The sequence below is a fragment of the Petromyzon marinus genome, chromosome 68 (genome assembly GCF_048934315.1).
Source record: "Petromyzon marinus isolate PM22_M1 ecotype Great Lakes invasive population chromosome 68, UKy_Petmar_22M1.pri1.0, whole genome shotgun sequence".
Taxonomy (NCBI): Eukaryota; Metazoa; Chordata; class Hyperoartia; order Petromyzontiformes; family Petromyzontidae; genus Petromyzon; species Petromyzon marinus.
In genome coordinates this window covers 1,658,010-1,728,977 of record NC_133734.1, presented here as the reverse complement: position 1 = coordinate 1,728,977, position 70,968 = coordinate 1,658,010, and the positions used below count along the sequence as shown (strand labels likewise).

The 70,968-nt window shown below is 50.5% G+C and overlaps 2 protein-coding genes across 5 annotated transcripts in view; both read left to right on the top strand.

Annotated features, from left to right (window-relative positions):
• LOC116956903 (uncharacterized) overlaps positions 1 to 22,789 on the top strand; it is a 36,950-nt gene extending 14,161 nt beyond the window's left edge. For both annotated transcript variants that reach the window (XM_076054749.1, XM_076054748.1), the window contains exons 4-14: positions 1,848 to 1,928; positions 3,260 to 3,337; positions 4,358 to 4,435; positions 8,853 to 8,930; positions 10,254 to 10,295; positions 11,466 to 11,543; positions 11,813 to 11,872; positions 13,103 to 13,180; positions 13,505 to 13,591; positions 16,862 to 17,164; positions 19,375 to 22,789. In XM_076054749.1, coding sequence (XP_075910864.1) covers positions 1,848 to 1,928; positions 3,260 to 3,337; positions 4,358 to 4,435; positions 8,853 to 8,930; positions 10,254 to 10,295; positions 11,466 to 11,543; positions 11,813 to 11,872; positions 13,103 to 13,180; positions 13,505 to 13,591; positions 16,862 to 17,164; positions 19,375 to 19,412 — 1,001 coding nt within the window. In that variant the 3' untranslated portion in view covers positions 19,413 to 22,789. The remainder of the gene's footprint in view (positions 1 to 1,847; positions 1,929 to 3,259; positions 3,338 to 4,357; positions 4,436 to 8,852; positions 8,931 to 10,253; positions 10,296 to 11,465; positions 11,544 to 11,812; positions 11,873 to 13,102; positions 13,181 to 13,504; positions 13,592 to 16,861; positions 17,165 to 19,374) is intronic.
• Positions 22,790 to 26,664: 3,875 nt separating this feature from the next.
• Positions 26,665 to 69,483, top strand: LOC116956911 (ATP-dependent RNA helicase DDX50-like). Of its 3 annotated transcripts, XM_076054744.1 has the most exons (17): positions 26,666 to 26,890; positions 32,902 to 33,078; positions 33,737 to 33,787; positions 38,973 to 39,161; positions 39,712 to 39,787; positions 40,314 to 40,501; positions 45,206 to 45,323; positions 47,840 to 48,148; positions 48,382 to 48,530; positions 59,485 to 59,706; positions 61,521 to 61,682; positions 62,690 to 62,809; positions 63,673 to 63,746; positions 63,884 to 64,043; positions 65,338 to 65,475; positions 65,893 to 65,937; positions 68,382 to 69,483. In XM_076054744.1, the coding sequence occupies exons 1-17, from the start codon at positions 26,837 to 26,839 to the stop codon at positions 68,631 to 68,633; spliced, it is 2,484 nt and encodes an 827-aa protein (XP_075910859.1). In that variant the 5' UTR covers positions 26,666 to 26,836; the 3' UTR covers positions 68,634 to 69,483. The 3 variants fall into 3 exon arrangements, with proteins under 3 accessions (XP_075910861.1, XP_075910859.1, XP_075910860.1); XM_076054745.1 differs by lacking the exons at positions 65,338 to 65,475; positions 65,893 to 65,937; positions 68,382 to 69,483 and adding an exon at positions 65,064 to 65,326; XM_076054746.1 differs by lacking the exons at positions 61,521 to 61,682; positions 62,690 to 62,809; positions 63,673 to 63,746; ... (2 more) ...; positions 65,893 to 65,937; positions 68,382 to 69,483 and adding exons at positions 60,059 to 60,165; positions 60,215 to 60,713 and having other exon boundaries at positions 26,665 to 26,890.
• Positions 69,484 to 70,968: the final 1,485 nt, after the last annotated feature.

Here is a 70,968-nt window from a genome sequence, read left to right as displayed (position 1 = left end):
ATGATATGGTGATTGCTGCTAACTCAGAGGAGGAGTTGGAGGAGTTGGAGGTGCTGCTGCTGAACCTGGAGCTTGCTACTAAGAGAGAGGATCTTACCATCAGCCCCACAAAAATAAAGCACCTGCATGGGTATATTATGTCATCAAATGCTCACCTCCCTCAACTCTCCATGAATGATAGGACAGTTGGGCAGATAGTGGAGAAGTTTCCATTCCTGGGAAGTGTGCTTATGTCCAGCTCTGGTTTGGCAGCAGAGATCTTACTTCGTGTCAATCAAAGCGGCATTATATTTTCATCGGCTGCGTAACGCTGTATGGGTCTTCTCGTCCACAGTTCTGCACTCCCTTCACTATGCTTGCAAAACCTGAAAGGAAAATCTGCACAAGTTTTAAACATTCAGGCTGGCCAGCCTACGATCCATCCTGAGTTAACCAGGCTGGATTGTGTGACGCACTCACACATCCTTGAAAAATCTGGACACAATCCCATCAATGAGCTCCTCCAGCAGGCAAGGCTGCGTTGGCTTGGTCATGGAACATGCATGCTCAGCCACCGCATCCCCAAACAGCTTCTGGTTGGCCAAATAGAGGAGGCTAAATGGGTGCCACGGGCTTCAGAAGAGATGTACTGATGTGGAGCTGAGTGGACTTGCCGATGACCAGTGCCAGCAGTGTCAATATCGGCCTCTATTTAGAAGGCTTGGGAACAACAAGGGCGGAAGAACGACGCTCACAACAACGAGCTGAAAATCGGGCGGATAAAACGCAGCAAGTTAGCACAGTAGGGGGCACAGCTGGTGCATTTGCCAGCCATCTCAGTCAGTCAACCCTTGGTACCAAGGTCTGTCCCGTGACCTCCTCCTGCACCTAGTATGGCAAACGTCAACTCATGGCACCTGGATTTGTCCTGAACCTCCTGCCAGTGAACCTTTGCCACTACAAATGGCCTAAAAGTGCACATAGCCAGGCACAAGTGTTGGCGAATGGAAGTTGTTGTCTGTGTGTGTTTCTGTATGCGAGTCTGTGTGTCTCTATGCCTGTGAAACGTGGAATCCTGAATGAGGAGGAACGTCTGTGCCGGTTTGAGACACTCAGGCTGGGCCCTGCTGGCCACGATCCATCATGGGTTCAACCAGGGTGGATCCCAGCGCGAGGAGGAGCCCGCAGATCCTTAGATACCGGGGGGGGGGGGACTGAGGAGCGGGCGGGCGCCATGACAGAGGTTGCTAGGGATGACGTCATCACCCGCCAATGCTCCACCAGCGATGATTTATAAATTACGTTAGAAGGGTTATCGATGTTGATGATATAGTAGAATACAACAACCAGGCCAACACAACTCCCCCTCGTTGCATGCAGTAGCCACGTCACAGTGAGGTGGCCGTGTCCACGGCCGCTCGTGCGTTTCACGTAGGAGCCACCGCGGTGCGAGACACCCCGTCGATGGAAAGATGTACGTGGGAAACGGTGGCCCTCGCCATTTATAGAACTGCGTCGATCAGTCCGTACTTGGCTTGTCAGTCTGTGTTCCACTCTGTCATTCGCTCTGTGATCCACTCACTGATCCACTCTGTGATCCCCGCAGTGATTTGCTTCGTGATCCATTCTGTGATCTGCTCTGTAATCCACTCTCTAGTCTGTGATCCACTTACTGATCCACTCTGCGATCTGCTCTGTGATCAACTCTGTGATGTACTCTGTGGTCTGTGATCCACTCTGTGATCCACTCTGTGAGCTGCTCTCTGTGATCTGCTCTATGATCCGCTCTGTGATCCACTCTGTGATCCACTCACTGATCCACTCACTGATCCACTCTGCGATTCGCTCTCTGGTCTGGTTGAATGCAGACTGCAAGTACCAGAAGTGCCAGGAGGCTTCGGCCTTCTGTGCAGCAATAACTCCTGCGGCTGAGGCCGGCGATTTAACAGGTGAGTGCCTCTGTGACCACAATGATTTATCCACTGCTGGCTGAACCGCTACCCCCTGATGATGATAGATGTTTGCAATGGTAATGTATGTATGTATGTTGAATGGTGATATTAGGGAGCGGTGGTGCAGTGGTTAGCACCACACCGCGCTAGGAACCCAGCTGAGATCCAAGTTTGATTCCCGCTCAGAGCCACCACCAACGCCGGTGACGGTTATCTGAACCATTCTTGGGCCTCCCCAAGGTCGACTCGACCTCAAATGAGTACCTTGCCTGGTGTGTATTCAACATCAGCACTGGGGAGACAAAGGCGGCTGGACGTGGTGTTGGCCACCCACCTCCCCCGTGTGCCGTGCCGGCCTTCATAGGTACTACTCGCGAACAGCAGTTCGACAGGTATGGTTGGCTACGTGCGGTGCGAAAGAAGTAAAAAAAATACATCTGTAGTGTCGTAGCTCTCTTCCTCTCCCTCAAGGCGTGTGTGTGCCTCTTCTCTCACGAGCACACTGCCGTACGGCCCGGCCCAGGCACGAGCCTGTTCACGTTGCACCGACGGTGTCAACCGAGACAGCCGACTACTGTCCGGCCGCGCAACGATCGGGCGAAGGCGGCGACGAGACGAGTCAACTCCCAGAACCGGCAGCCCAGAGTTCTCGCTCTCCGCTGCTTTTATTCCCCTCGGCGCGGCTTGGCTCCGCCCTAGCCACGCCTCCCCTCTCGAACCCACCAGAGGGTTCCAGGGGCCTCCCCACGAGGTTTACCGTGACCTTTGCCCCAGTTCCTCCGCCCTGCCGGCACACAGCAGCCGTGTATATGCTCAACGGCGTGTGCGCTAAGTGCCCACTGCAGTTGCTGCTGCTGTAAAGCAGTCGGCGCTCTGTCTCTACACATACATGCATAGACTTTGCCCCAACAGCCTGTGTGGGCTATATGGGGGAGCTTTGTCTTGTCATATAGAAAATGCTGATGGTGTATATCAGGGGTGGCCAACCTGTAACAGACCAAGAGTCACAAAGTACCCATAAGTTCTGCAAAGAGCCAAGTGTGTGTATATGTAAGTGTGTGCATATATATTGACAATTATCGGCACAGCATGGGAGACATTCATTATTCTTCGCTACTACTGTGATAGCGCATTCTACATTGTCCCTTCGATAGAGCTACATGTGGCGGATTAATGAGCCGCATTCGGCTCTGGAGATGCTGGTTGGCCACCGCTGGTCCATATGATAATGCTGCTGCTACTGCTGATGCTGTTGATCAGAATGTACGTGATGCGGGTGATCCTCAATCACAGTGCTGATGGTGATGATGCTGATGTGACTTGTGCAGACTGCCAGATCAAGCACTGCATGCAGGAGAAGAAGAAATGTGAGGAGCCGCTCAACAAATTCCTCTCTAAAGAGGAGGGTGAGTGCAGCCACAGAGCAGTAGCCACTAACTCAAAACCCTAACCGTTAACCACTATCCGAGCAGATGACCACTAACCATTACCTACTAACCATTAACCCCAACCGTTAACCACAGTCTCATGATCGTCAACCACTAACCCGAATAGTTAACCACTAATGATTAACCCCAACCGTTAACAACTAACCATTAACCACTAACCATTAACCCCAACCGTTAACCGCTAACCACTAAACCAAAGAGTTAACCACTAACCATTAACCACTAACCATTAACAACTAACCTCAACCATTTCCCACAAACCCTAAGAGCTCACCCGAACCATTAACCATGACACTCCAACCGTGAGCCACAAGCTCTAGCCCCCACACTCATCTCTAACAACTACCCCTGACCCTTAGTTTATTGTCCTTCCTCTGCACCTCCGATTAGCATGGTTGACTACGTACGGTGCCAAAGACGTTCAACATACACACAGGCATCTATAATCCAGAACACTCATTTCTAAGAGGTGGGAGAACCCACATTTTATCCCGCTAATGAAACTTACCGTGATGATAGCTATGTGTGGCCTTCATGGATATAGCAGGATTTATAGCATTAAAGGCCTGGATTAATTGGGGTTTCTGTCATTAAGGGTATGGATTTAGTGGGGTTCCAATCATTAAAGAAGTGGATTTTGTGGGTTTTCTATCATCATGCTCGTGGATTTAAAACTAAAACTCAACTTTTATTTTTATTTTACCAGGTAAGGCCCACTTAGCTATACAGCTCGTCTTCAGGAGCAACCTGGCCACAATTGCTCAGCGAAGTAACTTATCACGTGGAAATGTATAGCAGCCAAATGCTCTAAACGCATGACATTGTTTCTAAATGAGGAGGGGGAAAAAGTGGAGGACCCAGAGACAAATCCATGTGACCAGGGGGAGAGAGACAGAGATGCATCCAAACGCTAAATATACAGATGTCAGTGTCGGGATCGAACCCACAACATCCTTGTGTTTCCATTCCCCGATGCAGAATGTGAGGGCAACAGATTCAACGATGTGGAGATGGGCTGCCTGCTGAAGTTGCGCACATCTCTGGAGCAACTCACAGGTGAAGAGACGACAGGAGCAGGCACCAGCAATCTTGTGTAGTATTGTAGTATCCATCTTGTGTAGTAGGGCAGTGTCCATCTTGTGTAGTAGGGCAGTGTCCATCTTGTGTAGTAGGACAGTGTCCGTCTTGTGTAGTAGGACAGTGTCCGTCTTGTGTAGTAGGACAGTGTCCATCTTGTGTAGTAGGACAGTGTCCGTCTTGTTTAGTAGGACAATGTCCATCTTGTGTAGTAGGGCAGTGTCCATCTTGTGTAGTAGGACAGTGTCCGTCTTGTTTAGTAGGACAGTGTCCATCTTGTGTAGTAGAGCAGTGTCCGTCTTGTGTAATAGGACAGTGTCCATCTTGTGTAGTAGGGCAGTCTCCATCTTGTGTAGTAGGACAGTGTCCATCTTGTGTAGTAGGGCAGTGTTCATCTTGTGTAGTAGGGCAGTGTCCATCTTGTGTAGTAGGACAGTGTCCATCTTGTGTAGTAGGGCAGTGTCCATCTTGTGTAATAAGACAGTGTCTCTCTTGTGTAGTAGGACAGTGTCCATCTTGTGTAGTAGGGCAGTGTCCATCTTGTCTAATAGGACAGTGTCCATCTTGTGTAGTAGGACAGTGTCCATCTTGTCTAATAGGACAGTGTCCATCTTGTGTAGTAGGATAGTGTCCATCTTGTGTAGTAGGGCAGTGTCCATCTTGTGTAGTAGGGCAGTGTCCATCTTGTGTAGTAGGACGGTGTCCATCTTGTGTAGTAGGACAGTGTCCATCTTGTGTAGTAGGGCAATGTCCATCTTGTGTAGTAGGGCAGTGTCCATCTTGTGTAGTTGGACAGTGTCCATCTTGTGTAGTAGGACAGTGTCCATCTTGTGTAGTAGGGCAGTGTCCGTCTTGTGTAGTAGGGTAGTGTCCATCTTGTGTAGTAGGACAATGTCCATCGTGCATAGTAGGACATTGTCCATCTTGTGGAGTAGGGCAGTGTCCATCTTGTCTAGTAGGACGGTGTCCATCTTGTGTAGTAGGACAGTGTCCATCTTGTGTAGTAGGACAGTGTCCATCTTGTGTAATAGGGCAGTGTCCATCTTGTGTAGTAGGACAGTGTCCATCTTGTGTAGTAGGACAGTGTCCATCTTGTGTAGTAGGGCAGTGTCCATCTTGTGTAGTAGGGCAGTGTCCATCTTGTGTAGTAGGACAGTGTCCATCTTGTGTAGTAGGACAGTGTCCATCTTGTGTAGTAGGACAGTGTCCATCTTGTGTAGTAGGGCAGTGTCCATCTTGTGTAGTAGGACAATGTCCATCTTGTGTAGTAGGGCAGTGTCCATCTTGTGTAGTAGGGCAGTGTCCATCTTGTGTAGTAGGGCTATGTCCATCTTGTGTAGTAGGGCAGTGTCCATCTTGTGTAGTAGGACAGTGTCCATCTTGTGTAGTAGGGCATTGTCCATCTTGTGTAGTAGGACAGTGTCCATCTTGTGTAGTAGGACAGTGTCCATCTTGTGTAGTAGGACAGTGTCCATCTTGTGTAGTAGGACAGTGTCCATCTTGTGTAGTAGGACAGTGTCCATCTTGTGTAGTAGGACAGTGTCCATCTTGTGTAGTAGGACAGTGTCCATCTTGTGTAGTAGGACAGTGTCCATCTTGTGTAGTAGGGCATTGTCCATCTTGTGTAGTAGGACAGTGTCCATCTTGTGTAGTAGGACAGTGTCCATCTTGTGTAGTAGGACAGTGTCCATCTTGTGTAGTAGGACAGTGTCCATCTTGTGCAGTAGGACAGTCTCCATCTTGTGTAGTAGGACAGTGTCCATCTTGTGTAGTAGGGAAATGTCCATCTTGTGTAGTAGGGCATTGTCCATCGTTTGTAGTAGGGCAGTGTCCATCTTGTGTAGTAGGACAGTCAATGTCTTGTGTAGTAGGACAGTGTCCATCTTGTGTAGTAGGAAAGTGTCCATATTGTGTAGTAGGGCAGTGTCCATCTTGTGTAATAGGACAGTGTCCATCTTATGTAGTAGGACAGTGTCCATCTTGTGCAGTAGGACAGTCTCCATCTTGTGTAGTAGGACAGTGTCCATCTTGTGTAGTAGGGAAATGTCCATCTTGTGTAGTAGGGCATTGTCCATCGTTTGTAGTAGGGCAGTGTCCATCTTGTGTAGTAGGGCAATGTCCATCTTGTGTAGTAGGGCAATGTCCATCTTGTGTAGTAGGACAGTGTCCATCTTGTGTAGTAGGGCAGTGTCCATCTTGTGTAGTAGGACAGTGTCCATCTTGTGTAGTAGGACAGTGTCCATCTTGTGTAGTAGGACAGTGTCCATCTTGTGTAGTAGGGCAGTGTCCGTCTTGTGTAATAGGACAGTGTCCGTCTTGTGTAGTTGGACAGTGTCCGTCTTGTGTAGTAGGGCAGTGTCCGTCTTGTGTAATAAGACAGTGTCTATCTTGTGTAGTAGGACAGTGTCCATTATGTGTAGTAGGGCAATGTCCATCTTGTGTAGTAGGGTAGTGTCCATCTTGTGTAGTTGGACAGTGTCCATCTTGTGTAGTAGGACAGTGTCCATCTTGTGTAATAGGACAGTGTCCATTTTGTGTAGTAGGACAGTGTCCATCTTGTGTAGTAGGGCAGTGTCCATCTTGTGTAGTAGGGCAGTGTCCATCTTGTGTAGTAGGACAGTGTCCATCTTGTGTAGTAGGACAGTGTCCATCTTGTGTAGTAGGACAGTGTCCATCTTGTGTAGTAGGGCAGTGTCCATCTTGTGTAGTAGGACAATGTCCATCTTGTGTAGTAGGGCAGTGTCCATCTTGTGTAGTAGGGCAGTGTCCATCTTGTGTAGTAGGGCTATGTCCATCTTGTGTAGTAGGGCAGTGTCCATCTTGTGTAGTAGGACAGTGTCCATCTTGTGTAGTAGGGCATTGTCCATCTTGTGTAGTAGGACAGTGTCCATCTTGTGTAGTAGGACAGTGTCCGTCTTGTGTAGTAGGACAGTGTCCATCTTGTGTAGTAGGACAGTGTCCATCTTGTGTAGTAGGACAGTGTCCATCTTGTGTAGTAGGACAGTGTCCATCTTGTGTAGTAGGACAGTGTCCATCTTGTGTAGTAGGACAGTGTCCATCTTGTGTAGTAGGGCAGTGTCCGTCTTGTGTAGTAGGGCAGTGTCCGTCTTGTGTAGTAGGACAGTCAATGTCTTGTGTAGTAGGACAGTGTCCATCTTGTGTAGTAGGAAAGTGTCTATATTGTGTAGTAGGGCAGTGTCCATCTTGTGTAATAGGACAGTGTCCATCTTATGTAGTAGGACAGTGTCCATCTTGTGCAGTAGGACAGTCTCCATCTTGTGTAGTAGGACAGTGTCCATCTTGTGTAGTAGGGAAATGTCCATCTTGTGTAGTAGGGCATTGTCCATCGTTTGTAGTAGGGCAGTGTCCATCTTATGTAGTAGGACAGTGTCCATCTTGTGCAGTAGGACAGTCTCCATCTTGTGTAGTAGGACAGTGTCCATCTTGTGTAGTAGGGCAGTGTCCATCTTGTGTAGTAGGACAGTGTCCATCTTGTGTAGTAGGACAGTGTCCATCTTGTGTAGTAGGACAGTGTCCATCTTGTGTAGTAGGGCAGTGTCCGTCTTGTGTAATAGGACAGTGTCCGTCTTGTGTAGTTGGACAGTGTCCGTCTTGTGTAGTAGGGCAGTGTCCGTCTTGTGTAATAAGACAGTGTCTATCTTGTGTAGTAGGACAGTGTCCATCTTGTGTAGTAGGGCAATGTCCATCTTGTGTAGTAGGGTAGTGTCCATCTTGTGTAGTTGGACAGTGTCCATCTTGTGTAGTAGGACAGTGTCGATCTTGTGTAATAGGACAGTGTCCATCTTGTGTAGTAGGGCAGTGTCCGTCTTGTGTAGTAGAACAGTGTCCGTCTTGTTTAATAGGGCAGTGTCCATCTTGTGTAGTAGGACAGTGTCCATCTTGTTTAGTAGGACAGTGTCCATATTGTGTATTAGGACAGTGTCCGTCTTGTGTAGTTGAACAGTGTCCGTCTTGTGTAGTAGGGCAATGTCCATCTTGTGTAGTAAGACAGTGTCCATCTTGTGTAGTAGGGTAGTGTCCATCTTGTGTAGTTGGACAGTGTCCATCTTGTGTAGTAGGACAGTGTCCATCTTGTGTAATAGGACAGTGTCCATCTTGTGTAGTAGGGCAGTGTCCGTCTTGTGTAGTAGAACAGTGTCCGTCTTGTTTAATAGGGCAGTGTCCATCTTGTGTAGTAGGACAGTGTCCATCTTGTTTAGTAGGACAGTGTCCATATTGTGTATTAGGACAGTGTCCATCTTGTGTAGTAGGGCAGTGTCCGTCTTTTGTTGTTGGACAGTCTCCATCTTGACAATTTAATGACAAAGCCAATGCTGTTGATGATGATGCTGATGACGATGTTGCTACTGCTGATGATGATGTCGTTGTTGAACAGTATGCAAGAGGGACGGATATCTGGAGGAGAAGGTTTACTGTTTCAAGAACGAATGGAAGCGCAGAATTGGCGCTTATGGTGAGATTCCAACTGCCTGCTCCCTTCACCCCTCTCCTCTTTCCAATGCCAACGTTAATAAATACATTGGTTTGATGAAACAAAATCGTTGTACTCACTTGCCCTTGCTTAATTTGTTTTTCGATTATTTACCTTCTAAAATAATCTGGCCATGTATCGCACTCACAGAAAGGGAATCTTGCACCCCCAGGGGGTGCGTGCACCCCAGGTTAAGAACCACTGATCTAGAGAGAGGCCGACTCCATGCTTCTGCACTCTCTCGACTCAATTACAGCAAGGCTATTCCCATTTGGGGTTCCGAGTCAGGTGCCAAGTGACTCCAGCTCGTTTAATAACGCATCTCATTAAGTACTCGTGCGTGTGCCGTTCAGCGAGCACATCTCACACCTGCCCTCTCGTCTCTGCACTGGCTAGCAGTCTCAGGTTTCGAGTGAACTATCATCAGCTCCTGCTCATGACCTACAAGGCGCTCAAAGGATGTCGGCCCCACGACAGCTGCAGGAACTGATCCAAACGAGCTCCCCTGAGAGTCCAAACTAAACTAAACGACTATAAACTATTTTTTTTTATTTTACCAGCTAAGGCCCACTGAACTATGTAGCCTTTTTTGAGAAGTGGCTTAGCATGTGGAAATGTATAGCAGCCAAATACTCTAAACGCGTGTTTCAAAATGTGGAGGGAAAAACCAGGGGACCCGTAGAAAAATCCACGCAGGCATTGTCAGGATCGGGATCGAACCCACGACCTCCTGTATACCAGGCGAGGTGGTTAACATCTTCCCGCCACCATGGCGCCCTGAGTGAGCCCCAGTGAACCCGCCACCACCTGACACAGCCAGTCAATGAGTGGTTTAGTTACGTAAAGAAAACGTTCCAATTAATGACTACTTCAGCACCAACCAGTTGTGTGTTGAAGAGTAAACCCATAACAATATTTACGATTCGCATCACTGTGACGTTTTGCTGGTGACAACAACAACAAGCAGCTTCATAAGGTGATGAGCCAGAATTGTGAAGAAGTCTTCCTGTTTCGGACTTAAATTGAGGAGTATTATGGATAAAATTGGGTCGCGTAAGCCCTCTCGGTTAAACTGATCTGTCTTGCCGACTCACCTCTGTAAATTGGCCTTTACCCTCCTAGTTCTGGCCGTTTTCCCTTGATACTGGTTTATTCCCTAATATCTGTGCATGGCGCATTGGGATCTTAGGGATGAAATGCGCCTTACAAATTCAAATTATTATTCCAGCAAAAAGTGTGGACTAATCTCCATGAGTTCACATCAGTGGTCTCCACCTTTTCTCCTTTGCTGCTGTTTGTTTCCAGCCACGGACGAGCTGAGGAAGACCGCGACACCAGAAGCCATTGGCAAGTCTACCCACAAATAACAACGCTCACTCGCTCAACTCAATAAAAAAAACCTCCCGCATAGTCTTAACAGACTGTTGGGGAAAGTGCTGTTAGTGACCACCTACGAAGGCCGGCACGGCACGCCACAGATAAAAGTTAAAACTAAACTCGTTTCAGAGTCTCCGGGGTGAGGACAGCCATCTATGACGTCTCCTGGAATGCCTGAATGTTCACTGTGGAGGGGCGGCTGCCATTCCTCTGACGGGAAATGGACCAGACCTCGATGGAATACAGGAGGTCCGGTGGACCATTTCAGCTCCAGTCACCATATGGGGTAGACAGTCCTCTACTCGGGGCAGGGAACTGCCAAACAACAGGGAGTGGCTCTGCTTTTGAACAAAATAATCATTAAGGGGGTTTGGGGTCATGAAGTTGAGGTGTGGGAAGCTGTCAGTCCCAGGCTACTGTGGGCTCGCCTCCCCATCAATGGGAGATGAGGAATGGTGGTGGTGGTAGCTAAGGCCCCCACTGGAAATAAACAGTGGAGGGATGCAGGCAAGGCCGATTAGTGAGATGCCTTCCATGACCCCCTGTCACAGGTGCTAGCTAAATTGGCCCCTCGGGATAGAGGCATCCTATTGGGTGACTTTATTGCCCAAGTGGGTAATGACCCAGTCAACTGGGCCGGAGTCATTGGAAGGCATGAGCCAAATCAGCTCAATAACAACGGTAGGAGGCGACTCGACTTCCATGCAGCCTTGCGATCCCAAACAAGCTGTTCCACGAAAGCCACATCCACACACCAGGGAAGTACGCCCAGTCCAAGGGAGACCATCTGCTGAACCACAGCAGATGATGCGGGCCCATGTCCTTGATACCAGGCGTTACCGTGGAGCTAATTTGCCCACTCACCATCAGTGTGTCATCTGTAAGATGCGCCTGCCATTTTTGCACTGGTGGTGGGCATCCCCCGAGGACTCCATTAAAACCGGCAGTGGCCTGGTCTCAGCTAGCTGAGGATAGTGACAAGCATGAATTTAATCACCGCTTATAGCTGGGGTTGGCATCGTCCCCCCTCCTCCTGATGCCGAGGGGAAATGAGTGAGGTTGAGAACTGTGGCTCATGCCCCCAACAGCCTGTTAGAGGCTCTGTTACACTGTGCCCCCTGTGTCACCTCCTCATGGCAGACTGCGCGTACAACACTTGCTTCCAGAACGTGACTCGGTGCCTCTACGACCACCACCACGATATGGCCATCAACCCAGGTAGAGATGTCCCCCACCACGCAATCTCTGACTCACCCACTCAGTCACCCATACACCTACACGCCCATTTACCCACCTACTCACCTTCTAAGCCACTCACCCACTCCTCACTCACCCACTCCTCACTCACCCACTCGCCTACTCATCTATACACTCTCTCACTCCCCCACCCACTCACTCACCCACTCACTCACTCGCTCACCCACTGAGTCACTCAATTCTGTCGCTTCCTATCACTCTTCCTGTCTCCCTCCCTCTCTCTCCCGCAGCCTCTGTGCGGAGGTTTGATCTGGCGCATTGCGCCTATGTGGCCATCAACTACGCTCACGGTGAGACTCGCGCTATATCTGTGTCTGTGTGTGAGTGAATAGGGGGCTGGTGTAGTCAGGTTGCCATGTGCACGTCTGTCTTTGTAGTGTGGAGCGGTAGTACGGTGGTAAAACCCAGCGACCTGCTTTCGATTTACGCTCACAGTCGACACCTGTGACGATGGTCTGATCCGGTCCTGGGCCTCCCCTAGGTCGACTCAGTCTCAAATGAGTACCTGGTGCAGTGGGTAAACATCGTCTCTGGGGAGACAAAGGCGGCCGGGCGTGGTGTTGGCCACCCACCGCTTTGTGTGCTGTGCCGGCCTTTCATAGGTGCTACTCGCGAACAGCACTTGCCCCAACAGTCTGTTCAAGGCTATACGGGGGATTTTTGCCTTCATTTTTGTTGTGTGTTTGAAGATTAGTGAGTGCAATTGGGTGGTAACTACTGCACCTTAAGCACCTTCATCAATAACCACTGAGAAAAGATCAAAACCAAGCATTTGCCTGGAGGTCCCGGGGGGACAGACGTCAATGACATCTCCTGGCCAAACCTCATTTCTGGAGGACCCCCCTCTTCAGGAAAAGGGGGTTATCCTCTAAAGGCAAACTATTTATAAAGGTTTGAAATGGGCGTAGCCCAAGTGTCAGCAGCATGGGCAGGGCAGCTAATGTTGACGTACGTGATGGCACTCGTAGAGTGCAACGATGGCGCTGGTGGTCGGTTTCCACAGATTAAAGGGCTGCCAAGTAATCATTGCACCTCGCTTTGCACACTCACACTTGACACTGTGGTGATGGGTGTCCACCTATGACTCCATTAAAACCCCCAGTGGCCTGGTAGCGGCTTACTGCTGATGAAAGTTGCACGAAAATCAACATCGCTTGCAGCTGGGGTTGGCATCGTATCCCTCGTGACTGCTGATGCCGAGAGGAAATGGGCGAGGTTCAGGACTGTGCCGCATTGGGTACGCGCTCCAAACCTCCCCAGAGATCCTGGCTGACCAAAGAGGTTTTCTGGCTAACTGAGAGAAAGCGACAGGCCCACTCCCACCGTCTACAGCATCGTTAGCCTCGGAGAATGTCGAGGCTAACGGCATGCTTCGCTCAGAAGTTTGGAGAGCCGTGCGGCACTGCAAGGATGAGTGGTGTTTGCTGCTTCTAAAATGTAATCTGCGACATTTCAGGCAATGGCCCTTCCTCAGGGCATGCAGATAACCGTGTGAACTGTGTCTGTATCTGTGGTTCCAGAGTGCGAGAGCATCCCCAGGCTCAGTGGCTGTGCAGAGAGGTTGGCGACCTGCATAAGCGAACACCCCGAATTGCCTGGTGAGTGGGTGGGTGAGTGGTTTATTTCGCGTCATCAGGTGAGGAATAAAGAGAGATCAGGATATGAGGGACCTGGGTTGTCACCAGAATTGCAAAACAAATCAAGAAGAGTGATGAAGCAGATAGCAATCAGTAAAAAAACGACCAATTAAAGTTTAGAACAAATAATGTTGTGTTCCCCCTCTCTCCCTTCCCCCACTTCCTCCCTACACCTCCTCCTCCCTTACCTCCTCCTCCCTCCATGTCCTCCTCCCTCCACCTCCTTATACCCTCATCCACGTCCTCAACCTCCACCTCCTCATACCCTCAACCACTTCTCTAAAGGAATTACTGAGGTGGTGATTGGAGGGGCCTTTGGCGGATTGGCGATTATCGTGGCTATCGTACTCGTCGTGAAGAGGAAGGATATCGGTATGGCCACCACTCCGCCCTCCCACTCTCCCACTCTCCGTGACATCACACGGATCGTACTTGGAAGGCTGCCACTGGGGTGCGCTGTAATGGGATAGAAGCGGACATGACATAACAGCGGACACTTAGAAATTGGTGTGCCTTCGCCGATCCAAAGCATCCGCTTTTATTTTTACTTAAAAACCGCGGTTAATGGAGCTAATTTATGCATTAATTGTCAGTCTATTCTAACACTAGACGAGACTGTTATAACACTAGATGATACCGCTATGTTGATTAGCTATAACAAAAAAAAGTATATTCTTTGGGTCTTTTCGGTAAAGTCACGTAGATATGTTCAAAGAAAATAACAAAAAACTACGACGTTTCCATCGCAACACAAGCGGTCGTCATCAGGAAAAGTGGGTTAGCCTCTAAAGGCAAACTGTTTATAAAGGTTTGAAATAGGTGTAGCCCAAGTGTCAGCAGCATGGGCGGGGCAGCTAATGTTGACGTACGTGATGGCACTCGTAGAGTGCAACGATGGCGCTGGTGGTCGGTTTCCACCAATTAAAGGGCTAGCAAAGTAATCATTGCACCTCGCTTTACACACTAACGCTGTTGACGGTGGAGATTGCTGCCAGAGGTGTGATGATACTCGTAAAGGGCCACAACGGCACTGGTGGTGGGCTTCCACCAATTAAAGGGCTGCCAGGTCTAAAATGTTTACATTACAGCCAGTTATGAGTTAAACTGGTTGATAATGTCCTCCACGACGACACTGCTGTGAGAGATTAGCATGTCAATGTAAGCGAACCACCGCAATGGTGGCTGTGCTAGTGAGACATTTGGCGTGTATGTAACTCAGAGTGTCGCAAATAACTGCTAACATAGGTAGGTAGGAAGGGAACAACACAGCTAGTTATGACCTAAACTGGTTAATAACGTCCTTCCAGTCATTGCTGAGTTTGTACCCATCTTCTCGATTGAAATTGTGTCTATGTATGTATATATGGATGGCTTCAAGAAGGAATCTTTCCGAGAGCCTAAAATCGGTTCTAGCTAAAGGGTTGAATTTCGCAGTCACAACCTAAACACAACCCAGTGTATGATATCATTGCCCAGGTCGACGTAGCCCTTAATGGTTTGGGACACATTGCTGCAGACGTGGCAAGATCATAAATCACTGCAATCCTCAAAAACGCTAAGACACCTATCAGCAGCAGCAGTAAGGATGAGCGCTTTGAGCTTTCTCAATTAAAAAAGAGAGATGACATCGTCATCCTCTCAGCCAACAAGGGCAATGCCACAGTCATCATGGACAAAACCACCAACAATAACACAATTCAGGACCTACTTAGTGATGGTAGCTATACAAAAATTAAATAATACATTTTCATTTTTTTAATTCCGCGGGCAAATAAATGAGCAGAATCAAAACATGTAACCAATACAAACAAATCTTTCCTTGAACGAGCCGGTCACGTCATGGTCAAGTGGCACGACCCCCCCCCCTCATTTCCCCTTTTATCGTATTACAGTGCCTCTAAGGCTGGGCCACACGACAGCAATCATCGCCCCCTTACTAGCAGCAGACAAATGCGCAAGTACACTGGAGCCTGCCCTAGGCTGCGCATCAGCTAATGCTGTGTATTAGTGCCACCTGTATATCTGCTTGCAGTAAGTTACATGGGTGGCTTTATCCACTGCTGGACGAATCCCTCTCGCACGCAGAGAGGGAGTTTCAACGCTAATTTGGCTGTGGTTGCGCTGGTCTCAGAGTGGCCGCGAAAAGTCTTCCAGCAGCGCGGAAATAAGGAAATCAACAAGGATCAGTTCACAGGTTTAGACGATCACTCAGATGATCAATTACATGCTCACTGACACACTCAAGTCACTCACCCACTCGCACATCAGCCCATCTCCTTGTCCTTATCCTGCACATCCAATTCAAAATAATACTTTCATTTCATATAGCGTCATTCATACCAATAGCATCCCATAACGCTGTACATTAAATATATAAAAGCACCAAATCCTATATGCAGCCGCTACCAAGCAAATGAAAACCTTGCTACCAAGTAAAACTATAATAAATAAATAAACTAATGGCATCAACGCACAAGAACAACAAAAGTTATCACGAAGAAAACAGCATGGTTGGCTATGTATGGTGCGAAATAAGTAAAAAATACATACATCAATACCTGGGTGCACCTTGAGGCCACATGAAGTGTCGAAAGTTCGCTAACAGGTCACGGTATAGACCCAGGTGCCATGGGTTGACCGACTGAGATGAATGGCCGATGCAGCACCTGTGCCCCCTACTGTGCCAACTTGCTACATTTTAGCGGCACGGTGCTCTGCTCATTGTTGTGAGAATCGCTCCTCTGTCCTCCGTTGTTGTTGGAGGGTGACTGCCTCCGACTGCCCAGTAGCATCCTTCCCGAGCCTCCTCCACAAAGGCTGATCTTGACACTGCTGGTACCAGTTTTCGGCAACTCCACTCAGCTATATGTCCAACTCTACCACATCAGTCCATCTCTTCTTGAGCCCATGCCGTGCCCATTTAGCCCTCTCTATCTGGCCAATTCGAAGCTGCTTGGGCATGCGGGCTACATGACCCAGACAACGCAGCCTCCTCACCTGCCGGAGGAACTCACTGATGATGGGACTGTAGCTAGATCTTTCAAGGATCTGCGATCTCCTCACACTGTAATCTAGCCTGGTTAAACCCATGATGGTTCGTAGGCAGGCCATCCTGAATGTTTAAAATCAACGCAAATGTTGTTTGAGAGGGGTTCACGTTTTGTAAGCATCGACAAGGGATGCTTACAAAACGTAAGCATCCCTTACGTTTTGTAAGCCAGAAGGCCCAGAGCTTCATATTGAACGATAGACCAGGTAGCTTCTACACAGAGCTACGCACCTTTTGATTATCACGGTTGGCTACGTACAGTTCCAAAGAACTTATACATACATACATACATTCCTTCACACATCTCCCCAAAGATCTCACCAAAATGCTCAGGAAGCCTGCAAACCTGTTCCTGCAGGTCGCAGATCTAATCACCATTCTTTCCCTTAAAGATGGCAATAGGTGTGTGGCGCTGCAAGTTACACTTTTTGCTGGAATTACAGGTTGAGTTGCTATCGTGAGTTACTGACGCAGGTTCCATATCCTCAGAAACCCGCGACCACTACTCATCCTTGCAGCACCGTTCGGAGAACTGTGAGAGACAGAGAGAGACACACACAAATACAGAGATGTTGATGCTGATGAATTCACAGCTGCAAAACTACGGAACTGCCGGGGAGGCTCCACTGTCGGCCAGGGCAGCTCCACTGTCGGCCAGGGCAGCTCCACTGTCGGCCAGGGCAGCTCCACTGTCGGCCAGGGCAGCTCCACTGTCGGCCAGGGCAGCTCCACTGTCGGCCAGGGCAGCTCCACTGTTGGCCAGGGCAGCTCCACTGTCGGCCAGGGCAGCTCCACTGGCGGCCAGGGCAGCTCCACTGTCGGCCAGGGCAGCTGCACTGTCGATGTGCAGGACTTCGATGCGCAGGATCCCACTGCCACGGAATTGGTTGATGAAGGTTGGTAGTGAAATCTGACCTCTCCGCTACTCCTACGCCCTCCCATCCTGACCCCGCCCACCCCTACTGATCCTGCCCACCCCCACTGACCCCGCCCACCCCTATTGACCCCGCCCACCCCTCCTGACCCCGCCCACCCCTACTGACCCCGCCCACCCCTACTGACCCTGCCCACCCCTACTGACCCCGCCCACTTCTACTGACCCTGCCCACCCCTACTGACCCTGCCCACCCCTACTGACCCCGCCCACCCCTACTGACCCTGAACACCCCTTCTGACCCCGCCCACCCCTACTGACCCCGCCCACCCCTACTGACCCCACCCCTACTGACCCCGCCCACCCCTACTGACCCCGCCCACCCCTACTGACCCTGCCCACCCCTATTGACCCCGCCCACCCCTACTGACCCTGAACACCCCTCCTGACCCCGCCCACCCCTACTGACCCTGAACACCCCTCCTGACCCCGCCCACCCCTAATTTCACCCACTCAGTGTTTTCAGTTTCATTTATTTGGTATAGCCCTGTGAGGCATTCGGCTCTTGAATCGAGTGCAACCACAACAAACAAAAAACATGAACAAGAAAACATCTTAAAGTGACTATGTGAAAACAGAAAAATCCAGGAAAAAACTGCAAAGTCTTCCAGAAAAAAGCACCGTACACCAATGCTGTGCAAAAATCCAAGTGGAATGCAAGTCAAACAACAACAACAACAACCACAAGACAACTTAGATTAAAGCCATCAGTCTAACTCCGTACTACAATAAACAAACATGGCCAAACCAAAAAACGTTTTCGAAATCACAAAAAATAAAGCCATAAGCAATGTAACAGTGATCATAGGGACTGTGACCGAAATTTCACAATAAACGACATAAACAACATGTACCACCAAACCCTGTAGCCATAGCTGGCTGCATGAGTCACTCCACAACAGCAGGAGCATCAGTAGGAGTATCCAAATTTTTCAAATGCACCTTTTAAGATCAGCACACTAAATCAAAACACAAGATCATACGTTGCAGCGGTCATCTGGAACGAAAACATTTGATTTGAGGCCACTGAATAGCAGTGCAGCTAGGGGTGTACAACTCCTCTAGAGCAGTTTTGAGTGAAGATCTCATAGGTAGTGATTCAAGTTGCAGTTTATTGGCAATAGCATTCCAGACCCTAGGGGCATCAATAGCAAAGGCCCTTCCTCCAGTATTTGTACGGCAATAGGGAATGTGAAGCTGGTAAATGAGCAAAGACCTTAGGTCACATTTGCTCTTCGAAACAGAGAGGAGATCCAGCAGGTAATTTGTGGATTTTTGTAAGTACATTGTGAATAAATAAGATCTGGTGCACAAACCGTCGAACATTAAGTTCAACCCAATGTAGAGATCACAGTGGTGAGTCCTATATGGGCTATTCAATGCAAATCTTAAGGCCGAGTGATAAATTGAGTCAAGCTTCTTCAGTACAGTGCTTGGGGCTGATTTGTATATGATGTCACAGTAATCAAGTAGAGGCAGTATGGTAGCTTTTATCAATTCCAAACGGAACATAGGGGGGAAGCAGTGCTTGTGTCGATACACAAAACCTATTTTCATTTTTATCTTTTTACCAATATAATCAATGTTATCTTCAAATTTCAGTTTTGAATCCAGGATGACCCCAAGATACTTATAGATCTTGACTTGCTCTATTTGATAATTATTTAAGGAACGTAACGGGGGGGAAATTAACTTCCTGCTTTAGTCCTGGTGAGAAGCATAGCACCTTGGTTTTGGAGGTATTCAGAACTAGTTAAGAGCAACTAGCTGATGTTGTAGTTTGTTGAAATCACCCTGGAGCTTAGCAATCACCTCATCCGGAGAGCGGTCAGCAGTAATCAGTATCGTGGTCATCTGCAAAAAGATTTACCCTGGAATGATCCAGGTCAGTGCCCAAGTCATTGACATAAAGAGAGAACAAGTGTGGGCCGAGTCTTCTGCTGAGCAGGATCAGGAAAGTGTTATCACTGAGCACGCGCATAATCAATCATTCGATCGTTCTAGAGATCAGCGGAAAATGCTTGTTTTTTTATTATTCGCGATTTAAAACTTCCCGCAGCCATCCTCCCCATCATTAGCATGGATAGTCGAGAGTCTACTGCGTGTGTTCAATGGCTTCATGCCGCCCCCTAATCGCCTCCTCTTCATTCTCTCCCCACCCTACTCCTGCAGATTCAAAACTCCTGAACAAAGGACAAGAAACTGCATAGAAGAGAGAGGAGGCAAGATGTTAACCACCTCGCCTGGTATGCAGGAGGTCGTAGGTTCTATCCCGACCCTAAAGCTCGCTGTATATTTGCATTTTGCATGTCTCCCCCCCCACCCCTGTGGTCACTAGGATTATTTTTTGGGTCTTCTGGTGTTGCCCTCCACATTTTGAACGTGCGTTCAGAGTATATTTATTCACTTTATTTTTATTATTCTTTTTCTATCTACGTGACTTTACCGAAATAACCAAAGAATATTAATTCCTGCTGTTAGAAATTTCTGCTTGATAAGCCACTTCGTTGAGCTATCATTTGTGGCCAGATCACTTCTCAAATAGAGCTAAATAGTTCAGTGGGCTTTACGCGGCTTCTATTTGTCCCGACGAAACGTTCCGAGTTTGCTGCAGGACCAGCCACGAAGTGAGAAGGTGAGGGTACGAGGAGGTTGATGGAAGATTGAGATCACATTTCGTGTTATCGGCGGTGGAAGTGGTGGTGGTGGCGGCGGTGGTTGTGGTAGAAGTGGTGGTGGTGGTAGAGGTGGTGGTGGTAGTGTAGCAGTGGTGTAGCTGTTAGCGCTACAATGCGCTATGAACCCGGCGACCCGAGTTCAATTCCCATTCGCGGCCAACACCAGTGACGATTATCTAAACCGGTCCTGGGCCTTCCCTGGGTCTACTCAGCCTCAAATAAGTACCTGGTGCGGTGTGTAAACACCGCCACTGGGGAGACAAAGGCGGTCGGGCGTGGTGGGTGGGTGAGTGAGTGAGTAGGTGGGTGGGTGAGTGGGTACCATCGGGCACTCCACCCCCACAACTCCCAATCGGTGATGGGGCAGTTGTGGAGAGAGTGGAGAGTTCCCCATACCTGGTGTTGTGTATATATATAGGCCTTTTTTCAAAAATTTATATTGAAAATAGTTCTGCCATTTTTTAAATAAAACACCCTCAAACCCGCTACCTCCCACAAGCACCAAGCATCTGGAGGTCGTAAAAGGCTATTAAATAATAAACTCCGGGGCAAAGGGAGGCTAACGACGATCTGCAAAATCTCCAGATTGCCAAAGGACCACATGGCATGACCTGCTTGGCGCTTTGGACAGTTCACAAACAAATATCCAGAATCACAGGCACGGACACAGAGCACAGGGCAAACGGACATTATAACTGATATTTTTTTTGTATGGAAAAAGTTGAAGCTTGGCTATAAGAATAAGTCGACATTATAGACTGCAGTATTCCTTATATTATTTCTTATTGTATCTTTCTATCTACGTGACTTTACCAAGAGAACCAAAGTACATGAGTTCCTGCAATCACGAAAACTTAAGTCCAAACTAAGCTATATCTCTGACCTCGAGAATGAAAAAAACACGGATCCCTGGATGCAGACAGGGAGCAAAAAATAATAAAACCCTTGAAATACCGGAGGTAACATCTATTGACATTACAAATCTTGGTCAAACATAAACCAAATAATAATCACGAGAGATTAGACCTAGGGTAACTCAAAAGAGATACAAGAAAATAGGTCAAACACACAAGACCACATAATATGTATTCCATGAAATCAGAGCCTCCCCGGCCGCCTTTGTCTTCCAACAATTTGACACAAACACATGGTAGCCATAAATACGTATGAAAGGTGCCTCTCCTCCCTAATAGGAGAGACCACGAAGAGAGGGGTTGGGAATGCAAACAAACAAAATGTGATGGTAAAACAGTCAGTCAAAGGTCAAAGGGGGGGGGGGCAGCCAGGCCGCTGTTGCCATGGGAAGAGAGAGGAGAGATAATTTCACATTTAAGCTCGGCTAGGGACAGCTCTGCAAGGAGGAGTGCTGCGAACGACAGAGTCTTGCAAAGGGGCAGTCTTGCTAAGGGGCAGGCTGGCTCCGGGGCATGGCCTCGAGAGCAACCATGGGTGTCGTGTCTCACAGAGAGAAGGGACGATGTGTTCTTAAGAGCTGAGTTCGGCATGAATCGACAGAGTATCGCTGAAAGTTTTATTCTACATTCATTCTGATGTTATGAGTCGCTTGCAGAATCGAGGATTGCGATGAGCTGTATTGTACTAAGCTATCAGAGTTGTGTAAGAGGTGTGAAAATACAATTTTCAAGTTTTGAGAGTGAGTGATCCGGCCAGCGACGAGCAGCTCACAGCAAGAGCCCTCCTGTAAGAAGAGTGAAGAACACGAAAGTTGAGCAGCAACGACAAAGCGCAGCCCTGAAGTAAGGGCGGGTGTCCGTGTGAAGCTGGCAGCTGCACGATCAAGGAGAGAGCAAGAGAAATGAGAGAGAAAGAGTGCCGAGCGACGACAAGCACTCAACCTGGAGAAAGGGCGGAAAGCGCCAAGCATCGACCAAGCCAGCATCACAGAGAACCAGCTCCACCGAGCAAGGGTGTCTGCCACCAGCGAACGAGCTGCACGCGCAATCGAGCATCGCCAAAGAGCACGGAGCCGGAGGGAGCGCGCAGCAGCGCCACCAGCGCCACCAATCAAGGGTGCCAGCTGCCAGCGGACAAGCGTTGTGCCGACTCGGCTCATCCAGCAGGGGAAAGAGCCTGACCAGCCGCCCGTGAGGAAGAGGAGAGCGCCGGCGAGAGCGCCGTGGGTTCGACCCACACTCCCACCAGCGTCACCAAGCCAGGGTGCCAGCTGCCAGCGGACAGGCTGCGGGTGCTATCTGACGACGGGATCAACGCGCACCGACGGCGAGCGTCGTGCCGACTCTTCCACCCAGCTGTGGACCGAAACTGTGGCCGCCCCCGAGCAAGAGAGAGAACGAAGCCGTTTGTATGACCCTCCCCCACACTCACACCCTCACGACGCATCGCCCGGCGTCTGCCGTACGCAAAGAATTGAACAAGTGGCATAGAAGACACACAACACGCATATCGGGACAAATAAGATTGTTCCAAAAAGTTATCTTCGTGTTTTAAAAAGGGTTGCCATTCCAAGGTGGTGCGTTAAATATCAACTGATCGTGAAGAACATTGCTGCCCATTGAGTTACGTGGATATGGCCATTTAGAAGTATTTTAGTCGTTCGTTTTTTTCCTTTTTAATGGCATTATCTTAACAACGAATTAATTTTAATAACTACTCTTGCCTTCGGGACATGTTTCTTTATTGTCCTTCGCATGAATATCGTTGCATGAATTTTTAAGGACTTTTTCCTATCACCATATATGCTCGCGTTACTCTAAGGATTTAATCAATGATTCTGTTACCCAGTTTAACAACGTGATCATTGAGCGTTAAATGTATGGATCGATGAGGAGAATATCTCCAGGAGTACTGTGTTGACAATTCCAAGCATAAGAGTTCGCATGTTAGAGTGTTATGTTTTTGTTTAGAAATTAAAATTGCTTAACACAGAAGTGTCTGAGTGGTGCCTTCCTAAGTTCATGCGTAATAATATTAATTATAAGAACTGTATCCTGCGGTGAGATTTGAATTTGTGGAGACCTGATATGAAAACACTAAGACATAATCAGTAAATGTTAAAGCGAGAATAATTGTATTATACTGATTGATAATACGAACTTAGACAACGAAGCCGAGCTTAATCTAGCATACTTACAGTACACCTGCATAACTTCATACAATTAATTGTACGATCCCGATTGATAATACTACCCTCGTCAGCGAGGCAGGGCCTAATTATCATAATGGCTCGCATTAGCATAATCGCATGCAATTCAATAACGTATTACGATTACACCTCCCTAATTAGCATAATTTATGCATAATTTCATCCATTTACATATTTTCGCACAATTACGCATATTCTACAAATTTCATTTTTTTTATATTTTCATTCAATTTTCTAGACCCAATATATATAACACTTGGCAGTGTGCTCACGAACGGCTCCAGTTTAACAGCAGAGGTCTCACTCCGAATCAGTCAAGCGGCAATATCTTTTCATTGGGTGCGTAACGCTGTGTGGAAGCTACCTGGTCTGTCGCTCCGCACGAAGCTTCAGGTCTTCTCAGCCACAGTCATTCCCTCCCTTCTCTATGCTTGCAAAACGTGGACCCCCCTAATGGAACATCTTCGCCGGTTAGAAACATTTAGGTTGGCCTGCCTACGATCAATCCTGGGTTTAACCAGGCTGGATTGTGTGAGGAGCTGACAAATCCTCGAAAGATCTGGACAAAGTCCCATCGATGAGCTCCTCCGGCAGGCAAGGCTGTGTTGGCTGGGCCATGTAGCCTGAATGCCCAGCCACGCATGCCGAAACAGCTTTTGTTCGGCCGGATCGAGGGGGCTCAATGGGCGCGGCACGGGCTAGAGAAGAGATGGAGTGATGTGGTACAGGAGGACGTGGAGCTGAGTGGACTTGCCGATGACTGGTACCAGCGGTGTCAAGATCGGCCTCTGTGGAGGAGGCTCGTGAAGGACGCTGCTACTGGGCAGTTGGAGGCAGTCGCCCTCCAACAACAACGGAGGGCGGAGGAGCGACGCTCACAACAACGAGCGGAGCGCCGGGTGGCTAAAGCACAGCAAGTTGGCACAGTAGGGGGCACAGGTGGTGCATCAGCCAGTCATCTCAGTCATCTCAGTCAGTCGACCTATGGAACCTGAGTCTGCCCCGTGACCTCCTGCCAGCGGACATTCGACACTTCACATGGCCTCAAGGTGCACATGGCCTGGCACAAGCGTCGTGGTGACGTCACCGCCACTTAGTGGCGAATAGCGGTTGTTGTCGTGTGGGTGAGTGAGTGGGTGAATGAGTAGGTGGGTGAGTGAGTTGGTGAGTAGGTGGGTGGATGGGTTGGTGGGTGAGTGAGTGGGTGGATGAATTAGTGGGTGGGTGAGTGGGTGGGTGAGCGGGTGAGTGAGTAGGTGGGTGAGTGAGTGGGTGAGCGAGTGAGTAGGTGAGTGGGTGAGTGGGTGGGTGAGTGAGCGGTGGTGTAGCAGTTAGCTCGCTGCGTTACACGAACCCGGCGACCCGAGTTCGATTCCCGCTCACGGCCACCAACACCGGTCCCGGGACTGGGGAGACAAAGACGGCCGGGCGTGGTGCTGGCCACCCACCCCCTCGTGTGCCACAGTGCCTGTAGCCCTCATAGGTGCTGCTCGCTAACAGCACTTGCCCCCAACATTCTATACAGGCTACACGAGGGATCTTTGTAGTTATGATTGCGTCATGACGTCACCACGTCGCGAAAGAGATTTTACGCAGTTCGCATTTTAGTTTTTGCCCGTTATATAGTCCGTGCGACATGACGTCACGTCCCCTGCATACCAACCTATTCACAACGTGCGTCATGACGTCACTGCAGCAGTTACCCCCCCCCCCGTCACCTTTGCGCGGTGACATTTCATTAATTTTGGTCGATCCCTGTGAGCCATTCGGCTCTTGAATCGGGTGCAACCGCAACAAACAAAAAACAGAAACACGAACAAGAAAAACATCTTAATTAAAGTGGCTATGTGTGACTGTGCAAACGGAAAATCCAGAAAAAAACCCAGCAAAAATATTCCTGAAATAGCACCGTACACCACCAACGCTTTGTGCAAAAATCCAGGTGGGATGCAAGTCAACAACAACAACAAAAACCACAAGACAACTTAGATTAAGGCCATCAGTCTAACTCCGTACTACGATAAACAAAAACATGGCCAAACCAAAAACCGTTTTCGAAATCACTTAAATAAAGCCATAAAAGCAATGTAACAGTGATCATAGGGACTGTGACCGATTTTTTTTTTACAATAAACGATATAAACAACACGTACCACCAAACCCTGTAGCCACAGCTGGCTGCATGAGTCACTCCACAAACAACAGGAAGAGCATCGGTCGGAGTATCAAACATTTTTCAATGCACCTTTAAGATCAGCACGCTAAATCAAAATACAGATAATACTTTGCAGCGGTCATCCGGAGCGAAACATTTTATTTTAGTTTCTAGATTTGAAGCTTTCGTGACTGCAAGGAACCATGCTCTTTGGTTCTATTCGGTAAAGTCACGTAGGTTTCACTCCAGCGCTGTCTTCGAGACAGGCTGGTCCCTTCACCTGATGAAGGCCGCTTGTGTTGTGGCCGAAACGTCGTGATTTTTGTTGTTTTATTTTTTTACCTACGTGACTTTACCGAATAGAACCAAAGAGTATTTTATTTTAGGCCACTGAATAGCAGTGGCAGCTAGGGGTGTACAACTCCTCTAGAGCAGTTTTGAGAGAAGATCTCATTGTATTCTTAGCTCTTTCGGTAAAGTCACGTTGAAGGGAAACAATAAAATAATAAAATATATAAAACAATCAAAATTCTCACGACGTTTCGACCATAACACTAACGGTTTTTTCAAACGGTTTGTGTTATGGCCGAAACGTCGTGAGAATTTTTATTGTTTTATATATATTTTATTATTTTATTGTTTCCCTTCAACGTGACTTTACCGAAAGAGCTAAGAATATGAATTACTGCAGTCACGAAAGCTTTAAATAAAAATTTAAGATCTCATTGGTAGTGATTCAAGTTGCGGTTTATTGGCAATAGCATTCCAGACCCTGGGGGCATCAATAGCAAAAGCCCTTCCTGCAGTTTTTGTACGGCAATCGGCATCAAGCACGGACGCGGTGACATCACTTTACCCAAGAACGGAATCGTAATTTGCGGCATGACGTCACCATCACGTTGCGTCTCAGTATCGTACGTCATGACGTCAGCACGTTGCGCTATTTAAATGACCAATTTCCCTTTAAATTTCGATTTATAAAGCTTTCGTGACTGCAAGGATTCATCTTCTTTGGTTCTTTCGGTAAAGTCACGTAGAATGAGAATAATGTAATAAATTTAATTTAATAAAATAATAAATTTAATTTAATAAAATAATAAATGAAATGTTATAAAATAATAAATTTATTATTTTATTCTCATTCTACGTGACTTTATCGAAAGAACCATAGAAGACCAATTTCCCGTTTGTCATGACGTCACGTCTCCCCAACCACCCTCGTACGTCATGACGTCATGCTTTTCAATCCACTTATTTATGATGTGCGTCATGACGTCATATCCCCCTGCCTTTTTTACGTCGCGCGTCATTACGTCACGGCCTCCACGTCGTTATATTTTTTTACGCGGCTCGCATTTTTTTCCCCGTTACGTAATCCATGCGTCGTTACGTCACGTTCCCCCCTCGCAGACCCCCTTTAACGTTGCGCGTCGTGACGTCGCTCGCTCGCTCGCCCGCCCCAACCCACCGCAATTGCCGTGCGTGATGACGTGCCGACCGTGCGCGCCGACGTCACGTCCGGTCCTTTACCACGCGGCCAGCAACCAAGAAGGCGGCCGCCACCACAGCCGGAGCCAAACTACAGCCAGACAACAGCCAGACAGCAGCCCGCAAGCAGCCAGACAGCAGCCAAGCAACAGCCAAGCAACAGCCGCAAGCAGCCAGCAGCCAGCAGCGATGCCCGGGAAGATCCTCGCCGAGCTGGAGGGTACTACGGCGGCGCCCACGACGGTGAGCGGCGCTGGGCCCTCGGGCCTGCACTGCGCTAGGAGAGTGCCGGGCCCGCACAGACCCCGCGTCTCCTATCCTCTACCACAGTACTAGAGCCCCCCCCCCTTTGTACTGTACTAGAGCCCCCCCACTTTGTACTGTACTAGTGCCCCCTCGTACTGTACTAGAGCCCCCCCTTTGTACTGTACTAGAGCCCCCTTGTACTGTACTAGAGCCCCCCCCTTTGTACCGTACTAGAGCCCCCACTTGTACTGTACTAGAGCCCCCCTTTGTACTGTGCTAGAGCCCCACCTGTACTGTACTAGAGCCCCGTACTGTACTAGAGCCCCGCCCCCTTTGTACTGTACTAGAGCCCCGCCCCCTTTGTACTGTACTAGAGTCCCACCTGTACTAGAGCCCCCGTACTGTACTAGAGCCCCGCCCCTTTGCACTGTACTAGAGCCCCCCGTACTGTACTAGAGCCCCGCCCCCTTTGTACTGTACTAGAGCCCCCCCTGTACTGTACTAGAGCCCCCCTTTGTACTGCACTAGAGCCCCCCCTGTACTGTACTAGAGCCCCGCCCCTTTGCACTGTACTAGAGCCCCCGTACTGTACTAGAGCCCGCCCTTTGTACTGTACTAGAGCCCCCACTTTATACTGTACTAGAGCCCCCCTTGTACTGTACTAGAGCCCCACCTGTACTGTACTAGAGCCCCCTTGTACTGTACTAGAACCCCACTTGTACTGTACTAGAACCCCTTGTACTGTACTAGAGCCCCACCTGTACTGTACTAGAGCCCCCTGTACTGTACTAGAGCCCCCTGTACTGTACTAGAGCCCCCTTGTACTGTACTAGAGCCCCCTGTACTGTACTAGAGCCCCTATTGTACTGTACTAGAGCCCCTTATACTGTACTAGAGCCCCACTTGCACTGTACTAGAGCCCCCTGTACTGTACTAGAGCCCCTTGTACTGTACTAGAGCCCCCTTCTACTGTACTAGAGCCCCACTTGTACTGTACTAGAGCCCCACTTGTACTGTAATAGAGCCCCTTGTACTGTACTAGAGTCCTACTTGTACTGTACTAGAGCCCCTTGCACTGTACTAGAGCCCCACTTGTACTGTACTAGAGCCCCTTGTACTGTACTAGAGCCCCTTGCACTGTACTAGAGCCCCACGTGCACTGTACTAGAGCCCCACTTGTACTGTACTAGAGCCCCACTTGTACTGTACTAGAGCCCCTTGTACTGTACTAGAGCCCCTTGCACTGTACTAGAGCCCCACTTGCACTGTACTAGAGCCCCACTTGTACTGTACTAGAGCCCCCTTCTACTGTACTAGAGCCCCCCCCCCCCCTCTGTACTGTACTAGAGCCTTTTTGCACTGTGTGTGGGCCCCCCATGCACTGTACTAGCCCCCCCCCCCCGTGCTAGCCCCCCCCCCGTACTGGTACTGTTCTAGCGCCCCCACCCCCGTACTGTACAATCCCCTTACTGTAAAGCACCCCCACCCCCCGTACTGTACAATCCCCTTACTGTAGAGCACCCCCACCCCCCCGTACTGTACTAGCGCTCCCAACAGCCGCCTGTAGGGGGAGCTGCTGCGCTGGTCTGTGGCAGTGTCTGCTGTGTATTAACAAAAAGAGACATCACTATCTGGGTGTGTGGCTGTGTATTGACAACAAGAGACATCACTATCTGGGTGTGTGGCTGTGTATTAACAAAAAGAGACATCACTATCTGGGTGTGTGGCTGTGTATTAACAAACAGAGACATCACTATCTGGGTGTGTGGCTGTGTATTAACAACAAGAGACTTCACTATCTGGGTGTGTGGCTGTGTATTAACAAAAAGAGACATCACTATCTGGGTGTGTGGCTGTGTATTGACAACAAGAGACATCACTATCTGGGTGTGTGGCTGTGTATTAACAAAAAGAGACATCACTATCTGGGTGTGTGGCTGTGTATTAACAAACAGAGACATCACTATCTGGGTGTGTGGCTGTGTATTAACAACAAGAGACTTCACTATCTGGGTGTGTGGCTGTGTATTAACAAAAAGAGACATCACTATCTGGGTGTGTGGCTGTGTATTAACAAAAAGAGACATCACTATCTGTGTGTGTGGCTGTGTATTAACAAAAAGAGACATCACTATCTGGGTGTGTGGCTGTGTATTAACAAACAGAGACATCACTATCTGGGTGTGTGGCTGTGTATTAACAAAAAGAGACATCACTATCTGGGTGTGTGGCTGTGTATTAACAAAAAGAGACATCACTATCTGGGTGTGTGGCTGTGTATTAACAACAAGAGACATCACTATCTGGGTGTGTGGCTGTGTATTAACAAACAGAGACATCACTATCTGGGTGTGTGGCTGTGTATTAACAAAAAGAGACATCACTATCTGGGTGTGTGGCTGTGTATTAACAACAAGAGACATCACTATCTGGGTGCGTGGCTGTGTATTAACAAAAATAGACATCACTATCTGGGTGTGTGGCTGTGTATTAACAAAAAGAGACATCACTATCTGGGTGTGTGGCTGTGTCTGCTGTGTATTAACAAAAAGAGACATCACTATCTGGGTGTGTGGCTGTGTATTAACAAAAAGAGACATCACTATCTGGGTGTGTGGCTGTGTATTAACAAAAAGAGACATCACTATCTGGGGAGACGGGTGGCCGAGGCCTGATGTTGGTGCCGGGGCCCACACACAACACACACACACACCCCCTACATACACACCCTACACACACACCCCCTACATACACACACCCCCTACATACACACACCCTACACACACACCCTACACACACACACACCCTACACACACACACCCTACACACACACACCCCCTACACACACACACACACACCCTACACACACACTCCCTACACACACACACCCTACACACACACTCCCTACACACACACACCCTACACACACACTCCCTACACACACCCTACACACACACACCCTACACACACACTCCCTACACACACACACCCTACACACACACACTCCTTACACACACCCTATACACACACCCTATATACACACCCTACACTTACACACACCCTATACACACACCCTATATACACACCCTACACACACACACACCCTACACACACACACCCTACACACACACACATACCCTACACACACATACCCTACACACACACACACCCTACGCACACACACCCTACGCACACCCTACGCACACCCTATACACACACACCCCCCCCTACACACATACCCCTTACATACACACACCCTCGTGTGCCACTGAACTAGGACATCACTTGGCCCTGACAGCTGGGGGGCTGGAGGCTATACCCGGGCGATTTATTTCAGCGTTGGCTCCAGCCAAGTTTTGAGTGAGACTTTCCCCCCCCCGCCGCCCTCCCTATGAAAGTTGAAGGCACCCTGAGCCCACCGATTGGAGTTTTTTTCTGTGTTGAGCCAAAGCCCCGCCGCTGCATAATTACGTCGACGATGATGACAATGCACCATTGAGGGCGGCCAGGGTTGGTGGGTCACGCGTGGATTGTCCCCGTGCACTGAATCCCCAGCTGCACGGTGGGTAGCGGGGATCGTGGTGGAGATGTAGTTATTTGTATCCTTACCCCACGGTGTTCCCCGCGAAGGCGCAGCCTTACGTATACACATTGGACGGCAGAGCTCGGTGGCTATGAGATGTTAACTACCTCGCCAGGTATGCAGGAGGTCGTGGGTTCGATCCCAACTCTGACCATGCCTGCTGCTGTATGTTTGAAGTTTGCGTCTCTCATCACCGCGGTGGCTATGAGATGTTAACTACCTCGCCAGGTATGTAGGAGGTCGTGGGTTCGATCCCGACTCTGACCATGCCTGCTGCTGTATGTCTGAAGTTTGCGTCTCTCATCACCGCGGTGGCTATGAGATGTTAACTACCTCGCCAGGTATGCAGGAGGTAATGGGTTCGATCCCAACCCTGACCATGCCTGCTGCTATATATTTGGGTATTGCTTTCTCTCATCACCACGGTAACTATGAGATGTTAACTACCTCGCTAGGTATGCAGGAGGTCGTGGGTTCGATCCCAACCCTGACCATGCCTGCTGCTATATATTTGGGTATTGCTTTCTCTCATCACCACGGTAACTATGAGATGTTAACTACCTCGCTAGGTATGCAGGAGGTCGTGGGTTCGATCCCAACCCTGACCATGCCTGCTACTGTATATTTTGAGTCTGCGTCTCTCATCGTCACCACGGTAGCTCTGAGATGACCGAAGCCATATTAATCGGCTCCCCTCTGCATCTTTCTTAAATTGGTTCATCTCGTATGTTGAATTATGATCACAATGTCAGTCCGACACAAGAGGTCAGCAACCTTAAAGGTACATTTTTGAGCAGAGGCACACGTTTATAAGGTGGTTAAAATGCCCTTTTTCCACCTAAGAAATGTTGCCAGAATGCATCACTTCTGCCAGAATACATCACTTCCTGTCACCTGCTGACTTGGAGAGACTGGTCCATGCTTTTGTGTTATCCTGACTGGACTACTGCAACGCCGCACTGGTTGGGATACCAAGCAGAGTACTGGGCAGACCCCAGTACTCTGCAGAATGCAGCCGCTCGAGTGCTTACATCACGTACACCATTCTGTGAGCACATTACACCGGCGCTCTTATCCCTTCATTGGCTGCCGGCCACATTGCGAGTGGATTTTAAGATGCTGCTATTAACCTATAAGGCTTTTTAAGGGCTCACCCCACATTATTTGCAGGAACTAATACACGTATATTACATCGAGGTCCTTAAGATCTACTGATCTCCAACTGCTCAGCACTCCAAGGTCTAGGGTTGCGCTCTTTTGGCGATTGGTGCTTTTGTTAGCGTGCCACCCACAAGCTATGGAACGCCTTGACACTTAAAATCAGAAAATCAAGAGTCGGTAGAAATATTTAAGTCTGCTTTGAAAACCCATCTCTTTAAAGTGGCCTTCCCTCTTTAGTTTGGTCGGTTGCCCTGGTTCTGTTTTTATTTCCTGATTTCCATGCATTGCTCATTGCAGTCCTAGGATGGAATGCTACACATTTGAATTATTATAATTGCAACTACCTCGTCTGGTATGCGGGAGGTCAAGGGTTCGATCCCAACCTTGACAATGCCTGCTGCTGTATATTATGGAGTCTGCATCTCTCTCTCTCTCTCTGCCCATGGTCTCGTGGATTTTTCTCTCCAGGTCCTCTGGTTTTTCCCCCCAACATTTAGAATCGACATGACGAGCTTAGATTATTTCGATAATTTTGTTGCTGCTATAAATTTCCATGTGATGATCAGCCACTCCGTTGAGCTGTCTTTTGTGATGGCCAGGTCACTTCTGATATATAAGCTACTCGCTTTACTACCCGGCTTCGCCCGAGACTTGGATTCTTGTCTTGGATTAATAGACGGCCTACGCGGAGGGTTTGGGGGGGGGGGATGCGTGACGTCAGCAGGTACACTGCGTGACGCTGCCGCATGCGGGTGACATCACAGATGTGACGTCACCGCTCACTTGCCATGCAAAATATATCCATTATTGCGCCCCCCCCCGCCCACCAAAATACAAAAGTCTATTTTTATACTTTTTGCATTGTGTACAGTCTGGAAGCTACCCACATGCCAAATTTCAAGTTCGTTGCATGCCGGGAAGTACTCTAAACATTTCGAACAGACACACATATCCATAAATTTCCCTTTTATATATAAAGACAAAGCTCAGTGGGATTTACCTGTTAAGATAAAAAAAATCGATTTTATTTGTATATTTTCTTAAAGTGATTTGTTTACCTTTCCTTCACTGTTGCTCTCCTTTCGTGTTGTTGTATCGTGTTTGTTGTATCGTGTTTGTTGTTGTAACGTTGTGGCTACCCAGTGTGCCCCGACTGGACCCATCTTTCACAAAAAAGCTTCATAGCTCATCGTACCCGTCCTGCGGCGTCAACGGAATGTTGTGATTGTGACGTTGCGAGACGCTCTGTGTTCCCGGATGTTAGGAGCCGAAGAAGGTGAAGGGAGAAAAACGGCGGAGGCAGAAGGGAGGAGACGCAGAGACCACGATGGAGGAGGAGAACGAGAAGGAAACACCGGAGGAGGTGAAGAGAGCGAAGAAGGCAAAGAAGAGAGAGAGACGCCAGGAGGAGGAGGAGGAGACACAGACCGTCCCTGAGAAGGTGAGATGCAGGGAGAGAAAGAAGAGACACGGGGAGAGAGATGCTGGGAGAGAGAGACGTGGGGAGAGAGAGACGTGGGGAGAGAGAGACGTGGGGAGAGAGAGACGTGGGGAGAGAGAGACGTGGGGAGAGAGAGACGTGGGGAGAGAGAGACGTGGGGAGAGAGAGACGTGGGGAGAGAGAGACGTGGGGAGAGAGAGAGAGACGTGGGGAGAGAGAGAGACACGTGAGGAGAGAGACACGTGAGGAGAGAGACACGTGAGGAGAGAGACACGTGAGGAGAGAGAGACGTGGGTAGAGAGAGACGTGGGGAGAGAGAGACGTGGGGAGAGAGAGACGGGGAGCGAGAAACGCGGGGAGCGAGAGACGCCGGTTGAGAGACGCGGGGAGAGAGACACACGGGGAGGGGGAGGAAGAGGAGACGGGGAGAGAGAGACGTGGGGAGAGAGAGACGTGGGGAGAGAGAGACGTGGGGAGAGAGACACACGGGGAGGAGGAGACGGGGAGAGATATGCGAGGAGAGAGAGAGAGACACGGGGAGAGAGACTCACGAAGAGAGAGAGACACGGGGAGAAAGAGACCTGGAGAACTGGGTCTCTGCATGCACCTAGCCTGGCACGGACTGCATGGTGATGTTACTGTATGCTGCCTCCCACAGTCTCCAAAGAAAAAGAAGAAGAGAAAGAGCGAGGAGAGTGAAGAAGCACAGGTGATGGTGGCGACGGTGCTGATTGACGGTGCTGATTGACGGTGCTGATTGACGGTGCTGATTGACGGTGCTGATTGACGGTGCTGATTGACGGTGCTGATTGACGGTGCTGATTGACGGTGCTGATTGACGGTGCTGATTGACGGTGCTGATTGACGGTGCTGATTGACGGTGCTGATTGACGGTGCTGATTGACGGTGCTGATTGACGGTGCTGATTGACGGTGCTGATTGACGGTGCTGATTGACGGTGCTGATTGACGGTGCTGATTGACGGTGCTGATTGACGGTGCTGATTGACGGTGCTGATTGACGGTGCTGATTGACGGTGCTGATTGACGGTGCTGATTGACGGTGCTGATTGACGGTGCTGATTGACGGTGCTGATTGACGGTGCTGATTGACGGTGCTGATTGACGGTGCTGATTGACGGTGCTGATTGACGGTGCTGATTGACGGTGCTGATTGACGGTGCTGATTGACGGTGCTGATTGATGGTGCTGATTGATGGTGCTGATTGATGGTGCTGATTGATGGTGCTGATTGATGGTGCTGATTGATGGTGCTGATTGATGGTGCTGATTGATGGTGCTGATTGATGGTGCTGATTGATGGTGCTGATTGATGGTGCTGATTGATGGTGCTGATTGATGGTGCTGATTGATGGTGCTGATTGATGGTGCTGATTGATGGTGCTGATTGATGGTGCTGATTGATGGTGCTGATTGATGGTGCTGATTGATGGTGCTGATTGATGGTGCTGATTGTAGTGATGGTGTTGATGAAAGTGGTCATGATGGTAACGATGTCGATGATGACAATGGTGATGATGGTGGTAGTTATTTGGTGGCGGTAACGGTGATGATGGTGGTGGCAACGATGATGATGATGATGATGACGATGGAAACTGCTTCAGTAGCCCGCGATCAACGAACCCTCTGGGAAAAAAAAATGAAGACCATAAAAAATAAATATCTTCAGAAAAGCGATTCAAAGAAGTCAAAATTTAAACGTGTTGAGAGTATTTGCTGCTGTACATTTCCACGTGATGTTGATGATGACAACCACTTTGTTGAGCTGCAACCTCGTGGCCGATGATATCGGCCACTTGGGTGACCTATCACTTGTGATGGCCAGGTGGTCACTTCTGAAGAAGAGCTACACCTGGTGTAAGTAATATTTAAAAAAACGTTTTTTAAAACACGCTTTAATTAAATGTACCGTACGAGTAACGGCAGAATTCCACGACTCCAGGAAGTGGCCTCGAAGCTTGCCACAACGTAAGGGACCGTGGTGATTTACAGCCAACGTGAGTTGAGCGTGGACAATTAGACCCAAGCCGAAACATAGCATATATAAAAAAAAAATGTTTTAAAAAATATTTTTAAAATTTGTAATGATAGAATATAGTATTGTCATCAGTAAGACATAAGTATACCAAGTTTGCAGTCGATACCACATTGGGAAGTGGGTTAAAATGGAGTTACAAGATTTGAGGATACGGCAACAACAACAACAGACAGATTGAGTTAAATAAAAGCGTGTAATGAATAAAAAATAGTTATGTTGTAGATATTTGTTGCCAGCACAGCTCCCCCCAGACCGGAACGCTACGCTACGAGTGACCAGGCAATCAGAGGCACTCACGTTATTACTTGAATCTCTCTCTGAGCATAATGAAGTTTTTATTTTCAGTCAGATCGCATAAATATAAAACGTGTCGTTAAAAACGAAACTAAATGACTATCTACTATTGTTATTTTATTTTACCAGGTAAGGCCCCACTGGGCTAAGCAGCTATTGTTTCAGAAGCGACCTGGCTATCGCAAATGCTTGCTCAACGGAGCGGCTTATCATCATCACCACGTGGAAATGTACAGCAGCAAAATGCTCTTAAACGCACGATGTTGATTCTGAACGTGGAGGGAAAAACCGGAGGACCCGGAGAAAAATCCACGTGATCACGGGGCGAACACGCACACTCCAAATACACAGGTGTCGGGGTCGAGGTTACATGCCAGGCGAGGGAAATAACATATCCGAGCCAGCCACCGAATGAAGGCTGGCACAGCGCAAGCGTTTAAGAGTATTTCGTTGCCGCTATAAATTTCGACACGATGATGAACCACTTCGTTAAGCTGCTATCATTTATCATAGCCAGGTGGTCACTTATAAAAATAATAAGTAATATTTAAAAATACTTTTTAAAAAAACACGCTTTAATGAAATGTACCCTACTAGTAATGGCAGAACTCCACGACTCCAGGAAGTGGCCCCGAGGCTTGCCAAAACGTAAGGGACCGTGGTGATTTACAGCCAACGTGAAATGAGTGTGGACAATTAGACTCAAGCTGAAACATAACGTATAAAAAAGATTGCTTAAAAATATATGTACTTTTATTTTTAATGATAGAATATCGCGTTGTCATCAATATGACATAAGTATACCAAGTTTGCAGTCGATACCACATTGGGAAGTGGATTAAAATTTAGTTGCAAGATTTGAGGATACAACAACAGACAGAGTGAGTTAAATAAAAGCGTGTAAGAAGACTAGTTTATAATAACAACAACAGACAGAGTGAGTTAAATAAAAGCGTGTAAGAAGACTAGTTTATCACAACAATAACAACAACACAGTGAGTTAAATAAAAGCGTGTAAGAAGACCAGTTTATAACAACACAGTGAGTTAAATAAAAGCGTATAAGAAGACTAGTTTTTATAACAACAGAGTGAATTAAATAAAAGCGTGTGAGAAGACTAGTTTATAACAACAACAGACAGAGTGAGTTAAATAAAAGCGTGTAAGAAGACTAGTTTATAACAACAATAACAACAACACAGTGAGTTAAATAAAAGCGTGTAAGAAGACTAGTTTATAACAATAACAACAACAGAGTGAGTTAAATAAACGCGTGTAAGAAGACTAGTTTATAACAACAACAGAGTGAGTTAAATAAAAGCGTGTAAGAAGACTAGTTTATAACAACAACAGAGTGAGTTAAATAAAAGCGTGTAAGAAGACTAGTTTATAACAACAATAACAACAGAGTGAGTTAAATAAAGCGTGTAAGAAGACTAGTTTATAATAACCACAACAGAGTGAGTTAAATAAAAGCGTGTAAGAAGACTAGTTTATAACAACAACAGAGTGAGTTAAATAAAAGCGTGTAAGAAGACTAGTTTATAATAACCACAACAGAGTGAGTTAAATTAAAGCGTGTAAGAAGACTAGTTTATAACAACCACAACAGAGTGAGTTAAATAAAAGTGTGTAAGAAGACTAGTTTATAACAACAACAACAGAGTGAGTTAAATAAAAGTGTGTAAGAATAGTTTATAACAACAACAACAGTGAGTTAAATAAAAGCGTGTAAGAAGACTAGTTGATAACAACAACACAGTGAGTTAAATAAAAGCGTGTAAGAAGACTAGTTTATAACAACAACAACAACACTGAGTTAAATAAAAGCGTGTAAGAAGACTAGTTTATAACAACAACAGAGTGAGTTAAATAAAAGCGTGTAAGAAGACTAGTTTATAACAACAACAACAGAGTGAGTTAAATAAAAGCGTGTAAGAAGACTAGTTTATAACAACAACAGAGTGAGTTGAATAAAAGCGTGTAAGAAGACTAGTTTTTATAACAACAGAGTGAATTAAATAAAAGCGTGTGAGAAGACTAGTTTATAACAACAACAGACAGAGTGAGTTAAATAAAAGCGTGTAAGAAGACTAGTTTATAACAACAATAACAACAACACAGTGAGTTAAATAAAAGCGTGTAAGAAGACTAGTTTATAACAATAACAACAACAGAGTGAGTTAAATAAACGCGTGTAAGAAGACTAGTTTATAACAACAACAGAGTGAGTAAAATAAAAGCGTGTAAGAAGACTAGTTTATAACAACAACAGAGTGAGTTAAATAAACGCGTGTAAGAAGACTAGTTTATAACAACAACAGAGTGAGTTACATAAAAGCGTGTAAGAAGACTAGTTTATAACAACAATAACAACAGAGTGAGTTAAATAAAGCGTGTAAGAAGACTAGTTTATAACAACAATAACAACAGAGTGAGTTAAATAAAGCGTGTAAGAAGACTAGTTTATAATAACCACAACAGAGTGAGTTAAATAAAAGCGTGTAAGAAGACTAGTTTATAACAACAGAGTGAGTTAAATAAAAGCGTGTAAGAAGACTAGTTTATAACAACAACAGAGTGAGTTAAATAAAAGCGTGTAAGAAGACTAGTTTATAATAACCACAACAGAGTGAGTTAAATTAAAGCGTGTAAGAAGACTAGTTTATAACAACAACAGAGTGAGTTAAATAAAAGCGTGTAAGAAGACTAGTTTATAATAACCACAACAGAGTGAGTTAAATTAAAGCGTGTAAGAAGACTAGTTTATAACAACAACAACACAGTGAGTTAAATAAAAGCGTGTAAGAAGACTAGTTTATAACAACAACAACAGAGTGAGTTAAATAAAAGTGTGTAAGAATAGTTTATAACAACAACAACAGTGAGTTAAATAAAAGCGTGTAAGAAGACTAGTTTATAACAACAACAACAACAGAGTGAGTTAAATAAAAGTGTGTAAGAATAGTTTATAACAACAACAACAGTGAGTTAAATAAAAGCGTGTAAGAAGACTAGTTGATAACAACAACACAGTGAGTTAAATAAAAGCGTGTAAGAAGACTAGTTTATAACAACAACAACACTGAGTTAAATAAAAGCGTGTAAGAAGACTAGTTTATAACAACAACAGAGTGAGTTAAATAAAAGCGTGTAAGAAGACTAGTTTATAACAACAACAACAACAACAGAGTGAGTTAAATAAAAGCGTGTAAGAAGACTAGTTTATAACAACAACAGAGTGAGTTGAATAAAAGCGTGTAAGAAGACTAGTTTATAACAACAATAACAACAGAGTGACTTAAATAAAAGCGTGTAAGAAGACTAGTTTATAACAACAATAACAACAACAGAGTGAGTTGAATAAAAGCGTGTAAGAAGACTAGCTGCCCAGCTCATTGGGGGTCCTTACACCTGGTAAAAAAAAAATTCATTTAAAAGCGTCGAGTTTGGGTGCTCACTCACGGCACTTGCCACAACAGTCTGTTGATGTTGAGGCTACCATGTTGAGTCTCTAATGATGATGCTGCTGTTGCTCCCCAGGTTGTTGAGGAGGTTGAGGTGGAGCCGAAGAAACCCAAATCCTCATCCAAGAAACGGAAGCTCCCTCCCACCTCCCCTCCTTCCCCTGCAAGCGCCAAGGGAGAGGAGGCCCCCCTCTCCGCCGCCTCCATCTCCTCCACCACCTCCTCGCTCTCCGGCGAAGAGGTGGAGGCGGGAGGCAACGCGGAGGTGAGGCCGGCACCAACTCCTGCTCATCCTCCACCCCCTCCCTCACTTTCACTCCTCCTACACCTCCTCCACCCCCTCCTCGTCCTCCACCCCCTCCTCCTAGACCCCCTCCTCCTCCACCCCCTCCTCCACTTTCACCCCTCCTTCACCCCCTCCTCCACTTTCACTCCTCCACCCCCTCCTCGTCCTCCACCCCCTCCTCCTAGACCCCCTCCTCCTCCACCCCCTCCTCCACTTTCACCCCTCCTTCACCCCCTCCTCCACTTTCACTCCTCCACCCCCTCCTCGTCCTCCACTCCCCTCTCGATCTTCTCCCCTACACCACCACCTCCCCTCCTCCTCCACCCCTTCCTCTCCTTGACCCACGTGACCCGCACGGGGGTCGTGTGGGACAGATCGCTGTGCAATTAAACGTTGAGATTGGAGGTAAAGCCTGGGTCCGCTGCCCCAGGAACGTCCAGGACGGACGTCTGGATAACGTTGGGACCCCTCCGATTTGCGCGTCAGGTTCAGTGCGATTCAGTGGGTGCGACTCTCTCTCTCTCTGTAGGTTCTCTCTGAGGAGCAGATTGCCGGAGCGTTCTCCAACTTCAACATCTCTGATAAAACCATCTCCCTCCTGCGCGGTAACTCAACCACACGCTCACCCACACACTTAAAGACAAAGATCCCCCATAGCCTTATCAGACTGTTGGGGCAAGTGCTGTTAGTGAGAACCTATGAAGGCCGGAACGGTACACGAGGGGGTGGGTGGCTAGCACCACGCCCGACCACTTTTGTGTACCTAGTGGCGATGTTTACACACCACACCAGGTACTCATTTGAGGTTGAGTCGCCCTAGGGGGAGGCCCAGGACCGTTTCAGATAATTGTCACTGGTGTTGGCCGTGAGTGGGAATCGAACTCGGGCCACTGGGTTCGTAGCACAGCGCGCTAACCACCAGACTACCACTCCCCACACACTCACCCACACACACCCTCAACCACAGACGCTCACCCACACACGCTCACCCACACACGCTCACCCGCACACTCACCCACTCACCAACCCACTCACCCACTCACCTATCCACTCACCCACCCACTCACCTACTCACCCGCCCACTCACCCTGTGTCCTCTCCTCTCACCACCCCCACTCTCTGTGTGTACAGGCCGTGGGGTGTCTTATCTGTTCCCCGTGCAGTGCCTCTCCCTGGAGCCCATCATGGCCGGCTGGGACCTGGTGGCCCAAGCCCGAACGGGAACCGGCAAGACGCTGGCCTTCGCCATCCCCCTGGTGGAGCTGCTGCGGCAGAGACACGGGACGGGCAGCGCAGCCAAATACGGCCGGCTCCCACAGGTCGGGGGAGAGACACGGGGAGAGAGACAGAGAGAGAGACATGGGGAGGGAGAGAGACACGGGGAGAGAGGCAGAGAGAGAGACATGGGGAGGGAGAGAGACACGGGGAGAGAGGCAGAGAGAGAGAGACATGGGGAGGGAGAGAGACACGGGGAGAGAGGCAGAGAGAGAGAGAGAGACATGGGGAGGGAGAGAGACATGGGGAGAGAGGCAGAGAGAGACATGGGGAGGGAGAGAGACACGGGGAGAGAGGCAGAGAGAGAAACATGGGGAGGGAGAGAGACACGGGGAGAGAGGCAGAGAGAGAGAGACATGGGGAGGGAGAAAGACACGGGGAGAGAGGCAGAGAGAGAGACATGGGGAGGGAGAGAGACACGGGGAGAGAGGCAGAGAGAGGTAGAGAGAGAGACATGGGGAGGGAGAGAGACATGGGGAGAGAGGCAGAGAGAGGCAGAGAGCGAGACATGGGGAGGGAGAGAGACACGGGGAGAGAGGCAGATAGAGGCAGATAGAGGCAGAGGCAGAGAGAGAGACATGGGGAGGGAGAGAGACACGGAGGAGATACGGGGAGACGCAGAGAATGTTCATGATTTTGTTGATGGTGGTGGTGGTGGTGCAGGTGATGATGGGGGTAGGTGTTGATGTGTAGCTATTGAAGATGTTGAATGATGATGATGATGATTGTGCCGATGATGGGGGTGCTGATGGTGCTGGTGGAGTACGTGCATTTGTATACGTGATTGTGAGTGTGTGTGTGAGGAGCGGGAGTCCGGCAAAACAACCCCCTGCCTCCTTGTTGGTGCCGGACGGCAACACTGGTGAGCAGTGCCATGGGGGGAGGGCCAATTTAGATTGGCCACTCCCCTCATGGCGTTTGTAGCCACCACAGCAGCCAAATGGGGGCTCTGGACGGGTGCGAGGGGCTGGTAACCCCTCCACCTTCAAATCACGATACCACGGGAGCACAGGCGTCCACGACGTCTCCTGGCCAAACCCCATTTGGCGGAGCCAAGAGATGAAATGCTTACCCTCGGTTCCTCCAGAAACGGCAAAAAGCCACTGCGGGTGGCCACGTGGAATATTCAAACGCCCACTGCGGAGGAGAGGCTGCCACTCCTCTGTTGGGACTGGACCTGTACAGCCTGGATCTCTGTGGTATTCAGGAGGTCTGGTGGACCGGCTCTGGCTCCTGCCACCATGATGGATGGATGGTCCTCTACTCGGGGCAGGAGACTGCCAAACAAAAGGGAGTGGCTCTTCTTCTGAACAAAAGAATGAAGGGGGTGTGGGAGTGTGGCGGTGAGGTGTGGAAAGCTGTAAGCCCCCAGGCTACTTTGGGCTCGTCTTCCCCTCAAACAGAGGCGAGGAGTGGTGGTCGTGGTTACTTATGTCCCCACCTAAGACGAACATCCGTGGAGGAATACAGGCAAGGCCGATGAGTCAGATGCCTTCTATGACCTCCTGTCACAGGTGCAAGCTAAAGTGGCCCCTCGGGATAGACCCATCGTGTTGGGTGACTTTAATGCCCGAGTTGGTCATGATGCTGGCACCTGGTCTGGAGTGATTGGAATGCACGGGCCAGATCAACTCATTAACAACAGTAGGAAGCTGCTAGGTTTTTGTGCAGCCCATGGGCTTTTAATTACCAACACACTGTTCCGGAATCGGCGCATCCACACAACATCATGGATGCTTGCCGGGTCCAAGCAAGAACATCTGCTGGACTACATTGTGATGGAACAGCGAATGTGGGCCCATGTCCTTGACACCATGACCGACCGTGGAGCTTAGCTGCCCACTCACTATCGACCTGTCATCTGTAAAATGCGCCTGTCATTATTCCACTCCGGTGGTGGGTGTCCACCCAGGACCCCATTTAAACCCATAGTGGCCTGGTCTCAGCTACCTGATGAAAGTTGGAAGTGAGAATTTAATCATCGTTTGCAGCTGGTGTTGGCATCGTCCCCCACTCCTGATGTCAAGGGGAAATGTGTGAGGTTTAGGACTGGCTTATGCAGCTGCAATGGCTGCATTGGGTACACGGTCCAGACCTCCCCAGAGACCCTGGCTGACAAAGGAGGTGTTTAGGCTGACTGAGAAAAAGAGACAGGCCCACTCTCTTCATCTGCAGCATCCCACGTCAGAGAATGTGGAGGCTTGCTGCAGCCTTCGCTCGGAGATTCAGAGAGCCGTGCGGCGCTGGAAGGATGGGTAGTGGTTGCTGAGGAGTTGGAATCTGCCTTAGTGGCCTGCGATCACAAATCACTCTTTAATTCCATCAATAAATTAACTTGCAGCGCCACACCTATTACCATCATTGGGGGAAAGAACTTTGATCTGATTTCTGACCCCCACGAACAGGTTTGCAGATTTGCAGAGCATTTCTTTGAGGTCCTGGGGGAGGGGAAATCCCTCAGCCTGGAAAACATCATGGGGCAAAGTGGGGATTACCCTGTTGAGGCTGCGGTGCCTCAAATATTGGAGGAAGAAGTCACCCCTGTAAGTGGCTGGCTGAGGTACTATATGTTAAAGTACTAAAGGCGATCCAGAGTCTTGAGACCAGAAAAGGCACCGGGCAGAGATGATCTCCCAAGCAAAATGCTGAGGGATGGTGCCATTTGTGCACAGACTGCCCTACATGACATCATAACAGTCTGGACCACTGGACGGGTTCCACAGGATTGGAAGGATGCCCAGGTGGTCCCCCTCTTTAAGAAGAGTGACCGCACAGACTGTAACAACTACAGGGGCATATCCTAAATTTGCTGGGAATGGTCCTGGCAAGGATTGTTCAACATCGCCTTGCCAGGCACGCTGAGGAGAGGCTTGCCGAGCCCCAATGTGGATTCAGGAAAGGACGGTCCTGCACAGATGCCATATTTTCTGTCAGTCTGCTACAGCAGAGTTGTAGGGAATTCTAACAAGACCTACATCTCTGCTTCATTGACCTGGTCAAGGCCTATGATGCCATCAGTAGACCTGGGCTCTGGGTTGTTCTTCGCGCTTTCGGAGTCCTTGACTCTGCTTACGATCATTAAGGACCTTCATGACGGTGAGCGGGCCCAGGTAAAACTACGTGGCCGGGAGTCGGAGCAATTCCCTGTTCACCTTGGAGTGCGACGGGGATGTCCTTTGGCTCCCACATTATTTAACATATTTTGACCACGTAGGTCATGATTCCTTCAATTTCTGTATCGGAGGAATTTCCATCTGGTACAGATACAATGGCTAATGGATGCCCGGGTGCGGTCAAGGGATGGCTCCCTATTGGTCAACCATGTTACGTCTTTTGATGATCTGGTGATTGCTGCTCACTTAGAGGAGGAGTTTGAGGAGCTGCTGCTGATCCTGGAGTGTGCCACTAAGAGGTGGGGCCTTTCCATCAGTCCCACCAAAACTAAGCACCTGTCTGGGTATTTTGTACCATCGGACACTCAACCCCCACAACTCCCAATTGGTGATGGGGCAGTTGTGGAGAGAATGGAGAGCTTCCGATAGCTGTGGGCAGTGTGCTCATGAGCGCCTCCCGTTTGACAGCAGAGGTCTCACTCCGAATCAGTTGAGCGGCAATAGCTTTTCATTGGTTGCGTAACGCTGTGTGGAAGCTACCTGGTCTGTCACTCCACACGAAGCTTAAGGTCATCTCGGCCACGGTCATTCCCTCCCTTCTCTACGCTTGCGAAACATGAACCCCCCTAATGGAACATTTTCACCGGTTATAAACATTTAGACTGGCCAGCCTACGATCCATCCTGGGTTTAACCAGGCCGGATTGTGTGAGGAGCTCACAAATCCTTGAAAGATCTGGACAAAGTCCCATCGGTGAACTCTTCCGGCAGGCAAGGCTGCATTGGCTGGGTCATGTAGCCCACATGCCCAGCCACCGCATGCCTAAACAGCTTTTGTTTGGCCGGATAGAGGGACCTAAACGGGCGCAGCACGGGCTGGAGTAGAGATGGAGTGATGTGGTACAGGAGGATGTGGAGCTGAGTGGACTTGCCGATGACTGGTACCAGCAGTGTCAAGATTGGCCTCTGTCAAGGAGGCTTGTGAAGAATGCTACTGGGCAGTTGGAGGCAGTCACCCCCCAACAACAACGGAGGGCGGAGGAGCGACGCTCACAACAACGAGCGGAGCACCGGGTGGCTAAAGCACAGCAACTTGGCACAATAGGAGGCACAGGTGGCGCATCGGCCACTCATCTCAGTCAGTCGACCCATGGCACCTGTGTGTGCCCCGTGACCTCCTGCCAGCGGGTGTACGACACTTCACGTGCACATAGCCTGGCACAAGCGCCATGGTGATGTCACCCCCACTTATTCGAGAATGGCGGTTCTTGAGGAGCGGTGGCGTAGCGGCTAGCGCGCTGCACTACGATCCCGGGAGAGACCAGAGTTCGATTCCTACTCACGGCCAACACCAGCGATAACGATTATCTGAACCGGTCCTGGGCCCCCAGTCTACTCAGCGTCAAACGAGTACCTGGTGCGATGTGTAAACATTGCCGCTGGGGAGACAAAGGTGGCCGGACATGGTGCTGGCCACACAACCCCTTCTTTTGTGCCACCGTGCCGGCCTTCTTTATTGGTGTGCTGCTCACTAATAGCACTTGCCCCCCAACAGTCTGTTACAGGCTATATGGGAGAGCTTTGTTTTGTGTTGATGGTGCTGGTGATGTTGACGGTGATGGTGTTAATGTTGCAGGTGCTGGTGATGTGCCCCACGAGGGAGTTAGCCGTGCAGGTGGCCGACGACCTCCGAGCCATCGCGGCCCCTCTACGCGTGGCCTGCTTCTACGGGGGCACGGCCTACGGGCCCCAACGTGAGACTATTCAAAGAATAAACACTCACTCTTACACTACCCACTAGCTACTCACTCGCACAGACACTCACTCGTCGTATGCTACTCACTACTCACTCACTAGCTACTCACTCATCCAGACACTCACGACTCACTCGCTACTCACTCACTTGTTACTAACTCCCTACTCACTCATACAGACACAACATACAGACACTCACTCATACAGACACTTATACATACATACAGATACTCACTCATACAGACACTCACTCATACAGACACTCATACAGACACTCATACAGACACTCACTCGCACAGATATTCAATCATACAGACACTCGTATATACAGACACTCATACGAACGGATACTCACTCATACAGACACTCACTCATACATAGACACTCACTCACACAGACAAGAACAACAACCGCCATTCGCCACAAAGTTGTGGTGACGTCACCACAGCGCTTGTGCCAGGCTATGTGCACGTTAAGGCTACATGAAGTGTCGAATGCCCGCTGGCAGGAGGTCACGGGACAGACCCAGGTGCCATGGGTCGACTGACTGAGATGACTGGCCGATGCACGACCTGTGCCCCTTACTCTGCCAAATTTCAGTGCTTTAGCCACCCGCCGTTCCGCTCGTTGTGAGCTTCGCTCCTTTGCCCTCCGTTGTTTCTGGAGGGCGACTTCCTCCAACTGCCCAGTAGCGTCCTTAACGTGCCTCCTCCACAGAGGCTGATCTTGACACCGCTGTCCACTCAGCTGCACATCCTCCTGTACCACATCACTCCATCTCCTCTATAGCTCATTCCATGCCCATTTAGCCACCTCTATCCGGCCGCACAAAAGCTGTTTAGGCATGCGGTGGCTGGGCTTGTGGGCTACATGACCCAGTTAACGCAGTCTTGCCTGCCGGAGGAGTTCACCGATGGGACTTTGTCCAGATCTTTCAAGTATTTGTGAGCTCCTCACAATCCATCCTGGTTAAACCCAGGATGGATTGTAAGCAGGCCACCCTAAATGTTTCTAACCAGTGACGATGTTACATTCAGTGTAAAAAAGGGAGGGCATGACTGTGGCCGAGAAGACTTGAAGCTTCGTGTGGAGCAACAGACCAGGTAGCTTCCACACAGCGTTATGCAACCGATGAAAAGCTAATGCCGCTCAACTGATTCGGAGTGAGACCTCTGCTGTCAAACCGGAGCTGGTCATGAGCACACTGCCCAGGTATTGGAAACTCGCCACTCTCTCCACAACTACCCCATCACCAATTGGGAGTTGAGGGGGTGGAGTATTTGATGGCTCAAAATACCCAGGCAGGTGCTTAGTTTGGGTGGGGCTGATGGTAAGACTCCTCCTCTTAGTGGCACACTCCAGGTTAAGCAGCAGGGCCTCCAACTCCTCCTCTGAGTGAGCAGAAATCACCAGATAATCGGCATACATAACATGGTTGACCAATAGGGAGACATCCCTTGAATGCACCCAGGCATCGGTTAGCCTCCCATTGTATCTGTACCAGATGAAAATTCCTCTGGTACAACCATCGAAGGCTTCACAAACTACGTGGTTACAATATATGTTATATAATGTGGGAGTCAGAGGAAATCCCTGTCGCACCCCAAGGTGAACAGGGAATGGCTCCGACTCCCGGCCACGTAGTTTTACCCGGGCCCGCTCACCATCATGAAGGTCCTTAATGATTGTCAATAGAGAGTTAAGGACTCCGAAAGCATGAAGAACAACCCAGAGCCCAGGCCTACTCATGGTATCATCGGCCTTGACCAGGTCAATAAAGCAGAGATGTATGGCATATGTGCAGGACCGCCCTTTCCTGAAACCACATCGGGGCTTCGCAAGCCTCTCCTCAGCATGGCCTGGCAAGGCGATGTTGAACGTTCCTTGTCAGGACCTTTCCCGGCACACTGAGGAGGGAGATGCCCCTGTAGTTGTTACATTCTGCGGGGGTCCCCCTTTCTAAAGAGGGGGACCACCAGGGCAGAGATGATGGGAGATCATCTCTGCCTGGTGCCTTTCTTGGTCTCAGACTCTGGACCGCCTTCTGTACTTGAACAGATGGCACCTCAGCCACCCACTCACAGGGGGTGACTTTTTCTTCCAGTATTTGAGGCACGGCAGCCTCAGCAGGGTCATCCCCATTTGCCCCACGATGTTTTCCAGGCTGAGGGATATCCCTTCCCCCAGGACCTCACAGAAATGCTCAGTAAATCTGCAAACCTGTTCCTGGGGGTCAGAGATCGGTTCACAGTTCTTTCCCCAGGCACTCACACAGACACTCGCTCACGCAGACACTCAGTCACCCCTCTATGCGTGGGCCCGCTTCGACTTGGGGCACAGCATACGGGCCCCAGAGTGCGTCACTCACCGCTCGATAATCACTTGTCACTCAACTCGTACGGACACTCACCATGGTGATCATCACCATCATAATTCGCAGTGGCATCTTTGTTCATGTCTCGCCGCGCTCTCCTCACCCCCCTCACCACTACCCCCCCCCTCCTCACCCCCACAGTGCAGCAGATCCGTTCTGGGCTGGACGTGCTTGTGGGCACGCCGGGCCGACTGCGCGATCTCATCCAGAACCACGGCCTGAGGCTCCGCGCGAAGCACAACAACGAAGAGGAGGACTCCAGCAAGAAGAAGAAGGATGAGGAGGTGGTGGTGGTGGAGGAGGTGGAGAAGGACGAGAAGAAGGGGGGAAAGAAGAATGGAGGGAAGGAGGAGGGAGTACGCCACGTGGTGCTGGACGAGGTGGACCAGATGCTGGACATGGGCTTTGCCGATCAGGTGGAGGAGATCCTGGGATGCATCTACAGCAAGGGTGAGTGCCAGCGAAGGACGGAGAGACGCATAGACAGGGATTGACGGATAGAGACAGAGAGAGAGGCAATCTGTCTTTCTCTGTGTGTGTTTGTCTCTCCCCGGGTTTCACCGTGTCTCTCTCTCCCCACGTCTCTCTCTCCCCGCATCTTTCTCCGTGTCTCTCTCGCTGTGTCTCTCCCTCCCCATGTCCCGGTGTCCCTCTCACCGTGTCTCCCCACCGTGTCTCCGCAGCATCCCCAGAAAACAACCCACAGACTCTGCTCTTCTCAGCCACGTGCCCTCCCTGGGTGTTCAAGGTCGCCCAGAAGTTCATGAAGGAGACGTGGAGACGTGTGGACCTCATGGGCACTGAGAAGACCCGAGCAGCCACCACGGTGCAGGTGAGGCAGAGAGAATCACCCCCACACTCACTCATCCACTCATGCACTCACCCACACAATCACCTACTCACCGACTCACTCACCCACTCACCCATTCACTCAACCGCTCACTCACCCATACACTCACGCACTCACCCATGCACTTACCCACGCACCCACCCACTCACTCACCTGCACTCACTCAATCAAACACCAGGTGGCGCTGCACGCTCACCCACACATACAAAGCAGCCCCACGTAACCTTCGCGAGTGGTGAGGCTTGCAACACTTTCCCGGCCGCCTTTGTCTCTCCCCAGTGCTGGTGGGTGAGAGTGTATGGGTGATTGAGTTGGTGAGAGTGTGGGTGAGTGGGTGGGTGGTTGGGTGGTTTGTTGGGTGTGTCTGTGGGGGAGTGTGTGGGTGGTTGGTTGGGTGTGTGTGTGGGGGAGTGGGTGTATGAATGGGTGTGTGTGTGAGTGAATGGATTAGTGAGTGAGTAATTGGGTGAGTGAGCGGGTGGGTAAGTGAGTGGGTGAGTGTAATTAAGTGAATGAGTGAGTTGCGTCGTGATTGAGTGGGCGAATTAGTGAGTGAGGTAGGCAAGTGAGCGAGTGAGTTGGTGGGTTAGTGAGTGAGTGAGTTGGTGCATTAGTGAGTGAGTAGGTGAGTGGTTAATGAGTAAGTGGGTGAGTGAGTTGGTTGAGTGGGTGAGTGAGTTGGTGAGTAGCTGAGTGAATGGGTGGGTGTGTGGTTGAGTGAGTGGATCAGTGAGCGAGAGAGTTGATGAGTGTGCGAGTGAGTGAGGCCGCTGGGCGATCGGCCTTCACAGCCACCGCTGCTGCTGCCGCTGCTACTGCTCCCTTAACAGCACTTGGCCCACCCACAGGGCCGTGTGGCCTACCTGGGGCAGCTTTGTCTTTGTGTGTGTGTTGACCAATATTGGGCTGGGGGAGGGGGGGGCGAAATTCCTGGCCATGCAAATCGATTCCCGGCTCATGGCCACCTCCCAGTGGCATCATCGGCACATCCGGGGGATCCGTCCTCCTTAACCTCGCGGTGTGCTCAGCCTTGAATGAGTTGCATGGTCTCCCCCTCTGCACTGGCGGGCGAGAGACAAAGATGACCCTGGGGGTAGGTGGGGGGGGCAGAAATATGTGTTGGTCATGATGGTGGCGGTAGTGGTGATGTTTGTGATGGCGGTGATGGTGTTGATGTTGTTGATGTTGAGTGATTGTGGTGGTGGTCGTGATAGTGATGTTAGTGGTACTGATGTTAGTGATTGCGATGTTCGTGATGGTGTGTTGATGTTGAGTGGTGGTGATGTTGTTGAGTGATGGTGAGTGTTGATGTTAAGTGATGTTGAGTGATTTTGTTGGTTGTCAGTGTTGATGTTCTTGATGTTGAGTGTTGATGATGAGTGGTGGTGATGTTTTGTTGAGTGGTGATGATGATGATAATGTTGATGATGTTGCGTGATGGTGACGACGACGATGTTATTGTTGTTGATGATGCTGAGTGGTGATGTTTTTGAGTGATGGTGATGTTGATGATGTTGAGTCCCAGCGGATATTTCCTCTTGTCACTCAGTTCCTGTAAAAAAAAACCCCTGCAGAGCAGCAGCAACCCCATTGTCACAGTTTCTCAGAATCTGAGTGTGAGTGAGTGTCTGTGTCTTTGTGTGTGTCTGTGTGTCTGTGTGTTGGGGGGGAGCGGTACTGTAGCGGTTAGCTCCGCTGCTCTATGAATCCGGCGACCCGGGTTCGATTCCCGCTCACGGCCAACATCGGTGATAGCGATGATCTGAACCGGTCCTGGGCCTCCCCTAGGTCGACTCGGCCTCAATTGAATACCTGGTGTGATGTATAAATATCGTCACTGAGGAGGCAAAGGCGGCCGGGCGTGGTCTTGGCCACCCACCCCCTCGTGTGCCGTGCCGGCCTTCATAGTTGCTCGATAACAGCACTTGCCCGAACAGTCTGTTACAGGCTATACGGGGAATCTTTGTCTTGTCTCTGTGTCAGTGTGTGTATGTGTGTCTCTTGTTTGTACGTGTGTCTGTATGCATGTATGTGTGTGTGCACGCGAGTGTTTGTCTGTGTGTGAATGTGTGTACGTGTCAGTGTGTACGTGTGTGTGCATGCGAGTGTGTGAGAGTACGTGTCTGTGTGTACGTGTTTGAGTGTGTGTGTACATGTGTCTGTGTGAATGTGTTTGCACGTGTGAGTGTATTCCTGTGTAGGTGTGTGCGTGTACTTGTGGAGGTGTGTGTGTGTGAGTCCTTTTTGCAAGCTTGACTAAACGTGCGCTGCTGCGGGTTGGGAGATGTAAATCTAATCTCCATTTCCCGTAATTGTCAAGGGGCATGTCAGGGCGCACGTCTCTCGTGTGTAGGTGAAAGAGTGTGTGTGTGTGTGTGAATGAGAGTGTGTGGGGAACGGTGGTGTAGCGGTTAGCGCGCTGCACTACGAACCCGGCGACCCGGGTTCGAGTCCCACTCACGGCCAACACCGGCGACGATTATCTGACCCAGTCCTGGGCCTCCCCTAGGTCGACTCAGCCTCAAATGAGTACCTGGTGTGGTGTGTTGTAAATATCGCCACTTGGGAGACAAAGGCGGCCGGGCGTGGCGTTGGCCACCCATCCCCTCGTGTCCCATGTTGGCCTTCATAGGTGCTGCTTGCTAACAGCACTTGCCCCAAATAGTCTGTCACAGGCTATATGGGGGATCCCTTAGTCTTTGTAGTTCAGGGAACGGGCGTGTCGTAGCGATTAGCGCTACGCTGCGCTATGAACCTGTCAGCAACCCGATTTCGATTCTTGCTCACGGCCACCAACAACAGTGATGGCGATTACATTAACCACTCCTGGGCCTCCCCTTGGTCGACTTGGCCTCGAAGCCGGGCGGGCGTCGTGCTGGCCACCCACCCCTTTGTGCCGGCCTTCATCGCTGCGGCTCCTTGCTGCGAACAGCACTTGACCCAACGGTCGGTTGAGGCTACGCGGGTTAGCTTTGTCTTTACCTTGGTGTGAGTCTGTGTATAGGTGAGTGGATGTTCCCGGAAGGTTGTTTACCTGTCTGGTATGTGTGTAGGTGTGTGTGTGTGTGTAGGTGTGTGTGTGTGTAGGTATGTGTATGTGTGTAGGTATGTGTAGGTGTTTAGGTATGTGTGTGTGTAGGTGTGTCACCACGACGCTTGGCCTGGCACAAGCGTTGTGGTGAAGTCACCGCCACTTAGTGGCGAATGGCAGTTGCTGTTGTCGGTGTGTGGAGGTGCTCGCTAACAGCACTTGCCCCTACAGTCTATTAAGGCTATACGGGGGATCTTTTTTTTGTAGGTGTGTGTAGGTGTGTGTGTAGTTTAACTCGTGGTTTAAACTACCCTCGGGGCTCCTCCAGAAACAACGAAAAGCCACTACGGATGGCCACGTGGAATGTTCGAACACTCACTGCGGAGGAGAAGCTGCCACTCCTCTGTCGGGAGCTGGACCGGTACCGCCTGGATCTCTGGCATTCAGGAGGTCCGGTAGACCGGTTCTGGGGTGGACAGTCCTCTACTCGGGGCAGCAGACTGCTAAACAACAGAGTGTGGCTCTTCTTTTGAACAAAAGAATGAAGGGGGCGTGGGAGCGTGGCGGTGAGGTGTGGGAAGCTGTAAGCCCCAGGCTACTTTGGGCTCGCTTTCCCATCCACCGGAGGCGAGGATTGTTGGTCGTGGTTACTTATGCCCCCACCGAAGACAAACATCCGTGGAGGGATGCAGGCAAAGCCGATGAGTCAGATGCCTTCTATGACCTCCTGTCACAGGTGCTGGCTAAAGTGGCACCTCGGGATAGAGTCATCATATTGGGTGACTTCAATGCCCGAGTTGGTCATGATGCTGGCACCTGGTCTGGAGTGATTGGAGGGCATGGGCAAGATCAGCTCAATAACAACGGTAGGAGGATGCTAGATTTTTGTGCAGCCCATGGGCTTGTAATTACCAACACGCTGTTCCGGCATCGGCGCATCCACACAACATCATGGATGCATGCCGGGTCCAAGCAAGAACATCTGCTGGACTACATAGTGACGGACCAGCGGATGCGAGCCCATGTCTTTGACACCAGGACCTACCGTGGAGCTGATCTGCCTTCTGACCATCAACGAGTCATCTGCAAGATGCGCCTGCCATTCTTCCACTCCAGTGGTGGGTGTACACCCAGGACCCCATTCCAACCTAAAGTGGCCTGGTCTCAGTTATCTGATGAAAGTTGCAAGCGAGAATTTCATCATCGCTTGTGGCTGGGATTGGCATCGTCCCCGACTTCTGAGGTCGAGGGTAAATGGGCTAGGTTTAGGACTGTGACTCATGCAGCTGCAATGGCTGCTTTGGGTACGCGGTCCAGACCTCCCCAGAGACCCTGGCTGACAGAGGAGGTGTTCAGGATGGTTGAGAAAAAGCGACAGGCCCACTGTCTACAGAATCCCACGTCAGAGAATGAGGAGGCTTACCGCAGCCTTCGCTCGGAGGTTCGGAGAGGCGTGAGGCGCTGCAAGGATGGGTGGTGGTCGCGGGCTGCTGAGGAGATGGAGTCGGCCTCAGTGGCCCGCGATCACAAATCTGTATTTAACTCCATCAAAAAAGTAACCTGCAGCGCCACACCTATTACCATCATTAGGGGAAAAAACGGTGATCCAATCTCCGACCCCCAGGAACAGGTTTGCAGATTTGCTGAGCATTTCTGTGAGGTCCTGGGGGTGGGAAAATCCCTCAGCCAGGAAAACATTGTGACACAAAATGAGGATGACCCTGCTGAGGCTGCGGTGCCTCAAATATTGGAATAAGTCACCCCCTGTAAGTGGCTGGCTGAGGTGCCATCTGTTGAGGAAGTACTGAAGGCGATCCAGAGTCTGAGACCAGGAAAGGCAGCGGGCAGAGATGATCTCCCAAGCGAAATGCTGAGGGAGGGTGATGTTTGTGCACACACTGCCCTATATGACATCATAACAACAGTCTGGACCACTGGACGGGTTCCGCAGGATTGGAAGGATGCCCTGGTGGTCCCCCTCTTTAAGAAGGGGGACTGCACAGACTGTAACAACTACAGGGGCATCTCACTCCTCAGTGTGCCGGGAAAGGCCCTGGCAAGGATTATTCAACATCGCCTTGCCAGGCATGCTGAGGAGAGGCTTGCGGAGCCCCAATGCGGTTTCAGGAAAGGGCAGTCCTGCACAGATGCCATATTTTCTGTCCATCTGCTACAGCAGAGGTGTAGGGAATTCCAGCAAGACCTACATCTCTGCTTTATTGACCTGGTCAAGGCCTATGATACCATCAGTAGGCCTGGGCTCTGGGTTGTTTTTCGAGCTTTTGGAGTCCCTGACCCTCTGCTCACGATCATTAAGGACCTTCATGATGGTGAGCGGGCCCAGGTAAAACTACGTGGCCGGGAGTCAGAGCCATTCTCTCTACACATTGGGGTGCGACAGGGATGTCCTCTGGCTCCCACATTATTTAACATCTATTTTGACCACGTAGTTCGTGAAGACTTAAATAGCTGTACCGGGGGAATCTTCATATGGTACAGATTTAATGGGAGGCTGATTTATGCCCGGGTGCGGTCAAGGGATGGCTCCCTATTGCTCAACCACGTTATGTATGCCGATGACTTTGTAATAGCTGCTCATTCAGAGGAGTTGGAGACGCTGCTGCTGAGACTGGAGCGTGCTACTAAGAGATATGGGGCCTTACCATCAGCCCCACCAAAACTAAGCACTTGCCTGGGTATTTTGTACCATCGGACACTCCACCCCCACAACTCCCAATCGGTGATGGGGTAGTTGTGGAGAGAGTGGAGAGTTTGTTTCCCATACCTGAGCAGTGTGTTTATGACCGGCTCCAGTTTAACAGCAGAGGTCTCACTCCGAATCAGTCGAGCGGCAGTATCTTTTCATCGGTTGCGTAACGCTGTGTGGAAGCTACCTGGGCTGTCGCTCCGCACTAAGCTTCAGGTCTTCTCAGCCACGGTCATTCCCTCCCTTCTCTACACTTGCGAAACGTGGACCCCCCTAATGGAACATCTTCGCTGGTTAGAAACATTTAGGCTGGCCTGCCTACGATCCAACCTGGGTTTAACCAGGCTGGATTGTGTGAGGAGCTCACAAATCCTTGAAAGATCTGGGCACGGTCCCATCGGTGAGCTCCTCCGGCAGGCAAGGCTGCGTTGGCTGGGTCATGTAGCCCGCATGCCCAGCCACCGCATGCCGAAACAGCTTTTGTTCGGCCGGATCAAGGGGGCAAAACGGGTGCGGCACGGGCTAGAGAAGAGATGGAGTGATGTGGTACAGGAGTACGTGGATTTGAGTGGAATTGAAGATGACTGGTACCAGCGGTGTCAAGATCGGCCTCTGTGGAGGAGGCTCGTGAAGGACGCTGCTGGGCAGTTGGAGGTAGTCGTCCTCCAACAACAACGGAGGGCGGAGGAGCGACGCTCACAACAACGAGCGGAGCGCCGGGTGGCAAAAGCACAGCAGGTTGGCACAGTAGGGGGCACAGGTGGTGCATCAGCCAGTCATCTCAGTCGACCCGTGGCACCTGGGTCTGCCCCGTGACCTCCTGCCAGCGGGCGTTCGACACTTCACGTGGCCTCAAGGTGCACATGGCCTGGCACAAGCGTCGTGGTGACGTCACCGCCACTTAGTGGCGAATGGCGGTTGTTGTTGTTGTGTGTGTAGGTGTGCGTGTGGGGAGTGGTAGTGTCACGGTTAGCGCTACGCTGCGTTACGAACCCGGCAGAGACCCGAGTTCGATTCCTGCTCACGGCCACCAGTGGTGACGATTATCTGAACCGGTCCTGGGCCTCCCCGAGGTCTACTCTGCCTCACATGAGTGCCTGGTGCGGTGTGTAAACATCGCCACTGGGGAGACAAAGGCGGCTGGGCGTGGTGCTGGCCACTCACCCCCCCTTGTTTACCAGCGTGCCGGTCATCATAGATGCTGCTTGCTAACAGCAATTTCCCCAACAGTCTGTTAAGACTAGACGAGGGGGATCGTGTGTGTGTGTAGAAACATTCAGGTTGGTGTGCCTACAAAATCGTTCCTGGGTTTCACCTGCAGGGCTGGATTGCAGTGTGAGCTCATAGATCGCCTGCCAGAGGAGCTCAGTGATGAAGCTCCTCTGGCAGGCAATCTACCAGTGAGCTCCCCTGGCAGGCGAGGAAGCTGCATTGGCTGGGTCACATAGCACCACATGCCCAGCCACCACATGCCCAGGCAGCTTATGTTCTCAACATCGCCACTAGGGGAGACAAAGGCAGCCGGGCGTGATGCTGACAACCTTACCCCCAGTAGTAATAGGTTTTTACCCTTTTATCTGGCACCAAAACTGACACCTTTATACAAGGGATCATGTTTGCAATAACCACAACACAAGCAGTCAAAATGCAAACAAAAAGAGACAACTCTGATAATGTATTGGCACTGTCCTTGAATTTGATTGGTCCACACCCGAGACGACTTTTCTTAGAGCCCAGTCTCCACTGGTGTTGGACCAGATGACGCCAAAAGGCGTACAACTCAAAAACAGCGCACTATCAGAGTATTGAGAGCTCGGGGTGAGCATTTACATTATGAGACGTCCTTTGCCAGTAGCAAGATTTAGTAATAGGTTTTTACCCTTTTACTATATCTTGCTACTGGCAAAGGAGGTCTCATAATGTAAACCTTTACCCCCCTTGTGTGCTGTCATTCTCTAACAGCACTTGTCTTTGTCAGTTTAGATGAGTGGGTGAACGATTGGGCGCCGTAGTGGCTAGGAGATGTTTAATACCTCGCCTGGTATGCAGGAGGCCGTGGGTTCGATCCCGACCCTGACGCCTGATTTATATTTTGAGTCTCTCTCCCCGTGGTCGTGTGGATTTTTCTCCAGGTCCTCGGGTTTTTTGCCCACCACGTTTAGAATCGGCGTCACGCATTTAGAGTTTTCACTGCCATAAATGTTTTCGTGGTGATAAATCCACTTCATTGGGCTTTAATTTGTGATGGCCAGGTCACTTCTGATAAAGAGCCACGCGGTTCAGTGGGGCCTTTACCTGATGCAATAAAAATGGTTTTAGATTGGTGGCGGCCTGAGTGTATATAAAGTGTGCGTCCCCATGTCTCACCACGTCCCCCCCCCCCTCCATGTGTCACTGTATGTCTCTCTCCGCCCGTGTCTGTCTCACCCCGTGTCTCCACCCCTACCCCCCCCCATGTCTCTCACTCTGTCTCTCCCCCCGTGTGTCTGTGTCTCACCCCGTGTCCCTGTGTCTCCTCCCCATGTCTTTGTGTCTCCACCCCCCTGTGTCTCCGTCTCTCACCCCTTGTCTCCGTGGCCCCCTCCCCCCCGTGTCTCTCACTGCATGTCTTCCCCCCCCCCAATGTCTCTCTCACCACGTGTCTCTCATCGTCTCTCTTTACCGCTCATCGTGTCTATCTCACCGTGTCTCTCACCGTGTCTCTCTCTCACCGTCTCTCTCTCACCGTGTCTCTCTCTCTCACCGTGTCTCTCTCTCACCGTGTCTCTCTCAACGCGTGTCTCTCTCACCATGTCTCTCTCTCTCTCTCTCATTGTGTCTCTCACCGTGTCTCTCTCTCACCGTGTCTCTCTCACCGCGTATCTCTCCCCCCCCATGTCTCTCTCACCGTGTCTCTCATCGTCTCTCTTTACCGCTCAGCGTGTCTCTCTCACCACGTGTCTCTCTCATCGTGTCTCTCTCTCTCATCGTGTCTCTCATCGTGTCTCTCTCTCACCGTGTCTCTCTCACCGTGTCTCTCTCACCGTGTCTCTCTCTCACGTGTCTCTCTCTCACCGTGTCTCTCTCAACGCGTGTCTCTCACCGTGTCTCTCTCACCGTGTATCTCTCACCACGTCTCTCTCTCTCACCGTGTCTCTCTCTCACCGTGTCTCTCTCACTATGTCTCTCTCTCACCGTGTCTCTCTCTCACCGTGTCTCTCTCACTATGTGTCTCTCTCACCACGTGTCTCTCTCTCACCGTATCTCTCTCACCATGTCTCTCTCACCACGTGTCTCTCATTGTCTCTCTTTACCGCTCAGTGTGTCTCTCTCACCGTGTCTCTCTCATCGTGTCTCTCTCGCACCGTGTCTCTCACAGTGGCTGTCTCACCGCGTGTCTCTCTCTCACCGTATCTCTCTCTCACCGTCTCCCTCTCACCGTGTCTCTCTCACCGTGTCTCTCTCACCGTGTCTCTCTCACCGTGTCTCTCTCTCACTGTCTCTCTCTCACCGTGTCTCTCTCTCACTGTGTATCTCTCTCACCGTGTCTCTCTCTCACCGTGTCTCTCTCTCACCGTGTCTCTCTCTCACCGTGTCTCTCTCTCACCGTGTCTCTCTCTCACCGTGTCTCTCTCTCACCGTGTCTCTCTCTCACCGTGTCTCTCTCTCACCGTGTCTCTCTCACCGTGTCTCTCTCTCACCGTGTCTCTCTCTCACCGTGTCTCTCTCTCACCGTGTCTCTCTCTCAACGCGTGTCTCTCTCTCACCGTGTCTCTCTCACCTCGTGTCTCTCACCGTGTCTCTCTCACCGTGTCTCTCTGACCTCGTGTCTCTCACCGTGTCTCTCTCTCATCGCGTGTCTCTCTCTCACCGTGTCTCTCACCGTGTCTCTCTCACCGCGTGTCTCTCCAACCGTGTCTCTCTCACCACGTGTCTCTCTCAACGCGTGTCTCTCTCTCACCGTGTCTCTCTCTCACCGTGTCTCTCTCACTATGTGTCTCTCTCACCACGTGTCTCTCTCTCACCGTATCTCTCTCACCATGTCTCTCTCACCACGTGTCTCTCATTGTCTCTCTTTACCGCTCAGTGTGTCTCTCTCACCGTGTCTCTCTCATCGTGTCTCTCTCGCACCGTGTCTCTCACAGTGCCTGTCTCACCGCGTGTCTCTCTCTCACCGTATCTCTCTCTCACCGTGTCTCTCTCACCGTGTCTCTCTCACCGTGTCTCTCTCACCGTGTCTCTCTCACCGTGTCTCTCTCTCACTGTCTCTCTCTCACCGTGTCTCTCTCTCACTGTGTATCTCTCTCACCGTGTCTCTCTCTCACCGTGTCTCTCTCTCACCGTGTCTCTCTCTCACCGTGTCTCTCTCTCACCGTGTCTCTCTCTCACCGTGTCTCTCTCTCACCGTGTCTCTCTCTCACCGTGTCTCTCTCACCGTGTCTCTCTCTCACCGTGTCTCTCTCTCACCGTGTCTCTCTCTCACCGTGTCTCTCTCTCACCGTGTCTCTCTCTCAACGCGTGTCTCTCTCTCACCGTGTCTCTCTCACCTCGTGTCTCTCACCGTGTCTCTCTCACCGTGTCTCTCTGACCTCGTGTCTCTCACCGTGTCTCTCTCTCATCGCGTGTCTCTCTCTCACCGTGTCTCTCACCGTGTCTCTCTCACCGCGTGTCTCTCCAATCGTGTCTCTCTCACCACGTGTCTCTCTCAACGCGTGTCTCTCTCTCACCGTGTCTCTCTCTCACCGTGTCTCTCTCACCGTGTCTCTCACCGTGTCTCTCTCACCGCGTGTCTCTCTCACCGTGTTTCCCTCACCGCGTGTCTCTCTCATCGTGTCTCTCTCTCTCATCGTGTCTCTCATCGTCTCTCTCACCGTGTCTCTCTCTCACCGTGTTTCTCTCACCGCGTGTCTCTCTCTCCCCCCGTGTCTGTGTGAGGCAGCACCTGGCCGTATCTCCGTGTCTCTCACCGCGTGTCGCTCATCGCACGTCTGTCTCATCGCGTCTCCGTCTCACTGCGTCTCCGTCTCACTGCGTGTCTGTGTGAGGCAGCACCCGGCCGTGTCTCCGTGACTGTCTCGCCGCATGTCTCTCACCCCGTGTCTGTGCGAGGCAGCACCCGGCCAGGCCTCTGCATGTCGGCGCGTGTCTCTCACCACGCGCGTGTCTCTCACCGCGTGGCTCTCTCTCACCGTGTGTCTCTCCGTGTCTCTCGGACACAGCACCTGGCCGTGTGCTGCCCACGCTCGGAGCGTGCCGTCTGCCTGGGCTCCGTGCTGCGGGTGTACGCTGCAGGGTTACCGGGAGGTCACGCGGTCAACCCCGTGGGGTCATCGGGAGGTCACGGGGTCGCCTCCGTGGGGTCATCGCGAGGTCGCGCCATCGTCTTCTGCGAGACCAAGAAGGAGGCGGCCGAGCTCGCGCTCAGCCCGGCCATTGCGCAGGTGCGGTGGCGCACTGTACCGCACTGTACCGCACTGTACCACGTGGGTGACAGTGTGGTACAGTACAACACTGTACCACGCCACACCACACTACCACACAGTGGGGGCCGTCGAGGCTCGGTGTCTGCACGGTGACGTACCACAGCAGCAGAGGGAGGCGTGTCTGTGTCTCAGTGTCTCAGTGTCTGTGTGTCTCAGTGTGTCTGTGTGTGTCTGTGTCTCAGTGTCTGTGTGCCCCACTGTGTGTCTCAGTGTGTGTCTGTGTCTCAGTGTGTGTCTGTGTCTCAGTGTGTGTCTGTGTCTCAGTGTGTGTCTGTGTCTCAGTGTGTGTATCTCACTGTGTGTTTAACAGGAGGCTCAGTGTCTGCACGGTGACGTACCACAGCAGCAGAGGGAGGCGTGTCTGTGTCTCAGTGTCTCACTGTCTGTGTGTCCCACTGTCTGTGTGTCTCAGTGTGTGTCTGTGTCTCAGTGTATGTATCTCACTATCTGTGTGTTTAACAGGAAGCTCAGTGTCTGTGTGTCTCAGTGTCTGTGTGTCTCAGTGTGTGTCTGTGTCTCAGTGTCCCACTGTCTGTGTGTCTCAGTGTCTGTGTGTCTCAGTGTGTGTCTGTGTCTCAGTGTCCCACTGTCTGTGTGTCTCGGTGTCTGTGTGTGTCTGTGTCTCAGTGTCTGTGTGTCCCACTGTCTGTGTGTCTCAGTGTGTGTCTGTGTCTCAGTGTATGTATCTCACTGTCTGTGTGTTTAACAGGAGGCTCAGTGTCTGCACGGTGACGTACCACAGCAGCAGAGGGAGGCGTGTCTGTGTCTCAGTGTCTCAGTGTCTGTGTGTCTCAGTGTCTGTGTGTCCCACTGTCTGTGTGTCTCAGTGTGTGTCTGTGTCTCGGTGTATGTATCTCACTGTCTGTGTGTTTAACAGGAGGCTCAGTGTCTGCACGGTGACGTACCACAGCAGCAGAGGGAGGCGTGTCTGTGTCTCAGTGTCTCAGTGACTGTGTGTCTCAGTGTCTGTGTGTCTCAGTGTGTGTCTGTGTGTATGTATCTCACTGTCTGTGTGTTTAACAGGAGGCTCAGTGTCTGTGTGTCTCAGTGTCTGTGTGTCTCAGTGTGTGTCTGTGTCTCAGTGTCCCACTGTCTGTGTGTCTCAGTGTCTGTGTGTCTCAGTGTGTGTCTGTGTCTCAGTGTCCCACTGTCTGTGTGTCTCAGTGTCTGTGTGTCTCAGTGTGTGTCTGTGTCTCAGTGTCCCACTGTCTGTGTGTCTCGGTGTCTGTGTGTGTCTGTGTCTCAGTGTCTGTGTGTCCCACTGTCTGTGTGTCTCAGTGTGTGTCTGTGTCTCGGTGTATGTATCTCACTGTCTGTGTGTTTAACAGGAGGCTCGGTGTCTGCACGGTGACGTACCACAGCAGCAGAGGGAGGCGTGTCTGTGTCTCCGTGTCCCACTGTGTGTCTCAGTGTCTGTGTGTCTCAGTGTGTGTCTGTGTCTCGGTGTATGTATCTCGCTGTCTGTGTGTTTAACAGGAGGCTCAGTGTCTGCACGGTGACGTACCACAGCAGCAGAGGGAGGCGTGTCTGTGTCTCCGTGTCCCACTGTGTGTCTCAGTGTCTGTGTGTCTCAGTGTGTGTCTGTGTCTCGGTGTATGTATCTCACTGTCTGTGTGTTTAACAGGAGGCTCAGTGTCTGCACGGTGACGTACCACAGCAGCAGAGGGAGGCGTGTCTGTGTCTCCGTGTCCCACTGTGTGTCTCAGTGTCTGTGTGTCTCAGTGTGTGTCTGTGTCTCGGTGTATGTATCTCACTGTCTGTGTGTTTAACAGGAGGCTCAGTGTCTGCACGGTGACGTACCACAGCAGCAGAGGGAGGCGTGTCTGCGCGCGTTCCGCTCCGGTGCCATCCGCGTTCTGGTGGCCACCGACGTGGCGGCTCGCGGCCTCGACGTGCCGGAGGTGGAGCTCGTGGTGCAGTGCCAGCCCCCGCACGTACGGACGCCCATACAAGCTCACACGCACGCACACTCAAAGACAAAGATCCCCCGTGTAGGCTTAACAGACTGTAGGGGCAAGGGCTGCTGTTAGCGAGCACCTATGAAGGCCGGAACGGTACACGAGGGGGAGGGTGGCCAGCACCACGCCCGACCGCCTTTGTCTCCCCAGTGGCGATGTTTACTACACACCGCACCAGGTACTCAATTTAGGCTGAGTCGACCTAGAGGAGGCCCAGGACTGGTTCAGATAATCGTCACCGGTGTTGGCCGTGAGCGGGAATCGAACCCGGGTCGTCGGGTTCGTAGCGCAGCGCGCAAACCACTACACTACCACACACACACGCACACACACGCACACACACACACATGCATACACACACACGTACACACACACGTACACACACGTACACGCAGGCACATACACACACATACACACACATACACGCACACGTACACGCACACGTACACGCACACGTACACACACATACACGCACGCACATACACACACACGTACACACACGTACACGCAGGCACATACACACACATACACACACACGTACACGCACATACACGCACGCACATACACACACACGCACACACACGCACATACACGCACACACACACATACACGCACACACACATACACGCACACACACACACGCACATGCATACACACATGTACACACACGTACACGCACGCACATACATGCACACACATACACACACACGTACACACAAACGTACACACATATACGCACATGCATACACACACGCACATACACACACATGCATACACACGTACACACACACATACACACGTACACACACACGTACACACACATACACACACACACATACACACACACGCACACATGCATACACACACATACATACACGCACGTACACTAACCCACCCAGTCACCTACCTAATCACTTTCTCTCCCCCCCCCCCCCCCGTTTTTCTCTCCCCCCCCCCCCCCTTTCTCTCTACCCCTGGTGCAGGATGTGGAGTCTTACATCCATCGTAGTGGGCGCACTGGGAGAGCCGGCAGGACTGGGATTTCCATCTGCTTCTACCAGGAGAGAGACGCCGGAACCCTGAGGGCAATAGAGAGCAAGGCGGTACGATACGGAGAGAGAGAGAGATACACGCCGGTGCCCTCAGGGCAGTAGAGAGCGAGGCGGTACGATACGGAGAGAGAGAGATACACGCCGGTGCCCTGAGGGCAGTAGACAGCGAGGGATACACGCCGGTGCCCTCAGGGCAGTAGAGAGCGAGGCGGTACGATACGGAGAGAGAGAGGGAGGGATACATGCCGGTGCCCTCAGGGCAGTAGACAGCGAGGCGGTACGATACGGAGAGAGAGAGAGGGGAAAGTGCTCTTGTCTCTGTGTCTGTCTCTGTGTCACTGTGTCACTCTGTCACTGTGTCACTGTGTCTCTGTGTCACTCTGTCACTCTGTCACTGTGTCTCTGTATCACTCAGTCACTGTGTCTCTCTGTCTCTGTGTCTCTGTATCACTCAGTCACTGTGTCTCTCTCTCTCTGTGTCACTGTGTCTCTGTGTCACTGTGTCTCTGTATCACTCAGTCACTGTGTCACTGTCTCTGTCACTGTGTCTCTGTATCACTCTGTCTCTGTGTCACTGTCTCTGTGTCACTCTGTCACTGTGTCTCTGTCACTGTGTCTCTGTGTCACTGTGTCTCTGTCACTGTGTCTCTGTCACTGTGTCTCTGTCACTGTGTCTCTGTGTCACTCTGTCTCTGTGTCACTCTGTCTCTGTGTCACTGTGTCTCTGTCACTGTGTCTCTGTCACTGTGTCTCTGTGTCACTCTGTCTCTGTGTCACTCTGTCTCTGTGTCACTGTGTCTCTGTCACTGTGTCTCTGTCACTGTGTCTCTGTGTCACTGTGTCACTCTGTCTCTGTGTCTCTGTCACTGTGTCACTCTGTCTCTGTGTCACTCTGTCACTGTGTCACTGTGCAGGGCTTCGTGTTCAAGAGAATCGCCGTTCCCTCGGCCAATGAGGTCCTCGCTGCGTCTACACAGGACGTCATCAGGTACCAGAACCAGCAGTTCCAGTAACACCACCAGTACCAGTACCGCAGATACTCGTACCAGTACTAAATTTCCACCGTCATTATCATTGTCGCCTCACCGTGTCTCTGTCCCCGTGTCTCTGTCCCCGTGTCCACAGGTCCCTGGAGTCTGTCTCTGCTCGTGTCGTCTCGCGCTTCCGCTTGTCTGTGGAGAAGCTGCTGTCCCACAGAGACCCCTGGGAGCTGCTGTCGGCTGCTCTCTCCCTGCTCGCGGGGTACGACGGAGACGACAACAGGTCCCTGCTCACCTCCCTCAAGGTCGTCCACTCGCGCACTCGCGCACTCACTCACACACTCACTCACTCGCTCGCTCACGCATTCACTCACTCACTCACGCATTCACTCACACACGCATTCACTCACTCACTCACGCATTCACTCACTCACGCATTCACGCACTCACGCATTCACGCACTCACGCACTTACGCACTCACTCACCCACCCACTCACTCACCCACCCACTCACTCACCCACTCACTCACACACGCATTCACTCACTCACGCATTCACTCACTCACGCACTCACTCACTCACCCACTCACGCACACACTCACTCACGCATTCACTCACTCACTCACTGACTCCTCCACTCACTCCTCCACTCACCCCTCCACTCTTCCACTCACTCACCCCTCCACTCTTCCACTCACTCCTCCTCTCACTCCTCTACTCTCTCCTCCATTCACTCGCTCGTCCGCCTCTCACTCCTCCACTCTTCCTCCTCCTGCTGTGCGGTGTTGTGTTTAGTTTGTTGTGCTGTGTTTAGTGTTGTCCCCTGCACCTCCGATTTGCGCTTTTGGCTACTTACGGCACGAGAGAGGTTCAACATACAGACATACAACTGACTACACACTACACTCCTATACACTCCATTATAAACTAGCGTATACTATACACTACACTATAGTATATACTACACTATATACGATACTACACCACTACTAAATTGAAAACGAATTTCCTTAGAACTGCTCGTTGTTGTGTTTAGTTTGTTTTCCTTCCCCCCGCACTTCCCATTAGCGTAGATGGCTACGTTCAACGCACATTCATCAGCATCACATCGCCAGCATCGGCAGCAGTGTCACTCGCACGCCCTGGCTAGGAGATGTTAACTACCTCGCCTGGAGTGCTGGAGGTCGTGGATTCTATCTGGACTTTGACAACGCCTGCTGTAAATTTGGAGTTTGCTTCTCTCTCACTCTCTCTCCGGATCCTCCGGTTTTCCCCCCGCGCGTTTAAAATCAACATCGCGCGTTTAGAGCGTTTGGCTGCTGCAGGGCTACACGACGCTCATTCTCTCACTGTTCATGTCTCTCGCACACTGGACACACACACACACACACTACTCTACACACACTACACACACTATACTACACACACTGCACTACACACACTGTGCTACACACACTGCGCTACACACACTACACTACACATCACTCACTAATTCTCTCTGTGTATCTCTCTCTGCGCAGGGCTACACGATACTACACACACTATACACCACTCACTGATTCCCTCTGTGTCTCTCTCTCCGTGTCTCTGTGTGTGCAGGGCTACACGACGCTGATTCTCCGATCCTCAGTTCCCCTGTCCCACTCCTCTGCGGCGTGGAGAGCCCTCAAGGAGGAGCTGGGAGAGCAGCGCGCCGAGGAGATGGTGCGCGGGATGAGGCTCCTCAAGGGAAAGACGGTGCGGAGAGAGACACGGGGCGAGAGAGAGAGACACGGGGCGAGAGAGAGACACGGGGAGAGAGAGAGACACGGGGCGAGAGAGAGAGAGACACGGGGATAGAGAGAGACACGGAGAGAGAGACACGGGGAGAGAGAGAGAGAGACGGGGAGAGAGAGAGACACGGGGAGAGAGAGAGACACGGGGCGAGAGAGAGACCAGTCATCTCAGTCGCTTAACACATGGCACCTGCAAGGTCTGGCCCGTGACCTCCTTCTAGCAGATGTTCAACACTTCATGTGGCCTCAAAGTGCACCTGGCCAGGCATGGATGCCGGGGTTGACTTCATCGCCACTTAGTGGCTAAAGGCGGTTGATGTTGTGTTGCCGCGTGCGAGTGAGTGTTGTACTCACGAGCGTGTCTCCTGTCTCTGTGTAGGGAGTTTGCTTTGACGTCCCAGAGAACAAAGTGGAGGAGATGAAGGTGAGAGTATCTGTGTGTGTGTTTGTGTGTCATCTGTAAGATGCGCTTGCCATTCTTCCACCCCGGTGGTGGGTGTACATCCAGAATCCTGTTCAAACCCACAGTAGCCTAGTCTCAGATAAGGTTTGAAAGTTACAAGCAAGAATTTCATCATTGCTTGCAGCTGGGGTTGGCATCGTCCCGCCCCTCCTGTTACCGAGGGGAAATGGGTGAGGTTTAGGACTGTGACTCGTGCAACTGCTTTGGGTACAGGGTCCAAACCTCCACAGAAGAACCCTGGCTGACAAAGCAGGTGTTCCGGCTGGCTGAGAAAATTCGACAGGCCCACTCCCACCGTTTACAGCATGCCACGTCAGAGAATGAGGAGGCTTGCCCCGCAGCCTTTGCTTGGAGGTTCGGAGAGTCATGTGGCACTGCAAGGATGGGGTAGTGGTTGCGGGTTGCTGAAGAGATGGAGTCTGCCTCAGCCCACGATCACAAATCACTCTTTAACTCCATCAAAGAAGTTATGTATAGCACCATTCCTATCACCATCATAGGTGATAGAATATAGGTTTTCAGATTTCCTGAGCATTTCTGCGAGGTCTTGGGGGAGGGGAAATCCCTCAGCTTGGAAAACATCGTGGCGCAAACTGGAGATGATCCTGCTGAGGCTGAAGTGCTTCAAATATTGTAAGAAGTAGTCAACCCCTGTGAGTGGCTGGCTGAGGTGTCATATGTTTAGGAAGTACAGAAGGCGATCCAGAGTCTTGAGACCAGGGAAAGCGCCGGGTAGAGATGATCTCCCAAGCAAAATATTGAGGGAGGGGGTGGCGTTTGTGCGCAGACTGCCCTACATGACACCATAACAACAGTCTAGACCACTGGATGGGTTCCATAGGATTGGAAGGATGCCCTGGCAGTCCCCATCTTTAAGAAGGGGGACTGCACAGACTGTAACAACTACAGGGGCAGTGTGCCGGGAAAGGTCCTGGCAAGGATTATTTAACATCGCCTTGCTAGGCACGCTGAGGAGAGGCTTGCAGAGCCCCAGTGTGGTTTCAGGCCAGGGCCGTGTAGGGGATTCCAACAGGACCTACATCTCTGCTATATTGACCTGAACAACGCCTATGATACCATCAGTAAGCCTGGGCTCTGGATTGTTCTTTGTGCTTTTGGAGTCCCCGACTCTGCTCCCATCGCTGAGGAGCTCAGCGATGTGACTTTATGTTATCAAACACTCCCATGCGGGTCATGTAGCCCGCATGCCCAGCCACTGCATGCCTAAACAGCTTTTGTGCGGCCGGATAGAGGGGGCTAAATGGGCGTGGCACCGCTGGAAGCAGCGGTGTCAAGAACGGCCTCTGTGGAGGAGACTTGTGAAAGATGCTGCTACTGGGCAATTAGAGGCAGTCGCCCTCCAGCAACATTGGAAGGCAGAGGAGCGACGCTCACAACAACGCGCGGTGGCTAACGCACAACAAGTTGGTACAGTATAGGGGACATAGGTGGTGTATCGGCCAGTCATCTCAGTCAACCCATGGCACCTGGGTCTGCCCCATGACCTCCTGCCACCGGGCGTTCGAGACTTCATGTGGCCTCAAGGTGCACATGGCCTGACACAGCGTCGTAGTGATGTCACCGCCACTTAGTGGCGAATGGCTATTGTTGTTGTGTGTGTCTGTGTGGGTGAGCAGTAGTATTGCGATTAGCGCCCTGCGCTATGAACCTGGCGACCCGTGTTCATTTCCTGCTCATGGCCAACACCAGTGACGATTATCTGAACCGGTCCTGGGCCTCCCCTAGGTCGATTCGACCTCAAATGAGTACCTGGTGGAGTTTGTAAACATCGCTACGATCGAGACAGAGGCGACCGGGCGTGGTGTTAGCCACCCCACCCCCCTTCATGTAAAATTCCGGCCTTCATAAGTAGCAGCACTTTAACTATTTGCTATTTTAATTTTACCAGGTAAGGCCCAGTGAGCTATGTAGCCTCTTTCAGAAACGACCTTACCACAAATGATAGCCCAACCCAAGTGGCTTATCATGATGTTTTTTTTTAATTTATAGCAGCGGCCAACTACTCTAATCGCGTGGTGACGTCGATTTTAAATGTGGAGGGAAAACCCTGGAGGACCTGGAGAAAAGTCCACGTAGTGACCACCACAGGGAGAGAGAGACACGCAGACTCCAAATATACAGCAGCAGCAGCAGCAGGCATCGTCAGGGTCGGGGTCGAACCCCCACGGCCTTCTGCACACCAGGCGAGACGGTTAACGTCTCGCAGGGTCTGGGATCGAACCCCCACGGCCTTCTGCACACCAGGCGAGACGGTTAACGTCTCGCAGGGTCTGGGATCGAACCCCCACGATCTCCTGCACACCAGGCGAGGTGGTTATCATCTCCCCGGATAGCGAGGATCAAACAAGTGAAGGTCGTGGTGGTTTGTGTGCGTCTCCCCGCAGGCTGCGTGGCCTCCGTCCAAGCGATGGAACCTGGAGGAGGCGGACGAGCGGCCGGATTTGGAGGAAATCAACTTCACGGCCGGAGGGGGAGGAGGAGGGGGGAGGTGGAGGGGAGGAGGAGGGGGAGGAGGAGGGGGAGGAGGGCGCCGCTTCGGCAACGGAGGAGGAGGAAGATCGGGAGGTGGGGGGGGAGGAGGGAGGTGGAGGGGAGGTGGGGGAGGAGGGGGGAGGAGAGATGGGGGACGCAGATAGAGAGTGGTGCTGCGGGGTGAGAGGAGGCAAAGGGGGTGACGGAGTGAGGGAGAGTCTTGTCCGAGTGTGCGTCAGTTCAGTTCATGTGCGAGTGAATGTGCGAGTGAGTTCATGTGTGTGTGTGAGTGTGTGAGTTCATGTGTGTGGGTGTGTGAGTTAATGTGTGAGTGAGTTTGTGAGTCTGAGTTCATGTGTGAGTGTTCCTGTGTGCGAGTTCGTGAGTTCATGTGTGCGAGTGTGTGAGTTCGTGTGAGTGTGTGAGTTAATGTGTGAGTGAGTTAGTGTGAGTCTGAGTTCATGTGTGAGCGTGTTCATGTGTGTGAGTTCGTGTGTGTGAGTTAATGTGTGAGTGTGAGTGAGTTCATGTGTGCTAGTTCGTGAGTGTGAGTTCATGTGTGCGAGTTCGTGAGTGTGAGTTCATGTGTGCGAGTGTGTGAGTTAATGTGTGAGTGAGTTAGTGTGAGTGCGTGTGAGTCTGAGTTCATGTGTGAGTGTGTTCATGTGTGTGAGTTCGTGTGTGTGTGAGTGGGAGTTAATGTGTGAGTGAGTTCATGTGTGCTAGTCTGCGTGGAGCCGTGGCGCAGCGGTTAGCGCCGCGCTACGAATCCCCCAGAAGCGGGGACCTGGGTTCGATTCCCGCCACTCGCACAGCCACCCACCATAGGTCGCGACTATCCGAGCCCATTCCGTCCTGGGGACCCCCTCCCCTAGGTCGACTCGGCCTCAAACAATACGCAAGCGCGTGTGGTGTGTGAGATGAACATCACCACGCGGGAAGGGGGGTGGAGCTTTGTCTTTGTGTGAACAATCTACCCTCACCACGTGATGCAAATAAACATCGGGCACTCTCGCTGGGATCTGGTTGAGTGGGTGGGTGGATGAGTGAATGGATGGGTGAGTTATTTGTTCTAGATTGAGCATGAATGTCATTAGAACTGCTTGTTGCGTTTAGTTTGTTCTTGGCAATGCGTAACGGTGCGAAAGAAGTTCGTCGTGCATACATACCTCCTGTAATGGTTCGACGGAGGCGCTTACACGCGTGTGGAAGCAACACTTCATTTAACACAACTGCAACACACCCTACACAATGAGGTGGTGACCACCGCCCTACTCACGCTAACACTCGGGTGCTACTTGGCGGTGGCCAAGCCAGGGAGGGCTTCTGCTTGGCCACGATTGCTGGAGGCTTCTCTCTTCAGAGTGCGACGGGCGCCATCCCAGGCACCAACCAGCAGCAGCTCTGCGCGACGAGCCCGCTTATAAGCATCTCCGGCGTGGCCGGGCCCACACCCTGACCACGCCCCCCTTCACGAACCCACGGCCCGACGCAACCCCCGTGGCACCCACCAACAGCCTCCATACCGAACAGGCGGTGACGTCACGCATACAGACCCAACAGTGCAGTGACGTCATGTGTGTACAGACCCGACAGTAGGGACGTCATGTCGCTACACTACTGTACACTACATTACTCTCGGGTTCTTTCGGTAAAAGCACGTAGAAAAAAATAGAATACAACATTACTGTACATCACTACTATACATTACACTACTATACACTACACTACTATACACTACACTACTATACACTACTATACACCCAGGGGTGCCGCCAGAAATTCTGGGCCCTATAGAAACCAACATTTCTGGGCCCCCTACATTTTTTACAGATAAAATTTAACCCAATAAACATGCCCAGTATACTTTAAAAAAAATACTTAGCACATTGCATAGTTAAAATGTCTAAAGATGAGTACAAAGCCTACAAAAACAAGAAAAAAATATAGAAATATGTACTTGTTTACATAAAAGGGAGAACATTTATTATCTCAATTGCAATTGCAAGCACAACAGAACATAATGTACACATATTGACATATACTTTACATGAACAAGCTTTAGCTGGGTCAAACTGCTCAATCAGGAAACATCAGCTAGAACTAACCCATAATTAAATCAGTCCAGGAATAAAACTAAGGGCTCAAAATGAAGACACACCAGGAGTAATGCCAGGCCTAAACCAGTCCAGGACTAAACAAGTACTGAACCAGACATCAACTGTTTGTTATCCAGGTCTAACAAAGTTATGTTCAACATCACTTTATAATGGCCCAGCGGTGTGCCTTTCTGCTGGCAAAATCACGTATCAAATCATCAAAGTTCAGCTTTCTTGCCAGTTTGCTTTCAATGGATAGTATGGCAAGGTGACAAAGTCTATCCTGCAACATAACAGACCTCAGATAATTTTTTTATCAGTTTCAGCTTACTGAATGCTCTCTCGCCACCAGCAACGGTCACAGGCAGTGTGCAAAATATTCGCAAAACTATGCAGACCT

Excerpts from the sequence above, each read along its gene's own strand:
- LOC116956911 (XM_076054744.1), top strand. The coding sequence starts at position 26,837 with ATGCCCGGGAAGATCCTCGCCGAGCTGGAGGGTACTACGGCGGCGCCC. Across the intron at positions 59,707-61,520 it reads TCAGCCCGGCCATTGCGCAG|GAGGCTCAGTGTCTGCACGG; the intron begins GTGCGGTGGCGC and ends TGTGTTTAACAG. Across the intron at positions 63,747-63,883 it reads TCTACACAGGACGTCATCAG|GTCCCTGGAGTCTGTCTCTG; the intron begins GTACCAGAACCA and ends CCGTGTCCACAG.